Source organism: Microcaecilia unicolor, chromosome 14, assembly GCF_901765095.1.
Source record: "Microcaecilia unicolor chromosome 14, aMicUni1.1, whole genome shotgun sequence".
Taxonomy (NCBI): domain Eukaryota; kingdom Metazoa; phylum Chordata; class Amphibia; order Gymnophiona; family Siphonopidae; genus Microcaecilia; species Microcaecilia unicolor.
Window position 1 is genome coordinate 3,708,187 of NC_044044.1, and position 72,089 is coordinate 3,780,275.

Sequence of the window (72,089 nt, forward strand, 5' to 3'; positions counted from 1 at the left end):
GGAGAAATGTAAGAGAGAGGGAACATGCCACTACAGCAGACGTTTGTATATTTATTTCAGAGTAGACCTGTACCTCATTATATACAATGACAGACAGTATGAATGCTCTGTAACAAGGTGCCTCACCAATCTATTACATTTCTTTGAATGGGTGAACAAAACATGTGGATAAAGGCGAACTGGTTGATGTGGAGGGGCATAATCGAACGGCGGCAGCCATCTATATGGCCGGCGCCGCAAAGAGCGATCCCGAACCGTATTATCGAAAAAGATGGCTGGTCATCTTTTGTTTTGATAATATGGTTGGGGCCAGCCAAATGTCAGAAATGGCCGGCATCATTTTTCGCCGATAACTGTGGATTAAAAACTGGTTAAAAGATAGAAAACAGAGAGTAGGGTTAAATGGTCAGTATTCTCAATGGAGAAGGGTAGTTAGTGGGGATGGGATGACTTCCCTATGAGGAAAGGCTAAAGCAGCTAGGGCTCTTCAGGTTGGAGAAAAGGCGGCCGAGGGGAGTTATGATAGAGGTCTGTAAAATAATGAGTGGAGTTGAATGGGTAGATGTGAAGCGTCTGTTTACGCTTTCCAAAAATATTAGGACTAGGGGGCATGCGATGAAGCTACAAGTAGTAAATTTAAAACGAATTGGAGAAAATTGTTCTTCAATCAACGTGTAATTAAACTCTGGAATTCATTGCCAGAGAATTTGGTAAAGGTGGTTAGCTTAGCAGAGTTTAAAATAGGTTTGGACGACTTTCTAAAGGAGGAGGAGTGGCCTAGTGGTTAGGGTGGTGGACTTTGGTCCTGGGGAACTGAGGAACTGATTTTAATTCCCACTTCAGGCACAGGCAGCTCTTTGTGACTCTGGGCAAGTCACTTAACCCTCCATTGCCACATTGAGGCTGCCATGAGTGGGAAAGCATGGGGTACAAATGTAACAAAACAAAAAAAAAAAGTCCATAGACCATTAGTAAATTCACTTTTTCTGGGATAAGCAGTATAAAATGTTTAGTACTTTTTTGGGATCTTGCCAGGTATTTGTGACCTGGATTGGCCACTGTTGGAAATAGTATGGCAATACTTATACACTTATATGTACTTATGTAATATTTACATTGTACATCAAAGCATCACTATCCAGTTTAAAGAGTATCCATATCTCCAGCACACCTCTAGCTCTTTCTTAAAATAACTGAATACATTTTACCAGTTAGCACAAAGAGGGACAAGAATTTCAGTGCCCAAGAGTTGTCCAGATAACCAGTGAAGTTACACAAATATTGTGTGCTATGATCAGCAAAAAAACAAAACAAAACAAAGAAAAAGAAAATAAAAGGGGGCAATTCTATAAAGTGGTGCATAAATGTGCTTGACAAAGAAATATGCTTAGACAATAATGGCATTAGAGCCTGCCTAACCTATTATAGAACAATAGAGCATAGCTGCTTTGGTGCATTGAAACTTAGGCATGAGAGTATTTGCCAAGTCAATGGTAGGCATAAGCTAGCATGCCTAACCAGCTTATTTTCGAAAGAGATCACCGGCCATCTTCTGACACAAATCGGAAGATGGCCGGCCATCTCCTGAACCCGGCCAAATCGGTATAATCGAAAGCCGACTTTGGTGTACATTTAGGTGCCCCCCTTCACCCCTTAGGGCTATGGTAGTGGTCTAGAGTTGTGGGGAGTGGGTTTTGGGGGATTTGGGGGCTCAGCACCCAAGGGAAGGGAGCTATGCACCTGGGAGCAATTTTTATTTTTTAATTTTTAGAAGTGCCCCCTAGGGTGCCCAGTTGGTGTCCTGGCATGTCAGGGAGACCAGTGCACTACAAACGCAGGCTCCTCCCATGACCAAATACCTTGCATTTCGCCAGGTTTGAGATGGCCAGGCCCGGTTTCCATTATGGCCGAAAACCAAAGCTGGCCATCTCTAAACCCGGCGATCTCAAGAGGTGGGAAAATGTGGGATATAAATGCAGAAAATAAATAAATAAATAAATAAATAAATTTTGACCTAAATGTTGAAATTTAGCCGCTCACAACTGTATTATCGAAAGAAAAGATGGCCGGCCATCTTTTTCGATATTATGGTTTGCTCCGCCCCTTTGCGGAGCCGGCCCTGAAGATGGCCGGCCATCTATTTGGCTGGCGCCATTCGATTATGCCCCTCCACATGTGCTTTGCAATGTGTGCATCTGATACTGTTCTATAAGGTGCGCACATTGCTAGGCAGAACACCCATGGCTCACCCTGTTCAACTCACTGGTACGGACTATTTGCTATTATGTGCCATGTAACTAGCGAACTTATTGTCTTCCCACCCAAGCCCACTTCTCCTCTCCCTTCACTCTCTATCTCAATTGATAACACCCTCATCGTCCCCGTCTCATCTGCCCGCAACCTCGGTGTCATCTTCGACTCCTCCCTCTCCTTCTCTGCGCATATCCAGCAGATAGCCAAGACCTGTCGCTTCTTCCTCTATAACATTAGCAAAATTCGCCCCTTCATCTCTGATCACACCACCTGAACTCTCATCCACTCTCTCATTACCTTTCACCTTGACTACTGCAACTTACTCCTCACTGGCCTCCCACTTAGCCATCTATCCCCCCTTCAGTCCGTTCAGAACTCTGCTGCACGTCTTATCTTCCGCCTTGACCGATATACTCATATCACCCCTCTCCTCAAGTCACTTCACTGGCTTCCAAACAGATACCGCATACAGTTCAAGCTTCTCCTACTAACCTACAAATGCACTCGATCTGCAGCCCCTCCTTACCTCTCTACCCTCATCTCCCCTTACGTTCCTACCCGTAACCTCCGCTCTCAAGACAAATCCCTCCTTTCAGTACCCTTCTCCACCACTGCCAACTCGAGGCTCCGCCCTTTCTGCCTCGCCTCACCCCATGCTTGGAATAAACTCCCTAAGCCCATACACCAGGCCCCCTCCCTGCCCATCTTCAAATTATTGCTCAAAGCCCACCTCTTCAATGTCGCCTTCAGCACCTAACCATTACACCTCTACTCAGGAAATCTAGACTACTCCAACTTGACATTTCGTCCTTTAGATTGTAAGCTCCTTTGAGCAGGGACCGTCCTTCTTTGTTAATTTGTACAGCGCTGCGTAACCCTAGTAGCGCTCTAGAAATGTTAAGTAGTAGTAGTAGTAGTAGTAGCATGGCAATTTTACAGAATACCACCTAGCAGATATGATTGTAAATGCCAATTTGTGGTGTTATTCAGGTATGTAAATATGCCTAGTATATAAATTAATGCATGCAATTGAATCCTACATTTATACGCTCTGTATGGAATTGCTCTTAAAATGTTTTTTTTCTGCTCATTTTCATTTGTTATTAACATGTGATGAAATGGGATATACTAAAGGTATGTTGGAGATATGGATGTACTAATTACCTGATAGGGCATTTTACTAAGTTGTGGTAGAGTTTTTGGCATGCAGTAAAAATAAGCATGCGCTAGAGCTCTGAATTCAATCCAGAAATGCACCAAAAATGTAGGCTAGGATGGACCGGGGTGAGAGATCCAAGATGGCCGCACCCTATTGAGACTCTGTGAGTCGCGTTCCTACTGCTGCTGCTACAATGCCTAAACGTAGGGGGAGAGTGATAGCCAGAGCCTTGCTACCAACTCCCTCTTTACCTGGTCCTATGGACCGCTTTGCTCGACCGCAGAGAGTTGCTTCAGAAAGCGGGACGCTGCCAGTAGGGATGTCCGGCGTGTTAGGAGAATCGGTCTCCCCTGGGTTAGATACCACTCTCAGCCCCGTTACGCGGACTCCACCTCCTCAACTGGTTGGAGCAAGCTCCTTTCTTGCTGACTCGACGGGGTCTCCCAGTGAAGGTGGTGTGGACCCGGAAGATTGTCGAGTGGAGGACTCGCTTTCATCGCAAGTGGGAGAGACGCTACCACCGTGGAATGCGGGGAGAGGTACCGAAGGACAGAGCGAGATCCCTGTGAAGGTGTCTGAGAGGTTTGAAATACCTAAGGAATTAGTTGTCAAACCATAGGAGGTTACTCTAGACAAATTATGGGACTTAGTTTCTGCCTTGGGACATTCTTTCTTGAAGCAGGCTAATGAAACTGTTCCAAAAGTGAATTTACTAGAGCAAGATTTAAGAAAGATGGAGGAAAAGACTAAAGATATGGATAGTAAAGCTGAAAAGGTTGACCAAAGGATTATGAAACTGGAAACACTACAACCTTTGATGACAAACGACTTGACTAATCTTAGGAAAAAAATGGAAATATTTGATAACTATACTAAAAGTCACAATTTAAGATTTGTAAATTTTCCCAGGATAAAGACTGTTCCTCCTCTTGATATGTTAAAGAGATACTTGTGAGATATTTTGAATATATCAGATCAAAACTTACCACCATTTACTTCTGCTTATTATGTCCCAGGAAAGGAACTGAATCAAATTCCTGAAACTCCAATAGATGTATCTCTTTTGCTTGAGACTTCTGATTCCGAATCAGCAACGGCAGCAACTTTGGTTGCTACCGTTGCATTGTTACCGGATAAAAATTGGATCTTCCGTCTTTTCTTTCGCAATAGAGAAAACCCCTTTTTGGGTTATAAGATATTATTATTTCCTGACGTCTCTAAGGAGACAAGGAGACGGAGGAAACAATTCTTGCTCCTTAAGTCTGAAATAATACAATTGGGGGGCACCTTTTTTTAAAGATACCCCTGCAAATGTATAGTAAGACTCGATGGGAAGAAATATGTGTTTACAGAGCCCGCACATGTATCAGCCCTTATAACTTCGGCCAAAAAAGGATAAGCGTTAAAGGAATAAGTAACTCATCTCAATAGAATCTGCGTTAATTTAATTTAATTTCCTAAATTTGTTTTTCCATTCTCCTTGTATTCCTAAATCTTGGATTTCCAATTTATGGACTTGAGTATCAATAATTACCTAATAGATTGTTAATCTTTAATGATATATGTTTAATTTTTATGTTGCTTTTCCAACCAAGATGTTTTCTTGTAATTTTGATGAAACTGAATAAATAATAATAAAAAAAAAAAATAAGCATGCGCTAAATGCTAGAGACACCCATATATTCCTATGGCAGTGTTGCCAGGTGGGCGGTTTTCCGCGACCCGCCACGGGTAATTTTTGCCCGCGGCGGTTTGCGGTTTTTTGGGCTTGTTTTGTGTCTTTTGGGCGGTTTTTTGAGCGTTTGTTTTGGCCGCGGGGGCGGGGATAGTGACGTTTTGGGCGGGGCCGATGACGGGGGAGGCGGGGCCGATGACGGCGGGGGCGGGGGTGATGACACGGGGGTGGGGGTGTCAGGGGCGGGGTTTGAGTTTGGACGGGTTTTGGGCTGGATTTGGGCTCGTTTGGGTGGGAAAAAAATTTTCCACCTGGCAACCCTGTCCTATGGGCGTCTCTAGCATTTAGTGAGCACTAAAAACGCTACTGCAGCTTAGTAAAAGGCCCCCGGAATTCGCATTAACGAATGCACATCCTTACCCTGCACCGTCTATCATCCCTCCCTTATTATATTATTTCACCCCTTCAGATCAACACCACGTTGAGATATTCAAAAGAAACTTTAGAACAAAAACATGTCTATAAATTCAGTATTTTTCTCTGTAGGATTAGCTGAAATTACAATTTACATTTTCATATCCAAATAGTAATTTTAGCTCCCATTCGCATTAGATCTAGACCAATACAACTTTTCCTGCTATGTTGTTTGTACCTGACCTGCAATTAGACAGCAGCTGAAACCATGACTGAACTACTTATAAAAGCTAGCAGAAAAAGTCATCAGAAGAGTTTGTGAACATGATTCTGTGTCCTTTAATTATGGGATCGAGTTGGTTCCTAATGGTGGTTTCAGGTGCATTTACTGGAACCCAGAACCCTGAATCTAGCTGTGCCCCAGGCAGTTTGAGAGTCACAGGTTACTCCAAGACAGGCGATCTAATCTTGGGTGGGATCATTCAGATGACCCTGTTTGCCAAGGCAGATGCCTACAGCTTTGAATCATACCCTAAAACGTTTGTGTGTAATACGTAAGTATTATTATTATTATTATTACTATACATTTTTTCATTGTGAACTATCCGGTATTCAATGAATGGTCTTAGTCAGAAATGTATGTTCTTTCATCCAGTGAGATGATGAATAAAAATAATATGAAAGTGACAGGTAAACGTTAAGAAAATAATTCATTTTTGCAATATGAGAAAGTATCCCCCTCCCCCCCAAAAGGTTTTAATGACACCAAAAGGAAAGAGACAGAGAAGAGCATAACCAAGTAGTCATGGCAGGAGATATCCTACAATTCTAGTAACTTATTAATTATTACTAGGGATGTGCATTTCCTTTCTAGTTTCATGTTGATTTCTAATGGAAATGACAGCAACAACAACAAAAAAATCCCTGAAATGTTGTTGCATTTCATCTCTTGTGCACATTGCACGCTATTAGCAAGGATTTCTCAAACTTTTTCAGTAGTGTGCACTATTGAAACTACTGAACAAATAGTGGGGCCCTTTAACTAAGCCACGGCAAAAAGTGGCCTGCGGCACTGCAAGTGCATCTTTCGGGTGTGTGCTGGGCCAGTTTGTACCACTTCCTGGAAAAAGGGCCTTTTTTAAAGGGGCCAGAAAATGTACATGTGGCAAAATCAAAACCAGTGTGTGTCAATTTCAGCCTGAGACCTTACCCACTTAGCGGTATAGTCTCACAGACTACCTGAGCGGTAGGCATGCAGCATGCACCTACTGCTTTTTACCGCCAGGTAAGCGCCACATGGTAGAAAATAGAAAATATTTTCTTCCGAGTGTTTTTGGTACATGCCAAATTCAGAATTACCACCTGGGGCATGTGGTAGCTGGGTTGTAATGCAAATTTGGCGCATGTTGGACACACGTAGGCCCATACGTGCCTTTGTAAAATGGCCTTCAATGTGCACTATTAATGGCATTGCCCCTGAGGCAGTGGCGTTCCTAGGGGGGCTGGCACCCAGGGCGGATCGCCGATTCGCCCCGTCCCCCCCGATGCAGCGCGGACCCTCCCCCGGCGATAGGACACCCCCGTGAAGGAACTCCCCCCCCCCCCGCCGGGTGCATACCGCCGGGAGGGGTGCCGCGCGCGCCTGTCCTCCGTTGTTCCATGCTTCTTCTCTGCTCCGGAACAGGAAGTAACCTGTTCCGGGGCAGAGAAGAAGCATGGAACAACGGAGGGCAGGCGCGCGCGGCACCCCCCCGGTGGCGTGCACCTGGGGCGGACAGCCCCCACCGCCCCCCCCCCTAGGAACGCCACTGCCTTGAGGGACCTTGGGGTGAGAGTAGTTGATGATCTCAAGGTGGAAAATCATTATGGCAAGACTATGACCACATCCAGAAGAAGTCTAGGCTTCATAGAGAGATGCATAACCAGCAAAAGATAGGGAGTGTTGATGCTCCAGTTCAAGTCATTGGTGAAGCCCCTCTTGGTGTATGTGTTAGTTTTGGAGGCCGTATTTCACTAAGGACATAAAAAGGCTTGAAGCAGTCTATAGAAAGATGACAAAAATGGTAAGGGGTTTGCACCAAAAGATGTATGAAAGAGTCCTGAAGACCTGACTATGTATACCCTAGAGAAATGGTTGGATAGGGGAGATATGATATAGAAGTTTAAATACTCTAGAAGTATTAATATACAAACAAATGTTTTCCAGAAACAAAGAAGCAGAAGAACTAGAGGACATGAATTGAGGTTGCAGGGTGGTAGTAATATCAGGAAATACATTTTCAAAGAGGAGAGTGGTGGATGCCTGGAATACCCTCCCAGTGGAGGTTGTGGAGACACAAACAGTGAAGGAATTCAAAAATGTGTAGGATTAATACAGGAGATCCCTATATGTAAAGATAATGAATTCAAAACAAAACTCGATTGACCTCATGATGGTTGATGTGTTATGATGGGTAGGAGTGGTGGTGCTTAGCCACCTACTCCAAAATGTTGGAAAGTAAGGCCAGTGCTGGGCAGACATCAATAGTTTATCTCCTAAAAATGACAAACACAGTTTGGAAGTAAGGCTAGTGCTAAGTGAATTTCCATGGTCTCTGCCCTGAAAAGGCAAATACAGACTAGGATAAGTTTGGACAGGCTTTGAAAGCAACTCAAGTAGTTGGAAAGTAAGGCCAGTGCCAGGCAGACTTTTATGATTTGTTCCAAAAATAACAAGGATAGGTCAGTATCAAGTATGCATATTTTATATCACATTTGCATCATATGCTATGAGTGTTATGTTTCCCTATCTGGGAGGTGAAAGCAATTTAAAGTTAAAATTAAAGAGTAAAATGTTAATTAGCAATACGATTGCATTGTTGATTTAATTGTTAACATAATGAATGTGAATAGAACTACTCTTCAGACTATAAGCGTGCTGTTATAATATTGGAGCACAAGAAACAGAAAAACAAATTTCTACATTATTCAACAAAGAATAGGAAACAGTAGAGATGACAAGAAAGCAACAACCAACGAAGCCAAAGTCACTTTAATGATTGTCCTCTAGGAGGCTCAACATAGGCTGTGTTTAGGCTGAATGGCCTGCATTAGGAGACCACATCAAACAAATAAAATTACATATTATAACCTCATTGTGACAAAATAAAAAAACACCAACAATTATATAAGAACACTAATATTCAAACTATAAAATATTACAAAAAATAATTAAAACAATATATATAAATAATGCATACAATATCTATCTAAAGTTACATCAAAAGTGATAATTATAAAATACTATTATAATAAATCATGAAATCCTATTTTAAAAAGTATATATAATAGAAAATGATCACAATATTTATTTATTTATTTGTTACATTTGTATCCCACATTTCCCCACCTATTTGCAGTCTCAATGTGGCTTACAAAGTACCGTAGAGGCGATCGCCAGTTCCGGTATGAACAATTACAAAGTGATGTAGTGGTAGAATAAGGTTCATGTGTAACAGACACAATGGGGAATCATAGAGAGGAAGAGTTGTGTTATGTCCATTACGCTCTTTGGTTTCGATTGTGTTGCAGGGTTCAGGCATTTAGGTTGGGTCGGTAGGGTATGCATTTTTGAACAGGTTAGTTTTTAGTGATTTCCGGAAGTTTAGGTGGTCACAAGTTGTTTTCAAGGCTTTTGGTAATGCGTTCCATAGTTATGTTCTTATGTAGGAAAAGCTGGTTGCATAAGTTGATTTGTATTTGAGTCCTTTGCAGTTTGGGTAGTGGAGATTTAGGTATGTTCGTGCTGATCTTGTGTTTCTGGTCGGTAGGTCTATGAGGTCCGTCATGTATCCCGGGACTTCACCGTAGATGATTTTATGAACCAGGGTGCAGATTTTGAAAGCAATACATTCTTTGATTGGGAGCCAGTGCAGTTTTTCTCGGAGGGGTTTGGTGTTTTCAAATCGCGTTTTTCCAAATATGAGCCTGGTTGCCGTGTTTTGAGCTGTCTGAAGTTTTTTTATGATTTGTTCTTTACATCCCACATAGATTCTGTTGCAGTAGTCTACATGGCTAAGTACAATTGATTGTATCAGGTTACGAAATGTATCCCTCGGGAAGAATGGTTTCACGCGTTTGAGTTTCCACATTGACTGGAACATTTTCTTTGTTGTAACTTTCGCTTGGTTCTCTAGAGTGAGGTTACGGTCAATGGTTACGCCGAGAATTTTCAGGCTGTCTGAGATAGGAAGCGTGTAATCTGGGGTGTTTATGCTTGTGGGTTTGTTTGTATTGTATTGGGATGAGAGGATGAGACAGTGTGTTTTTTCTGTGTTGAGTTTTAGTTGAAATGCATTTGTCCATGAGTCCATGATGTTCAAGCTGAGCTTGATTTCATTGGAGATTTCGGTCAGATCATGTTTATCAGGGATGCATATTGTGACATCGTCTGCATAGATGAAAGGGTTGAGGCCATGGTTGGATAAGGGCTAGTGGGGTCATCATTAAGTTGAAGAGGATCGGAGATAGTGGTGATCCTTGAGGTACTCCACAGTCTGCTTTCCACAGTGATGATATGTTTGAGTTTGATTTCACTTGGTATGTTCTAGTGGTTAGGAAGCCCTTGATCCAGCTAAGTATATTTCCGCCAATACCGAAGTAACCTAGTAGTCTTACTAGTATTTTATGGTTTACCATGTGAAATGTCAAATTGGAGGAGGAGTATGCTTTTGCCTGTTGCTATTTCCTGAATGAATTTGTCTAGGAGGGTGATTAGTACTGTTTTAGTGCTATGGAGGGGCAGAAATCCTGATTGTGATTCATGTATGTACATAACTTTTAGTGGAGTTTATTATTTTTCTAAGGCTCAGGGTTGATCAGTGAGGCTGTTGTATCGGGCATTGGCTAGTGTGACCTTTTTCTCATGTATTCGAGGTTTTTCTGAACCTACTGATGTTTTTCTTATTAAGAAAATAATTCATGGGTATACTAGGCGGCCACAACCTGTGGCTGCTAAGTCAGTGAAGTTGTCCCTTATGTATGATCATGTGGCAGCTTTGTTTGGCGTAATGAGGGAGGTTTGTCATTCATCTTTGAGATGGTTCTTTTTCAGTTGTCATTTACAGTTTGTTTCTTTGGCTGTTTTTGTGTAGGTAGTTGATAGCTCCTTCAAATTGTGCAGATGGACCCACTGGTTTGCTGTTGGATAATGTTTTCTTACAGCCTAGAAGTTTGTGCTTGAAACTTCAGTGTCGTAAGACAGACCAGGCAGGTAGGGGTATCTGGGTACATTTGTGAGCTTCTTCTGGATTGGTGACTTGCTCAGTGCGTTGTGCTGTGGCTTATGTACAGATATGGCTGCCTGGTGGTTTATTTTAGCTGGTATGAGAATGGGAGTCATTTGACTTGTTTCCAGTTTGATGTTGTTTTGCAGGTGGGTCTTTATCTTTGGGTTTTGAGTCTTTCCATTTTTGGACTTACTTATTTCATATTGGGGTGGCTTTGTCTGCTGCATAGTGTGTGTGTGTGTGTGTGTGTGTGTGGGGGGGGGGGGTCACCAGATGTTATTTGCCGTTTGGGGCGCTGGCATTCCCATCATTATTTGGGTTACTGTTGGGGAATCAGCTGATGCCTTCTCTTCAAGCACACTGTGTCACGTCCCTTACCTGTGCCGCTCTGTCCGCAGAAATGCCTCGTTCCGTGAGCAGGAGAGAGCGGGGTACCGCAGGCTACGGGCGGCGTGTTAGGGGAATCTTGCCTGCCTCCTGGACGGTGCCAGTTCGCCGCTATGGGTCTGTGGCGGCTGGAGAGCGCCGGCCATTTTTGCAGCGCCGGCGCTCATGAGCTGGAGAGTCTCTTCCGGGCGCAGGACCCGGGAGCAAGGAGAACGCCCTTTCTGGGGTCGGATTGGCTGGTCGCGGCTGGACTCCGCCCTCTCTCTGTGACCAGCCTATCCAGAGCCCTTGGGCTGGTTGAAGGCTCCACCCCCCGGACAGCTGATGTTTGTCTTCCTGATGGAGGGGGCTATTTAAGAACAGACGCTGGCAGAACACCTTGCTTCGGCTTCTGCTTGTGTGGTTTCCTGAGTACTGTATTGTTGGATTGCTTACCGGCCTAGAATCTCTGTTTGAACCTGGATTTTGCCTTTTGCCTGCCGCCCGCCTTGAACCTCTGATTGGACCTGGACTTTGCCTTTTGCCTGCCGCCTGCCTTGAACCTCTGTTTGAACCTGGACTTTGCCTTTTGCCTGCCGCCTGCCTTGAACCTCTGTTTGGACCTGGACTTTGCCTTTTGCCTGCCGCCTGCCTTGAACCTCTGTTTGGACCTGGACTTTGCCTTTTGCCTGCCGCCTGCCTTGAACCTCTGTTTGGACCTGGACTTTGCCTTTTGCCTGCTGCCTGCCTTGAACCTCTGTTTGAACCTGGACTTTGCCTTTTGCCTGCCGCCTGCCTTGAACCTCTGTTTGGACCTGGACTTTGCCTTTTGCCTGCCGCCTGCCTTGAACCTCTGTTTGAACCTGGACTTTGCCTTTTGCCTGCCGCCTGCCTTGAACCTCTGTTTGGACCTGGACTTTGCCTTTTGCCTGCCGCCTGCCTTGAACCTCTGTTTGGACCTGGACTTTGCCTTTTGCCTGCCGCCTGCCTTGAACCTCTGTTTGAACCTGGACTTTGCCTTTTGCCTGCCGCCTGCCTTGTACCTCTGTTTGAACCTGGATTTTGCCTTTTGCCTGCCGCCCGCCTTGAACCTCTGTTTGGACCTGGACTTTGCCTTTTGCCTGCCGCCTGCCTTGAACCTCTGTTTGGACCTGGACTTTGCCTTTTGCCTGCCGCCTGCCTTGAACCTCTGTTTGGACCTGGACTTTGCCTTTTGCCTGCCGCCTGCCTAGAACCTCTGTTTGGACCTGGACTTTGCCTTTTGTCTTCCATCTGCCTTGAACCTCTGTTTGGATCTGGACTTGCCTTTTGCCATCTGTCTGCTGTCCACCCGGTGTCCAGTCCTGCCTTCCATAGGAAGTTTCTGTCCTGATTCTCCAGGTAAGATCAGGATTGTCTGGCCGCCAGACTTTGTTTGGCACAGGGGCTCACAGATCATTTAGGGGGGAATGACTTATGCTGGGTTAAAGGGATTGGTTTAGCCATATGAAGTGGGATTTGGCTGTAGTGAAAAGTTCTTTTTCTTCTGCATGTTTAGTGTGGTCTTGTATCCTCCCTCATTTGGTGTGGAAGAAGCTGAGGTAAGTGGAAGCTATACAGTGCCTTCAAAAACGTGTGAATTCTGAGGTAGTGTGTTTTGTTGTGGGTTTAGGGGGTATGGTCTTACCCACAAATTGAGTTCTGCTAACAGTCTTAGTCTGTATCTGTCAGATGGAGTCCACTTGTCTGAAATTGGGCAGGATATTTTATTAGCATTATTCAGGATATTTTGAAGGCCACATTGGGTGGTCGATTGGGCCAAGTCTTGGGGGGGGGGGGGGGGGGGAGGAGTGACAAGCTAGGCTATCAAAGAGCAGACAATAATTCAAGTCAAGAAAGCAGTGAATTTACATGATTCTAAGTAGGAACTGCTGGCACCAATATTGAATAGTAGAAAATAGAATATGAAATATATGAAGTAGTAAATAAATATTTGTTTCATTGTAGAAGGAATATCCGTTACAACCGTCATCTCTTGGCCTTTTATTTTGCCATTCAAGAGATCAACCAGAATGCTAAGATGTTACCCAATATCACTCTGGGCTTCAATATATATGACTCCTGCTCTGAAGCTGGTGTTTCACTCTGTGGTGTACTGAACATCTTATCTGGGGAAAAGGAGCCAGTTCCTGGATATAGATGTCACCAGCAAGGCCAAGTGGTTGGTTTCATCGGAAGTCCTTCTTCAGTGACATCACTTGCAATTGCCAGACTCACAGCAATCTATAGATATCCACAGGTATAGTAATGACCTGTCTCAGTTTATAGTCTCTAGGGTTGGCTACTTCCATATGTATTTTGTCCTGTCTTCATTTGTTAGTCTGGATTAGTTCTTGTGATTACTGCACATAAGGACTATCCTGAATCCTCATACATCTCTCACAGGACGTGATACCATACTGCACTCTTCCCATTTTAGAAAATCTGAAGATTCTTGGAGTCACTATCAATCGAAACCTCACACTTGACACCCACGCGAAGAACACGACGAAAAAGATGTTTTCCTCGATGTGGAAACTCAAAAGAGTGAAACCTTTCATCCCGAGAAACGTTTTCCGCACCCTGGTACAGTCAATGGTAATAAGTCATCTGGACTACTGTAACACGTTGTACGCTGGCTGCAAAGAGCAGACTATTAAAAAACTCCAAACAGCTCAGAATACTGCAGCCAGACTCATATTCGGAAAAACTAAATACGAAAGTGTGAAACCCTTAAGAGAGAAACTACACTGGCTCCCTCTCAAGGAACGCATTGAGTTTAAGATCTGCACGACCATACACAAAATCATACACGCAGATGCCCCACTCTACATGCTAAACCTAGTGGACCTACCACCCAGAAATGCCAAAAGATCAGCCCGCAAATTCCTCAATCTGAATTTCCCCAGCTGTAAAGGACTTAAATATAAGCAGGCTTACGCTACTACCTTCTCGTACAGAAGTACACAGCTATGGAACACACTACCCACAGCCTTGAAAACCATGGACAATTTAACCAACTTTCGCAAATCTTTGAAGACACATCTCTTCAACAAAGCTTACAAAAAGAACCCTTAATGACTCAACTCACCACCCAACCCACTCAAGGATTAAAATACACCTCTTACACCACCCTACCTAATCACTTACCTCTCTAATCCCTCATACATCTTCTGATTACTACCGATTGTATCTAAGATCCTGTCATGACTATGTCATAACAACACTCTGTAAGCTACGTTGAGCCTGCAAATAGGTGGGATAATGTGGGGTACAAATGCAATAAATAATAATAAATAATAATAAATTTCAGCAAAATCACTGAAGAGTTAACCATAATTAATCCGCATAGACAAGACCAAATTGGACATTGTTTAGGTAATATGTTTTTTTTGTTTTTTTTTGCAACTGTTGGAAATTAATTCATCAAGGATAATATTCAGCTGGTCGAAGCCAGTTGAATTGTACCCTGAGAGTCAATGCTAGGTTCTTTCTGGTTATCATCATTGATTATCCAGCAGAAAGCAGCTGTCAGGAGTTAACTGTGTACCACAGATTTTCAATGGCAGAAAGACAGCTGCCTTAAGTTAACTGAATAGTTATCCAGGCACTTCCAGTGAATGTTGGTGGAACTCAGGTAGCTCCTAGCTGTGCCTAAACTTCACACTAGCACTAACTGGAGAGTGTCACAGTGATCAGCTTACATTTTCAGCAGCACTATCCAGCTAAGGACTATAAAATATCCACGTAAGATGTGGTCAGCAATACTTAACTGGGTAGAAGCCTCTCGTGCCATATTAATTAATGATGAATATTAGGCTCATCATTTTAATCTCAGACAGTTTGCAAAGCTAGAGAAAATGGTGCAACAAGAAATTGCTTTTTTCGTTAATGTCTGGGTTTGCTTCTTGCTCAGTGTTAGACTAAAAATGTATTTGTATAACTGAAGCTGGAAATGATTTATTGCAGAATAGACAGGTACAGACTTGGTTATCCTGTCCAGATAAAAATTGTGTCTAGAGATAAAGATAGGTAATGTTTCTATGTTACAGAAAGAATACTTTTGTCTAAGAGACCATGGCTTCCTTCTTAAGGTCTGTATATTGTAAGTTTTTGGTTTTCTAATTTTTCAGGATCCTGTGACTCTGGGGCCCTTTTACTAAGCTGTGTAGGCACCTATGCGCATCCAACGCATGCATGTTTAGAACTACCTCCCAGGTACTGCGAGACTGGGTGGTAATTTCATTTTGTATGCGTGTCCACTACACCGGCGTGTGGCGCTAACTGAGTGGTAATCGGCAGTGTATGCACGCTGATGATTGCTGCCTGGTTAATGTGTGAAACTTTACCACTAAGTCAATGGGTAGCAGTAAGGTCTCAGGCACAAAATGGACCCACGGCAATTTTTATTTTGCTGCATGTCCATTTTCAGCCCCCCCCCCCAAAAGGCCTTTTTTGCAGGTGCGCTGATGGACCAGTGTGCGTCCAATACTTGCGTCTACACCAGTGCAGGCCATTTTTTCATCGCACCTTAGTAAAATGACCCCTCTATTTCCAAAATGAAGCAAAAAAAACAAACAAAAACAAACAAAACACAGAAAAAAACCTTCTCATCCAGCTGAGCACGTGAGCTATTGTTATGCAGCTCACTTCATTTTGTGTGTATATGCTAAAACATACGGGCTCTTTTACTAAACTGCAACAAAAAGTGGCCTTAGCATGGCTAATGCTATTTTTAACGCAGGGGTAAAATGGACAATTTTCCTATTTTTTATTAATGGCCATGTCCTAATTTTCCCATTAGCATGTGGCCATTAGTTCGCAAGCCCTTACCGCCACCCCTTATGCAGGTGATAAGGACTCGCACACTAACCACACGCTAATCAGTAAGCAGCAATGTAGCTGTGCTAACTGATTAGCATAGAATACGCCCTCTCTTAGCCCCAAGACCCGCCCCAGCACTAAAAAAATAAATGTAATTTTTTAGCATGTGGGGTTGATGCACACATGGAAAAATTACAGTGGGATACCCGAGCATGCTCTGAGGTATACCATTTTAAACTGCGGTAAGCACGCATTAGTGTTTACTGTAGCTTAGTAAAAGGACCCCGTAGAGACAAAGAAATAATGAAAAAAAAAACTGATAGCAAATAAAGTCCATAAGGCCTATTCAGTCTGCTAATCCACACCAATTTCTCTACTATCCCACTTGCTTTCTCAGAGGTTCTTTGTCATTATTATTATTTTTTTTTGTTACATAGTAACGTGGTAACATAGGAGATGACGGCAGAAAAAGACCTGCACGGTCCATCTAGTCTGCCCAACAAGATAAACTCATATGTGCTACTTCTTGCGTATACCTTACCTTGATTTGTATCTGCCATTTTCAGGACACAGACCGTAGAAGTCTTGCCCAGAACTAGCCCCACCACCCAAACACCAGCCCTGCCTCCCAATCTCGGCTAAGCTTCTGAGGATCCATTCCTTCTGCACAGGATTCCTTTATGTTTATCCCACGCATGCTTGAATTCCGCTACCGTTTTCATCTCCACCACCTCCCGCGGGAGGGCATTCCAAGTATCTACCACTCTCTCCGTGAAAAAATACTTCCTGACATTATTCTTGAGTCTGCCTCCCTTCACTCTCATATCATGTCATCTCGTTCTACCACCCTCCCATCTCCGGAAAAGGTTTGTTTGCGGATTAATACCTTTCAAATATTTGAATGTCTGTATCATATCACCCCTGTTTCTCCTTTCCTCCAGGGTATACATGTTCAGGTCCGCAAGTCTCTCCTCATAGTCTTGTAACGCAAATCCCATACCATTCTCGTAGCTTTTCTTTGCACCGCTTCCATTTTTTTTACATCCTTAGCAAGGTACGGCCTCCAGAACTGAACACAATACTCCAGGTGGGGCCTCACCAACGACTTATACAGGGGCATCAACACCTCTTTTCTTCTGCTGGTCACACCTCTCTCTATATAGCCTAGCAACCTTCTGGCTATGGCCACCGCCTTGTCACACTGTTTCGTCGCCTTCAGATCCTCAGATACTATCACCCGAAGATCCCTCTCCCCGTCCGTATTATATCAGACTTTCCCCACCTAACACATACTTCTCCCGTGGATTTCTACTCCCTAAGTGCATCACTTTGCATTTCTTCGCATTGAATTTTAATTGCCAAACCTTAGACCATTCTTCTAGTTTCTGCAGATCCTTTTTCATGTTTTCCACTCCCTCCCCAGTGTCCACTCTGTTACAAATCTTAGTATCGTCTGCAAAAAGGCAAACTTTACCTTCTAACCCTTCGGCAATGTCACTCACAAATACATTTGTACCCTGCACTTTCCTACTCATGGCAGGCTCAATGTGGCTTACATGGGGCAATGGTTAAGTGACTTGCCCAGAGTCACAAGGAGCTGCTTGTGCCTGAAGTGGGAGTTGAACTCAGTTCCTCAGGACCAAAGTCCACCACCCTAACCACTAGGCCACTCCTCTCTTTATCATCTCCACAGGGGAGCTGTCCCATGGATTTACCACACTTTATTTAAAGAGATATTTCTTATATTATTCCTATTCATTTTCAATCTCATCCTATAACTCATCCTATAAATACATTCCAGAGTTTCTTTTCCATCAAAGAGACCTAAAGGCTGTTTGGATGCCTTGATCATATCTCCCCTTTCTCTCCGTTCTTCCAAACTATCCACATTTTGATCTTTAAATCTGTCCTCATAAGCTTTATAACGAAGACCAGGAACTATTGTAACAGATTCCCTTTGGACCACCTTCTTCTCGTTTATATCTTTTTGAAGGTGTGGTCTCCAGAATTGCACATGGTACCCCAAATGAGGTTTCAAGAGACGTCTAGCACTCTCCTTGGTTTACAACCCTCTGGTCACTCTGTCAAAAAAACTGATCAGATTAATTGTCAAGCCTTATGTCTGGAAAACCTGAAGCCTCAGATCCATTATTTCACTGGATTACAGAAACTGCATTACCTTCTTTTTTAGCAGTGGATCTATTAAATTTCTCACCACTGAGGGTCGACAGGTTTGTAGTTTCTAGCCTCCTCCTTAGTTTTATTTTTTGTGAATAGAAATATTTGGGCTCATTTTTGAAAGAGAAGGATGTCCATCTTTCGACATAAATCTGAATATGGACGTCCTTCTCCCAGGGATGTCCAAATCAGTATAATGGAAACCCGATTTTGGACATTTCCAACTGCAGTCCTTCACAAGGACATCCAAAGTTCAAGGAGCGTGTCGGAGGTGTAGCGAAGGTGGGACTTGGGCGTGCCTAACACTTGGATGTCTATGACCCATAATCAAAAAAAACAAGGACAACCCTGATGAACACTAGGACGTTTTCACCCAGATGTGTTTTTATTACAAATAAGGCGCAAAAAGGTGCCCAAAATGACCAGATGACCACTGGAGAGAATCGAGGATGACCTCCCGTTACTTTCCCAGTGGTCACTAACCCCCTCCCACCCTCAAAAGGCATCTTTAAAAATATATCGTGCCAGCCTCAGATGTCATACTTAGGTCCATGACAGTGCATGCAGGTCCCAGGAGCAGTTTTAGTGGGTACTGCAGTGCACTTCAGACAGGTGGACCCAGGCCCATACCCCTCTACCTGTTACATTTGTGGAGGAAACTGCGAGCTCTCCAAAACCCACCACAAATTCACTGTACTCATATATAGGTGCCTCCCTTCACCCGTAAGGGATATGGTAGTGGTGTACAGTTGTGGGTAGTGGGTTTTGAGGGGCTCAGCACACAAGGTAAGGGAGCTATGTTCTTGGGAGTATTTTATGAAGTCCACTGCAGTGCCCCCTAGGGTGCCCGGTTGGTGTCTTGGCATGTCAGGGGGACCAGTACACTACAAATGCTGGCTCCTCCCACGCCCAAATGGCTTGCATTAGGACGTTTTTAACATGGACGTTTTTGGTTTCGAAAATCGCCGAAAGTCAGAAATGTCCACATCTAGGGACGTCCAAATTTAAGGATTTGGACGTCTCTGATGGATTTTGCCATTTTGCAAGGATGTCCAAATCGCAACTTGGACGTTTCTTTCAAAAGTGCCCCTCCATGTCTACCCATCACCAGTTTTCTTGGATCATTGCCACCTCTGACCAATTGAGACGGTCAAACAGCTTGTCCAAACTTCCTAAGCAAGATGCAAAATATTTCAGATAAAGCTATGAACCAAGAATAAATACTGACCTTTATAATTTTTTCATCACAGATCAGCTATGGATCTATGGATCCACTCTTCAATGACCGGACTGAATTTCCATTATTTTACCGCACTGTCCCAAATGATCATTCCCAGTACAGTGCTATGATTCAACTCCTAAACTATTTCAGATGGAACTGGGTAGGGATTATTACCACAGATGAGGAGGGTGATCAGAGAGCCAGTGAAGGACTTAAGAGGGAGATTATCAAGAGTGGAAACTGTGTGGCTTTTGTGGAAGTGGTATCTTTGCTTCTCATCTCGACAAAGGAACAGTTAGCAAGAATGGACTCAATTTTTAACAGGGTCCACCAGTCACGGGCCAATGTAGTTATTATATACACCACTAAAAGTTACCTTTCTCAAATATTCTGCTCTGAGAGATGGCACAAGATTGCTGAAAAACAGTGGATCACCTCTGCTGCCATGTTTTCCCATACTGAATTAAACTACTTATATGTTGTTTCAAAATGTATCATGTTCAATGGCTCTCTAGGGTTTGCCATCCATAATGGAGAGATTCCTGGTTTCAAGGATTTCCTTCACAATATCCGCCCATCCACATTTCCAGATCCTTCTTTTTTGCAGTCATTGTGGAGAGATGCTTTTCGATGTGAGTTGCCATATAGGCCTAGACGTACAGGTTATCCTAATTGCACAGGGGAGGAGATCTTGTCTGACCTTTCGGTTTCACAATTTGATCTGGAGACTTTTTGGTTCACCTATTGTGTTTACATTTCAGTCTATGCAATGGCTCATGCTTTGAACAATATGTGTACAGCTAAGCCTCAACTTTGGAAGCATCATCAAATAGAATTCCAGCCATGGCAGGTAAATCTTTTCTAATTGTTTTCTTTTCTAACATTTATACACTCTATTAAAATATTAATTAAGGTAATATTCAAAGTGGGGAGGAAAGACTCCTGCCAGCTTAAATTCTGGTCAGAGAGCTAAGTGTCAGCAGCACTTAAACAGCACTGTCTGGTTAGTGCCAAGATGGTCTGGGGCAGAGTTGGGATTGATTCAGAAGATATGCACCAGTGATATTCAGAGCTACTGTTCACATACTTTAACAGAAACATATGATTGTATTAAAAAATAGGCCTATATATATACCCGATTAGTTTGTGGATACTAGACCAGAATACCAACTGGCACATGTAATATTTCTGAGTCCACTAATGCTCCATATATTCAATGTCAGTGCCTGGACATGGCCTGACATTGAATATCTAGATCTAATTCTTTCTATGGCTGTCAACGGTTTTAAAACCACTGATCACTATGGGCTCAATATTACCTTGATTAATTCTCACATCAAAGAGCCTGGCAATCTAATGCATTCGTATAGTAACATAGTAACATAGTAGATGACGGCAGAAAAAGACCTGCACGGTCCATCCAGTCTGCCCAACAAGATAACTCATATTTGCTGCTTTTTGTGTATACCCTACTTTGATTTGTACCTGTGCTCTTCAGGGCACAGACCGTATAAGTCTGCCCCGCACTATCCCCGCCTCCCAACCACCAGCCCCACCTCCCAACCACCGGCTCTGGCACAGGCACAGACCGTATAAGTCTGCCCAGCACTATCCTCACCTCCCCAGCCCTGCCTCCCAACCCCGGCTCTGGCACAGACCGTACAAGTCTGTACAGCACTATCCCCGCCTCCCAACCACCAGTCTCGCTTCCCACCACCGGCTCTGGCACAGACCGTATAAGTCTGCCCAGCCCTATTCCCGCCTCCCAACCACCAGTCCCGCCTCCCGATCTTGATTAAGCTCCTGAAGATCCATTCGTATGTTCATAGTGACTGTGAAAAATAGAGGAGCAATTCTATAAATGGGTACCTCCCTTTAGGTACCCTATGAGGGGCATAATCGAACGGAGTGCCCAAGTTTTCATGAGGGTGTCCTCGCAGGATGGCCCCATAAAGGGGCAGGGCAACCCGTATTATCGAAACAAGATGGGCATCCATCATTCATTTCGATAATACGGTCAGGGACGCCCAAATCATGAAATGTAGGTCGACCTTAGAGATGGTCATCCTTAGGTTATTTTTGAGATGGTCGTCCTCAGTTTTTGGCGATAATGGAAAGAGGACATCCATCTCAAAAGCGACCAAATCTAAGCCATTTGGTCATGGTAGGAGCCAGCATTCGTAGTGCACTGGTCCCCCTCACATGCCAGGACACCAACTGGGCACCCTAGGGGACACTGCAGTGGACTTCAAAAATTGCTTCCAGGTGCATGACTCCCTCACCTTGTGTGCTGAGCCCTCCAACCCCGCCCCCAAAACCCACTCCCCACAACTGTACACCACAACCATAGCCCTTAGGGATGAAGGGGGGCACCTACATATGGGTACAGTGGGTTTTGGGTGGGTTTTGGAGGGCTCACATTTACCACCACAAGTGTAACAGGTAGGGGGGGATGGGCCTGGGTCCGCCTGCCTGAAGTACACTGCACCCACTACAACTGCTCCAGGTACCTGCATACTGCTGTGATGGACCTGAGTATGGCATTTGAGGCTGGCATAGAGGCTGGCAAAAATGTATTTTTAAATTTTGTTTATGGTGGGAGGGGTTTAATGACCACTGGGGGAGTAAGGGGAGGTGATCCCCGATTCCCTCCGATGGTCATCTGGTCAGTTCAGGCACCTTTTTGATTGGTCATGAAAAAAAAATAGACCAAGTAAAGTCGCCCAAGTGTAAGTAAAGTCGCCCAAGTGTTCATCAGGGACGCCCTTCTTTTTTCCATTATGGCCGAGGATGCCCTTCTCCTAAGCACGCCCCAGTCTCGCCTTTGCTACACTGCCGACACACCCAGTGAACTTTGGTCATCCCCGCGTTGGAAAGCAGTTGAGGGCGCCCAAAATCGGCTTTCGATTATGACGATTTGGGCGACCTTGTGAGAAGGACGTCCATCTCCCGATTTGTGTCGGAAGATGGGCGTCCTTCTGTTCCGAAAATTCACTGTATGCTGCACAGTGAAAGCCTTTTCTATAACAACATTTGGGCATTCAGATTCCATTATAGAATATTAGCATAACCTGGCATCAGGGTGCCTTACGTTTAAGCACATGCAGTTATACCAACTGTAGACCCTAAATTCGGCAACTTATATTTATAGTGCAACTTATAGTATTCTATAAGTAACGTGAATAACTTGGAAAAATATACTGCCCATACATTCCCACATATATACCCCCAATGCATTTGCATACCACGCCACTTGTGCCATTTTTACAGAATTGTGCTTACAGTACTTATGTACAGAAGTACTACTTTCTCATGCATTTATACATGCAAAAGGGTATGCGCCTTTAATGCCTTGTTATAGAATTACCCTTTATATAACTGCTGACTGCAGAATTTCCAATGCATTATATGGTCAGTGCCAGCAAAAATTACTTTAACCGCTTTATTTATTTATTTGCTACTTTTGTATCCCACATTTTCCCAACTATTTGCAGGCTCAATGTGGCTTACATAGTACCGTAGAGGCGTTTGCCAGTCTGGTAAAGAAACAAATACAGGTGGTATTATGGTTGAGTAAGGAACATATGTTTCAGTTACAATGGGAATCAAGGAGAGGAAAGATTATTTAGTGTCCACTACAAGCTTTGGTTAGGTTGTGTTGCAGAGTGCAGGCATTTATGTTGGGTTGGCGGGGTATGCCTTTTTGAACAGGTAGGTCTTTAATGATTTCCTGAAGTTTAGGTGGTCGTAGGTTGTCTTCACAACTTTTGGCAGTGCGTTCCATAATTGTGTGCTTGTATAGGAGAAGCTAGACGCATAGGTTGTTTTGTTTTTAATTTTTTTGCAGTTTGGATAGTGGAGGTTTAGGTATGTTCGAGATGATCTGGTTATGTTTCTGAGTGGTAGGTCTATAAGTTCTGTCATATATCCTGGGACTTGGCCATAGATAATTTTGTGGACCAGGGTGCAGATTTTGAAAGTAATACGTTCTTCGATTGGCAGCCAATGCAGTTTTTCACGGAGGGGCTTGGCACTGTCGAATCGCGATTTGCCAAATATTAGTCTGGCTGCTGTATTCGGAGCGGTCTGGAGTTTCTTTGTAAGTTGTTCTTTGCATCCAGCGTAAATTCTGTTGCAATAGTCTGCATGACTTAGCACCATTGAATGTATTAGGTTACGAAATATTTCCCTCGTGAAGAAAGGTTTTAAGCGTTTAAGTTTCCACATCGAGTGGAACATTTTCTTTGTTGTAGAGTTCACTTGCCTCTCGAGGTTGCGGTCGATTGTCACGCCAAGTATTTTCAGGCTGTTTGAAATAGGGAGGGTGTGTTCTGGGGTAATTAAGGTGGTTGGTTTGTATGTATTGTGTTGAGATGAGAGGATGAGGCAATGTGACACTCTCCATATAAGATGTAATTTTATAAAGTTTTCTATGTGTGTATTTATGTAATTACATGTGATTGCATATCCTCTTCTTAGGAGGATTTTTAGGAGAGTGAAGGGAAGCTGAGATCTATATTCATTCTATATAAAATGTGAAATAGGGCAGACATGAGAGGGATTTAACAAAGCTTCAAGAATGGTGTAGAATTTGGCAGCTAAGACCTAATGCTGTAAAATTCAGGCTCATGCATCTGGGCTTCAAAAACCCAAAGGAGCAATACAACATAGAGGGGTAATGTATTTCTGTGGATGAAAGAAGATGGGACTTGGGGGTGATCATATCTGATGAACCTTTGGTGACTAAACAGGTAAATAAGGTGATGGTGAAATCCAGAAGGGCGCTTGCCTGCATAGGGAGATGAAATGCCAGCATGAAAAAGCCAGTGATAGTGCCTCTGTATATAAGTCTGTGGTAAGACCACATTTAGAGTATGACTTAGCATAGAATATCCAGGCATAAAAAATTTCACAGAAGCCAACGTTATTAAAAAAAAAAGCTGACCATTACAGGCTCAATATTTCTGCCCACATTACTTGTTTATATAACATATCACCTCACATTTATTAATTATTTATTTATTTATATATTAGGATTTATTTGCCTCCTTTGGGAAGAAATTTACCCAAGGTAGTGTACAGCAAGAATAAGTCAAGCATAGGCAATCAAAGTCTCCCACATTAGGCAATAGCAGTAAACAAAAATCAGCAACAGTGCATAGTATGGAATAATATGCTACTTAAAATGTCAACACAATGCATACTAGACCATCTTAATAGATGACATATGGTGTAAAGCTTTTTCAACTTCTTCAATGTAACAAGCTGCAATAGTGATTTTCTGTAGACTTGATTCATCTTTCTTAAATCTATACATCATTACTGGTCTAATTCTCTTTTTTTATTCCATATGTAAGAAACTTTCTAATCATTAGTTTTCATTTGTAGCTCAGCCAATACATTAAGGAGGTTCACTTTAAAACCCCTCAAGGTCATGAGATATTCTTTGATGAAAAGGGAGAAGTGCCCACTAGCTTTGACATTATAAACTGGATCTTACTTCCCAATCGCACTTTTATCAGCATCAATGTTGGAAGCTTCAACCCCTTAGCTCCTAAGAATAAGCAGCTCACTGTGAACCAAAATGCCATCTCATGGAATCCACACTTTAAACAGGTTTGGCATTATTTATTTCAGTACGATATTTTTTGCACCCTTGAAATTAGCTTGACAGTGGAAGAAGATGGGAAGAAAAGGGAAAGCAGAGGGCTTGTTAGGTAAAGTATGAAATAACATTCTTGTTAAGCTTAATCATTTGAAAAAATCTGTATGGAGTGAATGTGGTGAAAAAAATTCACAGTGTAAAAAGAGGGTTTTCTCCATATTGTCTTTGCAAGTAGCCTTGTTCTTGTTCAAAATTACTTTGTTTATGTGGGATAATTTTATTATGATTTAAATAGTACACCAGAAGAACTAGTAGCAGAGAGATAAAATGGAGTCTTTTAAAAAAGAATCAACAACTAAGTATACAAGATGATTCGATTTCTCTCTTTTCCTCCTTTCTTCAGACTCCTCGATCTGTGTGTTCAGAAAGCTGTGCTCCTGGACACAGGAAAGTCCTTGATAAACAAAAGCCAGTATGTTGCTTTGACTGTTTCCCTTGTGCCAGAGGAGAATATTCTAACAGAACAGGTAGGTGAAACACCACACCATGTCATAAGAATACATAAAGCGAATGTGCTAAACAAATACTTCTCTTCGGTGTTCATGGAAGAAAATCCTGGAGAAGGACCACAGTCAGCTGCTTAGGGTATATCTAGGAATGGAGTCGATATTGCGCCATTCACAGAAAAAAATGTTTATAAACAACTTGAAAATCTGAAAATGGACAAAGCTATGGGTTCAGATGAGATGTATCCCAGAATATTGAGGAACTTATAGAAATCCTGGCAGGACATCTTAAGGATTTATTTAATAGACAGGAGAGGTTCCGCAGGATTGGTGATAATTGGATGTGGTCCTGTTTCACAAAAACAGGGGCAGGGAAGAAGTGGGAAGCTACAGGTCAGTAAGCCTCACACCAGTGGTAGGAAAAATAATGGAATCACTGATGAAGGAAAATATAGTTAACTTTCTAGAATCCAACTGGCTGAAAATCGTGGACGGCCATCTCTTAAGGACGACCATCTCTAAATTTTGCGATTTGGGTGTCCCCGACCGTATTATCAAAATGAAAGATGGACGCCCATCTTGTTTCGATAATACAGGCTTCCCCACCCCTTTGCCGGGACATTTTACAAGGACATCCTCAGGAAAACTTGGGCGCCCCTTTTGATTATGCCCCTCTAGATATTAAACTCTATAATATGGTTTGCTTTCATAGGCATCTAGGCGATTGGCTTTGCAATACAGAGGATTATATTTCAGTGCAGATGGAAAGCATTATGTCACCCCTGGCACTTAAATTACATCTCAACAGCAAACAAAATACCTGAGCAGAAGTAATGAAATGCTGGTCAAGTTTATTAAAGCAGTCACCCAATGTGGCCACACTTTGATCTACAGCTGCGTCAAGGTTTAGAACCTAATAAATAAACAAATGAAACAATTGCAATTAATACAAATAATAAAAAACCAAACAAAATATATTTAAAAAATCAACCAGTTGTTCAAAAGAACACAATAAGCCAACACAGAGAGGGTCCAAAGTACAGAACGAAGTCCAAGTAGCCAAGAAAAAGCACTAGGAGCCTTCAAAATTGGGACACAGATCCTTTAATCATATAACTTAAACACCAATCTTTATTTAATGACCCGACACGAGTCGTGTTTCGGTGCACAGCGCCTGCATCAGGGGTCTATATTAAACATAGATAATAATACAAATTAAACATGTAAACAATAAAAGAATTGCATAGAAAAAAATAATACTTTATAGGAACCCAGAAACAAGTTACACATTGATAATGTGAACATGCATATTGATTGCACCATGTATTAATGTTGTGAACATGCAAATTAATCACCCTATGTGAAATTACTCCAACATGTCAAAAGTGTTGTATGGCTTAACTGTGATTGAATAAAGGCAAAACATATTTGCCATTTGCAGTAATACTTAAAGTTAGTGATGTTTGCAAGCTGAAGAAAGTGCATATTGGAGTGGAGGAGTGGCCTAGTGGTTAGAGTGGTGGACCTCAGTCCTGGGGAAGTGGGTTCAATTCCCACTACAGGCACAGGCAGCTCCTTGTGACTCTGGGCAAGTCACTTAACCCTCCATTGCTCCAGGTACAAATAAGTACCTGTACCTAATATGTAAGCCGCATTGAACCTGCTATGAGTGGGAAAGCACAGGGTAAAAATGGAAGAAAAAAATATTATGAAATATTGGTCATTATATAGTTCCTATCAGAAAACATAGCATGAATGTGACATAATAAATAAGTAAAATCACATTTATTTTGACACGTTCACATGTATGCCATAATAAAATGTATTTGTGTGATTTGGACCCACTGCAGATGAATTGCATAGAAAAGCATCTTTAAAATGGTGAATGAGGATTAGAATTTAGAGAGGGGGGAAAGGTAGTTGAAGTGGGAATTTAATTGATATGAAAATGGTGATGGAGTAAAATATCTATGTACATGGATTACATATGTTAATTATCTTGGTATTTTTATGGGTTTTTTTTTATTTTGTCTATAAAACCTTTGAAGTTAAAATGATGAAATATTTTGACACTCACCAGACAGAACTTAACAAATATGTGGGTTTCGTTTCACATTATAAATCATAAAATTATACTTCTTTGTCATCCTTGTATCACCCATCTATCTCTCCATTTTGTCTCCCTCCACCAAACCCAGTCCTACCTTTCCCCATGAGACTGTCATTGGAATGCTTTTATATTTCACATATATATTCTGATATATTTATTTATTTGGTGCTTCTATCCCACATTATCTGGAATTACATAAACCAGTTCAATGGGCTAACAATTAACCAGAATACATACAGTGAGTGTAAGGTACAGGAAAGATATTAAGAAAATGCTGGATGTATCAGCAGAGAATTGACAATATTCGATTTAAATCAAATTATATTGTCTACCATTATTTGATCATTTCTGATCTGAAGAAGATGGTATTGTCTGAAAACTAATCAAAAAATGCATTGTTAGTCTAATAAAAAGGTATCATCTTCTTTTCTTTGTATTATTTCTATTTATTACCTTTAAAAGTGGACTAACACGGTTACTACACTACTTCACTATCGGAATTTAGAAAGCAAGGGGCAAGCTCAAATGATTTCTAATGGACAGAAAGTGATTGTAGAGCTTAGTTGTTGGTATAGCTGGGCAGCATGAAAAGGGTATTTGGGGGTTTTATCTCTCACTGTTGTCTATGTTCCTTTCTTTCATAGATTTAGAGAACTGTATGACATGTCCAGAAGATCACTGGAAAAAATACAGAAGAAACCTGTCTTCGCACAAAACGACAATTATCAAAAACAGCGAAGATGACGCAAAAAAGGAAAAGGAAAAGAGAAAAAAAGAGAAAAAAGCAAAAACGAGAACAAAATTAATAAAGAAATAAAAAATAGAAAAAATAGATGAGGAAAGAAAAAACTAAAAAATGAAATGGTAGGTAAAATGTAAAAATCAGAAAAGAGACGACACAAGCAAAATGCAAAAGATAAAAAAATGATGAATTTATTAGGGTGATATGACTCGACACAGCTGTGTTTCGGCCCAACTGGCCTGCGTCAGGAGTCTAAATAAAACAAATTAATTTTAATTTAAACATGTAAATATACAATAATATATTTTTGAACAGTGAAGTAAAATAAAAATAAAAAATAAAAAACAAGATAAAAGATGTACTACGCTCAATGGTACAGAATTTCTTGTAGGACGTTTTTGTAAAAGAAGAAATCTAACTTAATACAATATATAAAAAAAACCACAAAGAGTGAACACAGAAAGTACATGTTTTAAAGAAACTGATAAATAAGTACCAATGACTCTGCTTTAAATTTATCTATCAGTGAATTTCATATTATCAGCATAAATTGTATCTTTAACAAAATTTTTTGAAAAAAACAATTTTTATATTTTGCATTTGAATTAACAAAGTTTCTAAATATCTTACAAATCTAAACGTTCTGTGCATATATATATATATTATAACGCAAATTAATGATCATAATAGTATTAAAAAATGATATATAAAACCCTAATATAGGGTGCAAATTAAGAAAAAAGAGGATGATCTTAATGTCTAGTTTTAAATTTTACCTGTTACACCATATATGTATTCTCTGATAATGGAAGTCCTTGTGAAGTATTCAATTAAGCACGCCTTTATTCAGTAACACTCTACCTTTAAAAAGGCTGTGTGCACAGTTTAAAAAGAGTCTGTATAACAAAAGAAAAAGCAATATGTAAACTATGCAGGAAAAGCAATATGTAAACTATGAAGAAAAAGATGTTGAAACTATAAAGAAAAAAATATTTTCAATTTTGCTAAATTTATTGTTGTGCGTTGTTATAGATGATATGTCTCATATCGGTTGTTTACCCGCTTCTACGGGCTTCTAGTTTTTAAAAATTTTTTTTTAATTAGGAATAATGGTGGGACACGATGTTTTTTATAATGTAACGAGCGAAAGTCTCTCAAGTAAAGTGGTATATCTATAAAGAGAAGTCTTTTGAACAACACTGATTATATTTATTGCAAGTCTATCAGCGAAGTAGGGATTGTAAATGATATGAAATATTTTTATATTCAGCTACATGATCTGTGCTGTATAAATTTTTCTTATGGTCAGATTAATAAGATCAATTCTAACCAATTTTAATTCCTCAGGAAGTTATCTAGTTTATATAATATATACGCATTACTATAAATTTATATGATGTTGATAATATATACTCTAAATTTAATCTCTTGTCTCTTACCGTTGTGGAGGACTCTGATGTTGTTGATATATATATATCTCTCGTGAACAGAAGTTCTAACGATACTTGTGTTCGCTGGCAATCAACTATAGTGGCGTGTGCATTTTTCTTTTATAGGGATGTTAAGTCTACTGAACACATCGCTGCTCGCGTCATATCCGCATTGTTTGAAACAGCATCTCCCGCCAAAAGTAAACTGTAGCTATTGTTTGAAACAGCATCTCCCGCCAAAAGTAAACTGTAGCTATTGAACGTCACTTCCTTTATCTTAAACTATTTAGATGATGATGTCTATTAACCCAATCAAACTCACAAATGACTATAAACATAGATAATATATTTATTAATGAATTCACTTACATATCGTGAATAAAGTGAAAATAATAAGACAATATCCTTAAAACTTGTAATATGATTTCTATTAAATAAATACCCATGTTTATATATCAAACTTTGTTGTTCAATTTGTAATTAGACAAGTTGTTTGTGTTCGTGATTTGAAATTGAATAATGAACATAAAAGATTGAACGTCATTACAAAAATCCCAATATGTTACTAATTGAATTTTGATTGTGCAGTTGGTAATTAGACAAACTGATTATACTCGTGATTTGAAGTGAAATAATAAACTTGCAAGATTGAACGTCATTGTAATGATACCAATGTATCGCTGATTACCTGTAGATATATTGCTAATTAAGTCAATACCCTTGGGAATTAGACAATAATATATGGCTATTAGGTTGAAATAAAAATTAAAAATTAAAGATTTAACTAACTTAATCAAATACAGTTAAGTCTTATAATATATGTTTAATAATACTGGTCAATTGTTTTATCTATTCTCTTCTGCTATTTTTTATTTTTTATTTTAAAACAACTTGTCTAACAATGGCTAATAAAAAATTTTTTGTATCATCTAAAACGTATAGTGGATAATGAAATATTATTTCTAATCCTTAATTTTATTGACTATGGACAATAAGTTTAGAAGTAAACTATTTTCTGATCTAAGGATATCACTTTAAATATATCTAATAGAATAGTACAAATTACATCACTTCACAAAATGTTTAATCACAAAGTACTTGTATTTTTTAATGTTGTATCAAATAAAATTATATATAAAAATGTTATATACCATCTTACATAAAAATTATTTATATTTGTAAAATAATTGTATATTGATCATTTTAAAATTAAAAATCGTTACTTATAGGTGTTTGAGGTGTCGTATATTACTCTTATATAGATTGTTATGAAAATAGTGATCTATATGTTATAATTAAAAACTTCTGTTGGAATTTTGAATATAATGAATTGCATGATAGAGTAGATAAAATTCATAAAAAATCTGTATGTCAGTGTTCTACAAGAAAAATATATTTTATAGAAGCAACAAATTATATTCTGAACAAAACTAATACAGAAAAAATTTTTGACAAGAAAAATTAATACTGAATATTGACAGAAAGAATATTTTGGGACCCCTTTCAATGATTGATATCTTAAAATAAGAATATATTTGCAACTAACTCATAAAAACTGACAAAGACTTCGAATAAAATATGGGAAAGGGAACCTAACAATGTGTAACAATGTATATGATCACACAAAAGGAATTAAATCTAATTCCATATTAAGACCATGTGGAGAAACAGTGTTAAGTGTGTAGATGAGACGTTGTTCTTCTTTTAGTAAAATGTTGTCTATGTTACCACCTCTCCATTTTTGTTGAATATGTTTAATAATAAAAAATTTTAAATCATCTATTGTGTGTTTTGCCTCATACCAATGATTAACTAACGGAGCTGTCGTAATGTTCCTACTAATACAAGACCTGTGTTCTATAATTCTCGTTTTAATCATTCTTTTTGTTTTACCTACGTATAGACGTTCACATGGACACTTGATTACGTATATTGCATGGGTAGTTGTGCAGTTTGTTGAATGTTTCAATATAAAAGTTTTTTTAGTGATAGGATGTATGAAATTTTGTAAAGTGATGCAATGTTTGCATACTGTACATTTGCCACACGGATAATGTCCAAAGAATATTGTATTCACTAAATTTTCTTCTGGAAGTGTTGAAGGGACCAAGTGTTCTTTTAAATTTTTATTTCTTGCATATGCAATAGTGGGGCGAGACTCTTGAAAACATGTGTGAGTTTCTAAGATGTGCCAATTTTTATGAATGATTTTCTTAATCTGATTTGACATTGTTGAATATTTTAAGGTACAAATTAATTCTGGAGTCTTCTTGTCCTTTTTTTGAATGAGTAATTGATCTCTCTCTTGTATTCTTGCTTTGTTCTTACATTGTTCTACTACTTTAATAGGATATCCTCTCTGGATAAACCGCTGAGACATCTCTTGTGCATGGAATTCAAAATCTTCAAGGGTCGTACATAGTCTTCTTAGTCTTAAAAATTGAGAATAAGGAAGATTGGTTTTAAGACTTCGATTGTGAAAACTTTGGAAATGTAAATAAGTATTGCGGTCTGTTGGTTTTTTGAAAACTTGTGTGATTAATCTATATGGAGTTTTAATAATCTGAATATCTAAATAAGAAATTTGACACCTATCATAATGTATCTTGAACTGTAAATACTTATCTAGACCATTAAGCCAATTAAAAAACTCTAATAGTCGATTTTCGTCACCCTCCCATAGGATCAAGATATCATCTATATACCGCTTATAAAAAATTATTTGAGATGTATATGGATGGTTAACTAAAAATTTATTTTCAAAATCCGCCACATATAAATTTGCAACATCTGGAGCCATAGGAGAACCCATAGCTGTGCCCCGTATCTGTTGGTAAATATTTTTTTGAAATTCGAAATAATTCTTAGTTAAGGCATATGTTGCAAAAGCCACAATTAAGAAATTGGGTATTCTTCTTAAAATGGTTCTATTTTGTAATGTTTTTTCTATAATTGCTAAACTCTCAAGTTGAGGTATATTAGTGTACAGGGCATCAATGTCAAGAGTCACCAGTATGACATTCGTTAGATCTCTGTCAAAATCTTCTAACATATTGAGAATGTGTGTGGAATCTCTCACATATGATGGTATCTGGGGTACATATGGGCGCAAAAAATAGTCCACAAATTGTGATAGAGGTTCTAAGATGGATCCGTTCCCTGAAACTATAGGTCGTCCTGGTGGATCTGACGTTGATTTATGGATCTTGGGTAGAATATAAAATGTAGGTATGACTGGGACCGGGACTAAGAGAAAATCCTTTTCTTTACTTGTAAGATAACCTGCATCGCATGCTAAAACAGTAATTTCTTCAATTCATCATAAGGAATGCCAAGCCAAGCCAAGCCAAGCCAAATGCAAAGCGGAGATAAGGAGGGCAAAAAAGGACTTTGAGAAGAAATTAGCGTTGGAAGCAAAAATACATAGTAAAAACTTTTTTAGATACATTAAAAGCAGGAAACCGGCCAAAGAGTCGGTTGGGCCGCTGGACGAAAATGGTGTTAAAGGGGCGATCAAGGAGGACAAAGCCGTAGCGGAGAAATTAAACGAATTCTTTGCTTCGGTCTTCACCGAGGAGGATTTGGGGGGGACACCGGTGCCGGAAAGAATATTTGAAGCGGGGGAATCGGAGAAACTAAACAAATTCTCTGTAACCTTGGAGGATGTAATGGGTCAGTTCAGCAAGCTGAAGAGTAGTAAATCACCGGGACCTGATGGTATTCATCCCAGAGTATTAATAGAACTAAAAAATGAACTTGCGGAGCTACTGTTAGAAATATGCAATCTGTCCCTAAAATCGAGTGTAATACCGGAAGACTGGAGGGTAGCCAATGTTACTCCGATTTTTAAGAAGGGTTCCAGAGGAGATCCGGGAAATTATAGACCGGTGAGTCTGACGTCGGTGCCGGGCAAGATGGTGGAGGCTATTATTAAGAATAAAATTGCAGAGCATATACAAAAACATGGACTGATGAGACAAAGTCAGCACGGATTTAGTGAAGGGAAGTCTTGCCTCACCAATCTAATGCATTTTTTTGAGGGGGTAAGCAAACATGTGGACAATGGGGAGCCGGTTGATATTGTATATCTGGATTTTCAGAAGGCGTTTGACAAAGTGCCGCACGAAAGACTCCTGAAGAAATTGCAGAGTCATGGAATCGGAGGTAGGGTATTATTATGGATTAAGAACTGGTTGAAAGATAGGAAGCAGAGAGTAGGATTGCGTGGCCAGTATTCTCAGTGGAGGAGGGTAGTTAGTGGGGTCCCGCAGGGGTCTGTGCTGGGTCCGTTGCTTTTTAATGTATTTATAAATGACCTAGAGATGGGAATAACTAGTGAGGTAATTAAATTCGCCGATGACACAAAATTATTCAGGGTCGTCAAGTCGCAGGAGGAATGTGAACGATTACAGGAGGACCTTGCGAGACTGGGAGAATGGGCGTGCAAGTGGCAGATGAAGTTCAATGTTGACAAGTGCAAAGTGATGCATGTGGGTAAGAGGAACCCGAATTATAGCTACGTCTTGCAAGGTTCCGCGTTAGGAGTTACGGATCAAGAAAGGGATCTGGGTGTCGTCGTCGATGATACGCTGAAACCTTCTGCTCAGTGTGCTGCTGCGGCTAGGAAAGCGAATAGAATGTTGGGTGTTATTAAGAAGGGTATGGAGTCCAGGTGTGCGGATGTTATAATGCCGTTGTATCGCTCCATGGTGCGACCGCACCTGGAGTATTGTGTTCAGTACTGGTCTCCGTATCTCAAAAAAGATATAGTAGAATTGGAAAAGGTACAGCGAAGGGCGACGAAAATGATAGTGGGGATGGGACGACTTTCCTATGAAGAGAGGCTGAGAAGGCTAGGGCTTTTCAGCTTGGAGAAGAGACGGCTGAGGGGAGATATGATAGAAGTGTATAAAATAATGAGTGGAATGGATCGGGTGGATGTGAAGCGACTGTTCACGCTATCCAAAAATACTAGGACTAGAGGGCATGAGTTGAAGCTACAGTGTGGTAAATTTAAAACGAATCGGAGAAAATTTTTCTTCACCCAACGTGTAATTAGACTCTGGAATTCATTGCCGGAGAACGTGGTACGGGCGGTTAGCTTGACGGAGTTTAAAAAGGGGTTAGATAGATTCCTAAAGGACAAGTCCATAGACCGCTATTAAATGGACTGGAAAAATTCCTCATTTTTAGGTACAACTTGTCTGGAATGTTTTTGCGTTTGGGGAGCGTGCCAGGTGCCCTTGACCTGGATTGGCCACTGTCGGTGACAGGATGCTGGGCTAGATGGACCTTTGGTCTTTCCCAGTATGGCACTACTTATGTACTTATGTACTTATGTACTTGAATTTGATGTGTAGGATCTTCTTCTAATGGAATATAGTAATTCTTGTCAGTGATCTGTCTATTGACTTCTTGTACATACTTGGATCTATCCATGATTACTATGCCTCCTCCTTTATCCGCCGGTTTGATGACAATGTGTGTATTTCGAGACAAATCTTGTAAAGCGGAATATTCAGCTGGTTTTAAATTGTAAAAAGCGGTATATAGATGATATCTTGATCCTATGGGAGGGTGACGAAAATCGACTATTAGAGTTTTTTAATTGCGAAGACAGGTTTCTTCTGTATTTTTTACAGTGATTTTTGAAGAACGACCATGTCTTTTGACCCATGGGAAATGTGTTGAGTTTTGATGAGGAAAGATTACAGAGACTTTTACAAGAAAAAAATTTTTTAGATGATGGTGATGTATTGAATACACAAAGCTTAGAAGAAAAATGGATGGAAACTATTCAACTCAACAAAAACATAATACAGAATGAATTACATTACCTTACCATTTTACAGTATTTACGAATTCAACACATTCCCAGGGGTTTACGTATTATGAAAGAACCAAGACTTTTTTTAGACGACCAAGATTTTTTAAACCAGTGGTGCGCTATTTTAAATAAATGCGCACTAGACCTAATGATTTTAATAGTTGAAACATCCAAAAAGAAAAATGATGTACTACGACCATTGGTCGAAGATAAATTGAATGTACTTAAAAGAGAAGATAACAAATTTGACACCGTCATTGTAGGTGTTAATCAGAGACTTGATACCTTTAAAAAAGATATCAAAAAGGTCAAAATCAATAAATTACATAGAGATGCAAACGACTATAAGAAAGGATCTATCTATCCTTGGTCAAAATCTAAAGTATATCATCACAATAATAGGAAACAAACTCATTCCAGATCCCGACCAAGAGACCCAATAGGACCACCTATCAATAATCAACATGCTCCTACCACAGTATCACACTCCCGGAAACGCATTCGTAGCGATTCTGGAGATTTGTTTACCTCACCTCCAAGCAGCCCTATGGTCAACCATAGAGAATAAACAGCAGAAGCTTTTTTAGACCGGATTCTACCAACTCAACGACAGAGAAACACAGAGAGAGACAGACTCCCTTCCCAACCCTACGACTATCCACGAGACTACCAATACAACAAACCTTATGTATACAACAGAGGCAGAGGAAGAAGCCGAGGAAGAACGCGAAGACCTTACAACATTTACAAATGGACTTAAACCATTGTCATAGCAGACGTGAAGAAGAAATCCCCATTTTTAATCTATCAACATTTCCATTGTCAGAATCACATATACATGTTTTGCATAAAGGTCTTTCATTTGTTCCTACGTCTCAATATGATCCATTCCAAACTAGAATAGATCTTTTTAGATTCTTTAGGAAATTACAAATCACACATTTTTTCAGAAATGCTCCTGCCACATCAGATACTTCTATTCTTAAACGCAATACAAGATGGTTCCCCCCTGGACCACCTGATCCTATCATTAGCACATTCTATCAATGCACTCTGAAAGAGATAGAAAGTATTGAGAAAACTCACCGTCAAAAAAGTTTTTACAATTTAAAACCAGCTGAATATTCCGCTTTACAAGATTTGTCTCGAAATACACACATTGTCATCAAACCGGCGGATAAAGGAGGAGGCATAGTAATCATGGATAGATCCAAGTATGTACAAGAAGTCAATAGACAGATCACTGACAAGAATTACTATATTCCATTAGAAGAAGATCCTACACATCAAATTCAAAAAGAAATTGAAGAAATTACTGTTTTAGCATGCGATGCAGGTTATCTTACAAGTAAAGAAAAGGATTTTCTCTTAGTCCCGGTCCCAGTCATACCTACATTTTATATTCTACCCAAGATCCATAAATCAACGTCAGATCCACCAGGACGACCTATAGTTTCAGGGAACGGATCCATCTTAGAACCTCTATCACAATTTGTGGACTATTTTTTGCGCCCATATGTACCCCAGATACCATCATATGTGAGAGATTCCACACACATTCTCAATATGTTAGAAGATTTTGACAGAGATCTAACGAATGTCATACTGGTGACTCTTGACATTGATGCCCTGTACACTAATATACCTCAACTTGAGAGTTTAGCAATTATAGAAAAAACATTACAAAATAGAACCATTTTAAGAAGAATACCCAATTTCTTAATTGTGGCTTTTGCAACATATGCCTTAACTAAGAATTATTTCGAATTTCAAAAAAATATTTACCAACAGATACGGGGCACAGCTATGGGTTCTCCTATGGCTCCAGATGTTGCAAATTTATATGTGGCGGATTTTGAAAATAAATTTTTAGTTAACCATCCATATACATCTCAAATAATTTTTTATAAGCGGTATATAGATGATATCTTGATCCTATGGGAGGGTGACGAAAATCGACTATTAGAGTTTTTTAATTGGCTTAATGGTCTAGATAAGTATTTACAGTTCAAGATACATTATGATAGGTGTCAAATTTCTTATTTAGATATTCAGATTATTAAAACTCCATATAGATTAATCACACAAGTTTTCAAAAAACCAACAGACCGCAATACTTATTTACATTTCCAAAGTTTTCACAATCGAAGTCTTAAAACCAATCTTCCTTATTCTCAATTTTTAAGACTAAGAAGACTATGTACGACCCTTGAAGATTTTGAATTCCATGCACAAGAGATGTCTCAGCGGTTTATCCAGAGAGGATATCCTATTAAAGTAGTAGAACAATGTAAGAACAAAGCAAGAATACAAGAGAGAGATCAATTACTCATTCAAAAAAAGGACAAGAAGACTCCAGAATTAATTTGTACCTTAAAATATTCAACAATGTCAAATCAGATTAAGAAAATCATTCATAAAAATTGGCACATCTTAGAAACTCACACATGTTTTCAAGAGTCTCGCCCCACTATTGCATATGCAAGAAATAAAAATTTAAAAGAACACTTGGTCCCTTCAACACTTCCAGAAGAAAATTTAGTGAATACAATATTCTTTGGACATTATCCGTGTGGCAAATGTACAGTATGCAAACATTGCATCACTTTACAAAATTTCATACATCCTATCACTAAAAAAACTTTTATATTGAAACATTCAACAAACTGCACAACTACCCATGCAATATACGTAATCAAGTGTCCATGTGAACGTCTATACGTAGGTAAAACAAAAAGAATGATTAAAACGAGAATTATAGAACACAGGTCTTGTATTAGTAGGAACATTACGACAGCTCCGTTAGTTAATCATTGGTATGAGGCAAAACACACAATAGATGATTTAAAATTTTTTATTATTAAACATATTCAACAAAAATGGAGAGGTGGTAACATAGACAACATTTTACTAAAAGAAGAACAACGTCTCATCTACACACTTAACACTGTTTCTCCACATGGTCTTAATATGGAATTAGATTTAATTCCTTTTGTGTGATCATATACATTGTTACACATTGTTAGGTTCCCTTTCCCATATTTTATTCGAAGTCTTTGTCAGTTTTTATGAGTTAGTTGCAAATATATTCTTATTTTAAGATATCAATCATTGAAAGGGGTCCCAAAATATTCTTTCTGTCAATATTCAGTATTAATTTTTCTTGTCAAAAATTTTTTCTGTATTAGTTTTGTTCAGAATATAATTTGTTGCTTCTATAAAATATATTTTTCTTGTAGAACACTGACATACAGATTTTTTATGAATTTTATCTACTCTATCATGCAATTCATTATATTCAAAATTCCAACAGAAGTTTTTAATTATAACATATAGATCACTATTTTCATAACAATCTATATAAGAGTAATATACGACACCTCAAACACCTATAAGTAACGATTTTTAATTTTAAAATGATCAATATACAATTATTTTACAAATATAAATAATTTTTATGTAAGATGGTATATAACATTTTTATATATAATTTTATTTGATACAACATTAAAAAATACAAGTACTTTGTGATTAAACATTTTGTGAAGTGATGTAGTTTGTACTATTCTATTAGATATATTTAAAGTGATATCCTTAGATCAGAAAATAGTTTACTTCTAAACTTATTGTCCATAGTCAATAAAATTAAGGATTAGAAATAATATTTCATTATCCACTATACGTTTTAGATGATACAAAAAATTTTTTATTAGCCATTGTTAGACAAGTTGTTTTAAAATAAAAAATAAAAATAGCAGAAGAGAATAGATAAAACAATTGACCAGTATTATTAAACATATATTATAAGACTTAACTGTATTTGATTAAGTTAGTTAAATCTTTAATTTTTAATTTTTATTTCAACCTAATAGCCATATATTATTGTCTAATTCCCAAGGGTATTGACTTAATTAGCAATATATCTACAGGTAATCAGCGATACATTGGTATCATTACAATGACGTTCAATCTTGCAAGTTTATTATTTCACTTCAAATCACGAGTATAATCAGTTTGTCTAATTACCAACTGCACAATCAAAATTCAATTAGTAACATATTGGGATTTTTGTAATGACGTTCAATCTTTTATGTTCATTATTCAATTTCAAATCACGAACACAAACAACTTGTCTAATTACAAATTGAACAACAAAGTTTGATATATAAACATGGGTATTTATTTAATAGAAATCATATTACAAGTTTTAAGGATATTGTCTTATTATTTTCACTTTATTCACGATATGTAAGTGAATTCATTAATAAATATATTATCTATGTTTATAGTCATTTGTGAGTTTGATTGGGTTAATAGACATCATCATCTAAATAGTTTAAGATAAAGGAAGTGACGTTCAATAGCTACAGTTTACTTTTGGCGGGAGATGCTGTTTCAAACAATAGCTACAGTTTACTTTTGGCGGGAGATGCTGTTTCAAACAATGCGGATATGACGCGAGCAGCGATGTGTTCAGTAGACTTAACATCCCTATAAAAGAAAAATGCACACGCCACTATAGTTGATTGCCAGCGAACACAAGTATCGTTAGAACTTCTGTTCACGAGAGATATATATATATCAACAACATCAGAGTCCTCCACAACGGTAAGAGACAAGAGATTAAATTTAGAGTATATATTATCAACATCATATAAATTTATAGTAATGCGTATATATTATATAAACTAGATAACTTCCTGAGGAATTAAAATTGGTTAGAATTGATCTTATTAATCTGACCATAAGAAAAATTTATACAGCACAGATCATGTAGCTGAATATAAAAATATTTCATATCATTTACAATCCCTACTTCGCTGATAGACTTGCAATAAATATAATCAGTGTTGTTCAAAAGACTTCTCTTTATAGATATACCACTTTACTTGAGAGACTTTCGCTCGTTACATTATAAAAAACATCGTGTCCCACCATTATTCCTAATTAAAAAATTTTTTTTAAAAACTAGAAGCCCGTAGAAGCGGGTAAACAACCGATATGAGACATATCATCTATAACAACGCACAACAATAAATTTAGCAAAATTGAAAATATTTTTTTCTTTATAGTTTCAACATCTTTTTCTTCATAGTTTACATATTGCTTTTCCTGCATAGTTTACATATTGCTTTTTCTTTTGTTATACAGACTCTTTTTAAACTGTGCACACAGCCTTTTTAAAGGTAGAGTGTTACTGAATAAAGGCGTGCTTAATTGAATACTTCACAAGGACTTCCATTATCAGAGAATACATATATGGTGTAACAGGTAAAATTTAAAACTAGACATTAAGATCATCCTCTTTTTTCTTAATTTGCACCCTATATTAGGGTTTTATATATCATTTTTTAATACTATTATGATCATTAATTTGCGTTATAATATATATATATATGCACAGAACGTTTAGATTTGTAAGATATTTAGAAACTTTGTTAATTCAAATGCAAAATATAAAAATTGTTTTTTTCAAAAAATTTTGTTAAAGATACAATTTATGCTGATAATATGAAATTCACTGATAGATAAATTTAAAGCAGAGTCATTGGTACTTATTTATCAGTTTCTTTAAAACATGTACTTTCTGTGTTCACTCTTTGTGGTTTTTTTTATATATTGTATTAAGTTAGATTTCTTCTTTTACAAAAACGTCCTACAAGAAATTCTGTACCATTGAGCGTAGTACATCTTTTATCTTGTTTTTTATTTTTTATTTTTTATTTTACTTCACTGTTCAAAAATATATTATTGTATATTTACATGTTTAAATTAAAATTAATTTGTTTTATTTAGACTCCTGACGCAGGCCAGTTGGGCCGAAACACAGCTGTGTCGAGTCATATCACCCTAATAAATTCATCATTTTTTTATCTTTTGCATTTTGCTTGTGTCGTCTCTTTTCTGATTTTTACATTTTACCTACCATTTCATTTTTTAGTTTTTTCTTTCCTCATCTATTTTTTCTATTTTTTATTTCTTTATTAATTTTGTTCTCGTTTTTGCTTTTTTCTCTTTTTTTCTCTTTTCCTTTTCCTTTTTTGCGTCATCTTCGCTGTTTTTGATAATTAACAGAAGATCAATGGCCCAGCAAGAAAAAGGACGAGTGTCTCCCAAGAGTCATTGAATTCTTGTCCTATGGTGATCCCTTGGGTGCAATTTTGACTGCCATTGTGATTGTGTTTTCTATCATCACTGCTTTGGTGCTGGGAATCTTTCTTAAATACCGGGATACACCTGTGGTGAAAGCCAATAACCGTGATCTCAGCTACATCCTTCTCATCTCCCTTATACTCTCCTTTCTTTGTTCTTTGATGTTCATTGGCCATCCTGGACAAGTAACCTGTCTTTTCCAACAAGTTGCTTTTGGGATAATTTTTACTATTGTTGTTTCTTCTATTCTTGCAAAAACCATTACAGTTCTCATTGCCTTCCGTGCCACCAAGCCGAGTCGCAAGTTGAGCAAGTGGATTGGGACAAAAGTTTCCAGCTATCTAGTCTTTCTCTGTTCCTCTGGTGAAATTGTGATATGCATAGTCTGGCTGTTCATCTCCCCTCCATTCCCTGAATACAACACAAAGTCTGAAACTGGGAAGATGATTCTACAGTGTAATGAAGGATCCACCATTGCATTTTATAGTGTAATAGGGTACATGGGCTTTTTGGCTCTTCTATGCTTCATTGTGGCTTTTCTAGTAAGGAAGTTGCCTGACAGTTTCAATGAGGCCCAGTTTATCACTTTCAGCATGCTGGTGTTCTGCAGTGTCTGGGTGTCCTTCATCCCAGCCTACCTGAGCACCAAAGGCAAATTCATGGTGGCTGTGGAGGTATTTGCCATCCTGGCTTCCAGTGCTGGACTGCTTGGCTGTATATTCATTCCCAAGTGCTACATTATTCTTCTCAGACCTGACCTGAACACAAGAAAGCACTTAATTGAAAAGCAACATTTTAACAAACAAAATGAGATAGAAATTGTGTCACATCACCATTTTGCACATATTCCTTCAGCAAAGAAAAGTAGAAATGTGCATTTGTCAGCACATATTCATTATGTTAAAACACCTTAGTGTATTTTACAATATTGGACGGTTAAAGACCCTCCAGCATTCTGGCATTGGAGGGACCAGTTGCATCAGATGGTCTCCTGGGAGGCTGAAGAGATTAGGTTCTCGAAGAGAAAGAGAGTTACATTTCTGGCCATCTGGGGTCCCTACTTACGTATCCTAAGCCCTAGAGGTTGGAGCTTATTTCTTAATGCTGGGTGAAGTTTGTAGGTGGTTAAGAGTATTCCTTCAGGTTTTCGGATGGGTGGGGGGGAGGGTTAGGGTCCTTAGAAGGGGGGAGGGGGATGGGGGAATCGGTTATTTGGATGGGGGGAGGGGGAGGACAAGGAGGGTTGGGAGGGAGTCTGGTAGGGAGGAAGGTTAAAATGCTGAGGGAAGGACTGTCTTGGTAGCATCTGGAAATTGACTTCTGCTTGTGTTACTTTTGGCGTTTGGAGATGTTGTATTTCGTTATTTCCTCAATAAAAGTGTTAAAGATAAAAAAAAAACATAAGGACTCTTTTATTAAGTTGTGTTAAGCAACTAGTGCAGGTTTTACCACACACTAGATATTATTCTATATGTTAAAAATAACCAGTGTGTAACAAACCCACCCTAGCTGCTTAAAGGGGTGGTTCATGGGCATGATAGGGTGGGCAGAAGAGTGCCATCCTTATATGGTCCTTATATGGAAGACTACACCCTGGTAGCCACTAAGGGTCATTGTCACCATTTTTGACCCAGTACATAAGTACATAAGTAGTGCCATACTGGGAAAGACCAAAGGTCCATCTAGCCCAGCATCCTGTCACCGACAGTGGCCAATCCAGGTCAAGGGCACCTGGCACGCTCCCCAAACGTAAAAACATTCCAGACAAGTTATACCTAAAAATGCGGAATTTTTCCAAGTCCATTTAATAGCGGTCTATGGACTTGTCCTTTAGGAATCTATCTAACCCCTTTTTAAACTCCGTCAAGCTAACCGCCCGTACCACGTTCTCCGGCAACGAATTCCAGAGTCTAATTACACGTTGGATGAAGAAAAAGTTTCTCCGATTCGTTTTAAATTTACCACACTGTAGCTTCAACTCATGCCCTCTAGTCCTAGTATTTTTGGATAGCGTGAACAGTCGCTTCACATCCACCCGATCCATTCCACTCATTATTTTATACACTTCTATCATATCTCCCCTCAGCCGTCTCTTCTCCAAGCTGAAAAGCCCTAGCCTTCTCAGCCTCTCTTCATAGGAAAGTCGTCCCATCCCCACTATCATTTTCGTCGCCCTTCGCTGTACCTTTTCCAATTCTACTATATCTTTTTTGAGATACGGAGACCAGTACTGAACACAATACTCCAGGTGCGGTCGCACCATGGAGCGATACAACGGCATTATAACATCCGCACACCTGGACTCCATACCCTTCCTAATAACACCCAACATTCTATTCGCTTTCCTAGCCGCAGCAGCACACTGAGCAGAAGGTTTCAGCGTATCATCGACGACGACACCCAGATCCCTTTCTTGATCCGTAACTCCTAACGCGGAACCTTGCAAGACATAGCTATAATTCGGGTTCCTCTTACCCACATGCATCACTTTGCACTTGTCAACATTGAACTTCATCTGCCACTTGCACGCCCATTCTCCCAGTCTCGCAAGGTCCTCCTGTAATCGTTCACATTCCTCCTGCGACTTGACGACCCTGAATAATTTTGTGTCATCGGCGAATTTAATTACCTCACTAGTTATTCCCATCTCTAGGTCATTTATAAATACATTAAAAGCAACGGACCCAGCACAGACCCCTGCGGGACCCCACTAACTACCCTCCTCCACTGAGAATACTGGCCACGCAATCCTACTCTCTGCTTCCTATCTTTCAACCAGTTCTTAATCCATAATAATACCCTACCTCCGATTCCATGGCTCTGCAATTTCTTCAGGAGTCTTTCGTGCGGCACTTTGTCAAACGCCTTCTGAAAATCCAGATATACAATATCAACCGGCTCCCCATTGTCCACATGTTTGCTTACCCCCTCAAAAAAATGCATTAGATTGGTGAGGCAAGACTTCCCTTCACTAAATCCGTGCTGACTTTGTCTCATCAGTCCATGTTTTTGTATATGCTCTGCAATTTTATTCTTAATAATAGCCTCCACCATCTTGCCCGGCACCGACGTCAGACTCACCGGTCTATAATTTCCCGGATCTCCTCTGGAACCCTTCTTAAAAATCGGAGTAACATTGGCTACCCTCCAGTCTTCCGGTACTACACTCGATTTTAGGGACAGATTGCATATTTCTAACAGTAGCTCCGCAAGTTCATTTTTTAGTTCTATTAATACTCTGGGATGAATACCATCAGGTCCCGGTGATTTACTACTCTTCAGCTTGCTGAACTGACCCATTACATCCTCCAAGGTTACAGAGAATTTGTTTAGTTTCTCCGACTCCCCCGCTTCAAATATTCTTTCCGGCACTGGTGTCCCCCCCAAATCCTCCTCGGTGAAGACCGAAGCAAAGAATTCATTTAATTTCTCCGCTACGGCTTTGTCCTCCTTGATCGCCCCTTTAACACCATTTTCGTCCAGCGGCCCAACCGACTCTTTGGCCAGTTTCCTGCTTTTAATGTATCTAAAAAAATTTTTACTATGTATTTTTGCTTCCAACGCTAATTTCTTCTCAAAGTCCTTTTTTGCCCTCCTTATCTCCGCTTTGCATTTGGCTTGGCATTCCTTATGATCTATCCTGTTACTTTCAGTTGGTTCTCTTCTCCACTTTCTGAAGGATTGTTTTTTGGCTCTAATGATTTCCTTTATCTTACTGTTTAGCCACGCCGGCTGACGTTTAGTCTTTTTTCCCTTTTTTCTAATACGTGGAATATATTTGTCCTGAACCTCCAGGATGGTGTTTTTAAACAGCATCCACGCCTGATGCAAGTTTTTTAATCTGCGAGCTGCTCCTTTCAGTCTTTTTTTCACCATTTTTCTCATTTTGTCGTAATCACCTTTTCTATAGTTAAACGCTAGCGTACTTGATTTCCTAGTTTCACTTCCTTCAATGCCAATATCAAAACCGATCATATTATGATCACTGTTATCAAGCGGCCCTCGTATCGTTACCCCCTGCACTAGATCATGAGCACCACTAAGGACTAAGTCTAGTATTTTTCCTTCTCTTGTCGGCTCCTGAACTAGCTGTTCCATGAAGCTGTCCTTGATTTCATCAAGAAATCTTATGTCCCTTGCGTGTACAGATGTTACATTAACCCAGTCTATATGCGGGTAATTGAAATCCCCCATTATTATTGTGTTGCCCAGTTTGTTTGCGTCCCTGATTTCCTTTAACATTTCCGCATCCGTCTGTTCGTCCTGGCCAGGCGGACGGTAGTACACTCCTATCACTATCCTTTTCCCCTTTGCACATGGAATTTCAATCCACAGTGATTCCAAGGAGCGTTTTGTTTCCTGCAGAATTTTCAATCTATTTGATTCAAGGCTCTCGTTAATATACAATGCTACCCCTCCACCAATCCGATTCACCCTATCACTACGATATAATTTGTACCCCGGTATGACAGTGTCCCACTGGTTATCCTCCTTCCACCAGGTCTCAGAGATGCCTATTATATCTAATTTTTCATTTAGTGCAATATATTCCAACTCCCCCATCTTATTTCTTAGGCTCCTGGCATTCGCATATAGACATTTCAAACTATGTTTGTTGTTCCTAAGTACATCATGCTTAGTACTTGACAGTATTAATTGGCAATCTTTTGTCTGATTTTTATTGTTATTTAAAGATACCCGATCTACTACAATCTCTTTTGCAACCTCACTATCAGGATACTCTATCTTCCCTGTTATGGTGATATCTTTGAAAGATACCTTATCCCGAACCATGCTCTTTTGAGCGACTGTCGGCCTTCCCCCCATTTCTAGTTTAAAATCTGCTCTATCTCCTTCTTAAACGCCGATGCCAGCAGCCTGGTCCCACTCTGGTTAAGATGGAGCCCATCCTTTCGGAATAGGCTCCCCCTTCCCCAGAATGTTGCCCAGTTCCTAACAAATCTAAAGCCCTCCTCCCTGCACCATCGTCTCATCCACGCATTGAGACTCTGGAGCTCTGCCTGTCTCTTGGGCCCTGCGCGTGGCACAGGTAGCATTTCAGAAAATGCTACCCTGGAGGATCTGGATTTCAGCTTTCTACCTAAGAGCCTAAATTTTGCTTCCAGAACCTCTCTCCCACATTTTCCTATGTCATTAGTACCCACATGTACCAAGACAGCCGTCTCCTCCCCAGCACTATATAAAATCCTATCTAGGTGACGCGTGAGGTCCGCCACCTTCGCACCAGGCAGGCAAGTCACCAGGCGATCCTCACGTCCACCAGCCACCCAGCTATCTATATGCCTAATGATCGAATCACCAAGTACAACAGCTGTCCTAACCTTTCCCTCCCGGGCAACATTTGGAGATATATCCTCGGTGCGAAAGGATAATACATCCCCTGGTGGGCAGGTCCTGGCTACAGGAGTACTTCCTACTTCACCAGGGTGATGCTCTCCTTCTAGGAGACCTCCCTCCTCCAAGGTAGCACAGGGGCTACCTGACTGGAGGTGGGACTTCTCTACAACATCCCTGTAGTTTCAAGCTGTGAGCAGTGGGGGTTCATTCCCACCCGTTGGACCACCATGATTCTTTTCCCTGTGATCCCTGAGTATATCTATGGGAGAAAAGGTTGGAGGGAGGGTTTGCCTTGGGGGAAGCACTTCTGCTTAGGTGCACAGTTTGAGACTTTGGAGGATGGGATTGGACAGGCAGTGTTGGGGATCAGACTGGAGGGATTTTTGACATTTAGGGTAGGAATGAATTGGGGGATATCAAGGAGTGGGATCAGACAGGGATGCCAGGGGTTATGAGACTTTGGGGGGAACAGATCGGGTAGATGTCTGAGGGTGAACTGATACCGAGTTCTTTATATACTTTAGAGTGGTCCCACACTACATTACATGCAATGGCAGATAGCGTAAGTGCTTCTGCACCATCAAATCATGTAACACTGTGCCTGTTCAGTACGTGCCTGCCCTTGGTGGTAGAGGCATGGAAGATGCTTTGCACACTCCCGCATTTACCATACAAGTTTTGCACTTATTATGCACTAGTTTTTACAGCAAACACAGTAAGTACAAAACCTCACCACACTTTAGTTTACAGATATGTATTTTGTGCATGTTAATAATAAATATCAAGCAAGTTGATTAGTGCAAGTTAGAATTTCTTTATTAAAACAAAAGTGTAAAAAACTGAAAGAAGTGTGAAAATTGGTAAAAATAAAAAAGGTCCAAAGCTCTGAAAACAAATGTAGAGACTCTTTTGCTAAAATGAATTAAGCACTTACCCCTGTAGTTTATGTATGGTCCAAAATTCAAGTGGTGAATATAGCTATTTTCAAAACAGAAGAACATCTTTTTTTTTTTTTTTTCAAAAATGGTTATTTTATAGATATTTTTGTGTTCTGTGCAATTATATTTTTGGTCTATTTTCAAAAAAAAAAAAAAAAAAGTCCAAGTGAAAAATTCACAAAATCGAGTCATTGGAATGTAAAAGGAGCCAGCTTTCTTAGTAGACTGTCCACACAGAGATTTCAGGAGAGCAATGGGGCACCCTAGGAGGCACTGCAGTGGACTTCAAATAAATGCTCTTAGGTACACATCTCACCATTGTTCCCTTATCTTGTCTGCTTAGCCCCTCAAAACCCACTACCCCCAACTGTAAACCACTACAATAGCCACGGACGCACTGCTTGATAATGTCACAAAACCATGGCGCTCCCAGAACCTAATACACCAATATACTACCCATACGGAAAATGTAGACCATCAACAATATGAAACAAGGGATCATAATATCACAATTCTCATGTACAGCCACAAAACACCTTAATTCATGTTTAATGTGGGATAAAATGCCTTAAATAAGTAAATAAATATAAACTTTTAATGTTGAGCACCTGATTCTCAAAGTGGACATATTCCAAACAGTATAATGAAAATAAAATGATCTTTTCTACCTTTGTTGTCTGGTGACTTTGTTTTTCTGATCATGCTGGTCCAGTATCCAATTCTGCTGCTATCTGTCCTCTTAACTCCATTTCCAGGGCTTCCTTTCCATTTATTTCTTTACTTTCCACCTTTCTTCTTCATTTCTTGTCCTACATCCGTAAGTAAAAGCTGGGTCCTCCGCAGACTTGACTGTCCAGTGGATCCAGTTTCTGCCTATTTTCTCCATCCATGTGCAGTTTTTCTCCTCTCTTCTTTTTCCCTCATCTCATCTCCTTCCTCTCTCTTCCCGCCCCTCCCCTCTATGTCCAGCAGTTTCTCCTCTCTCCCTGGGCCCAGCCCTCCCATCCATGTCCACCCATGTCCATCCATGCTCCTCTCTCCCCTGCCCCCTCAATTCATCCATATCCAGCAATTCCCCTCTCTCCCTGAGCCCTGCCCTGCCCTCCCATCCATGTTCATCCATGCTTCTCTCTCCCCTGCCCCACTCTATTCACCCATATCCAGCAATTACCCTCTCTCCCTGGGCCCTGCCCTCCCATCCATGCTCCTCTCTCCCCTGCCCCCTCCATTCATCCATATCCAGCAATTCCCCTCTCTCCCTGAGCCCTGCCCTCCCATCCATGTTCATCCATGCTTCTCTCTCCCCTGCCCCACTCCATTCACCCATATCCAGCAATTCCCCTCTCTCCCTGAGCCCTGCCCTCCCATCCATGTTCATCCATGCTTCTCTCTCCCCTGCCCCACTCCATTCACCCATATCCAGCAATTCCCCTCTCTCCCTGGGCCATGCCCTCCCATCCATGCTCCTCTCTCCCATGCCCCCTCAATTCATCCATATCCAGCAATTCCCCTCTCTCCCAGGGCCCTGCCCTCCCATCCATGCTCCTCTCTCCCCTGCCCCCTCCATTCATCCATATCCAGCAATTCCCCTCTCTCCCTGAGCCCTGCCCTCCCATCCATGCTCCTCTCTCCCCTGCCCCCCTCCATTCACCCATATCCAGCAATTCCCTTCTCTCTGTGAGCCCTGCCCTGCCCTCCCATCCATGTTCATCCATGCTCCTCTCTCCCCTGCCCCCCTCCATTCACCCATATCCAGCAATTCCCCTCTCTCCCTGGGCCCTGCACTCCCATTCCATGCTCCTCTCTTCCCTGCCCCCCTCCATTCACCCATATCCAGCAATTCCCCTCTCTCCTTGAGCCCTGCCCTGCCCTCCCATCCATGTTCATCCATGCTCCTCTCTCCCCTGCCCCCTTCCATTCACCCATATCCAGCAATTCCCCTCTCTCCCAGGGTCCTGCCCTCCCATCCATGCTCCTCTCTCCCCTGCCCCCTCCATTCATCCATATCCAGCAATTCCCCTCTCTCCGTGAGCCCTGCCCTGCCCTCCCATCCATGTTCATCCATGCTTCTCTCTCCCCTGCCCCACTCCATTCACCCATATCCAGCAATTCCCCTCTCTCACTGGGCCCTGCCCTCCCATCCATGCTCCTCTCTCCCCTGCCCCCTCCATTCATCCATATCCAGCAATTCCCCTCTCTCCCTGAGCCCTGCCCTGCCCTCCCATCCATGTTCATCCATGCTCCTCTCTCCCCTGCCCCCCTCCATTCACCCATATCCAGCAATTCCCCTCTCTCCCTGGGCCCTGCCCTCCCATCCATGCTCCTCTCTTCCCTGCCCCCCTCCATTCACCCATATCCAGCAATTCCCCTCTCTCCTTGAGCCCTGCCCTGCCCTCCCATTCATGTTCATCCATGCTCCTCTCTCCCCTGCCCCCTTCCATTCACCCATATCCAGCAATTCCCCTCTCTCCCAGGGCCCTGCCCTCCCATTCATGCTCCTCTCTCCCCTGCCCCCTCCATTCATCCATATCCAGCAATTCTCCTCTCTCCCTGAGCCCTGCCCTGCCCTCCCATCCATGTTCATCCATGCTTCTCTCTCCCCTGCCCCCCTCCATTCACCCATATCCAGCAATTCCCCTCTCCTTGAGCCCTGCCCTCCCATTCATGTTCATCCATGCTCCTCTCTCCCCTGCCCCCTTCCATTCACCCATATCCAGCAATTCCCCTCTCTCCCTGGGCCCTGCCCTCCCATCCATGCTCCTCTCTCCCCTGCCCCCTCCATTCATCCATATCCAGCAATTCCCCTCTCTCCCTGAGCCCTGCCCTGCCCTCCCATCCATGTTCATCCATGCTTCTTTCTCCCCTGCCCCACTCCATTCACCCACATCCAGCAATTCCCCTCTCTCCATGGGCCCTGCCCTCCCATCCATGCTCCTCTCTCCCCTGCCCCCTCAATTCATCCATATCCAGCAATTCCCCTCTCTCCCAGGGCCCTGTCCTCCCATCCATGCTCCTCTCTCCCCTGCCCCCTCAATTCATCCATATCCAGCAATTCCCCTCTCTCCCAGGGCCCTGCCCTCCCATCCATGCTCCTGTCTCCCCTGCCCCCTCCATTCATCCATATCCAGCAATTCCCCTCTCTCCCTGAGCCCTGCCCTGCCCTCCCATCCATGTTCATCCATGCTTCTCTCCCCTGCCCCACTCCATTCACCCATATCCAGCAATTCCCCTCTCTCCCTGGGCCCTGCCCTCCCATCCATGCTCCTCTCTCCCCTGCCCCCTCCATTCATCCATATCCAGCAATTCCCCTCTCTCCCTGAGCCCTGCCCTCCCATCCATGTTCATCCATGCTTCTCTCTCCCCTGCCCCACTCCATTCACCCATATCCAGCAATTCCCCTCTCTCCCTGGGCCATGCCCTCCCATCCATGCTCCTCTCTCCCATGCCCCCTCAATTCATCCATATCCAGCAATTCCCCTCTCTCCCAGGGCCCTGCCCTCCCATCCATGCTCCTCTCTCCCCTGCCCCCTCCATTCATCCATATCCAGCAATTCCCCTCTCTCCCTGAGCCCTGCCCTCCCATCCATGCTCCTCTCTCCCCTGCCCCCCTCCATTCACCCATATCCAGCAATTCCCCTCTCTCCGTGAGCCCTGCCCTGCCCTCCCATCCATGTTCATCCATGCTCCTCTCTCCCCTGCCCCCCTCCATTCACCCATATCCAGCAATTCCCCTCTCTCCCTGGGCCCTACCCTCCCATCCATGCTCCTCTCTTCCCTGCCCCCCTCCATTCACCCATATCCAGCAATTCCCCTCTCTCCTTGAGCCCTGCCCTGCCCTCCCATCCATGTTCATCCATGCTCCTCTCTCCCCTGCCCCCCTCCATTCACCCATATCCAGCAATTCCCCTCTCTCCCTGAGCCCTGCCATCCCATCCATCTCCCTCTCTCCCCTGCCCCAACTGCCCACCCTCTTCTTCCCCCCAAGATCCCTTTGCTTTTTTTTTCTTTTAAATTTACCTCCGAATCCGGCAGCGCAACATCAGTGAAAGCGCTCCCAGTGAAAGCGCTTCTCTTCGCTCAGTGTCCCGCCTTCTTCTGACGTCATGACTTTCACTGGGAGCGCTTTCACTGACGCTGTCGCTTTGCTGCCGGACTCATAGGTAAAATTTAAAAGAAAAAAAAAGGAAAGGGATCTTGGGGGAGAGAAGAGGGCGGGTAGTTGGGACATGGGAGCGGGACTACGTCAGCAGAGGGCGGAGCCATGCGAGGGAAGGCTGGGGAGCCTGCTGCTCCTTGCAATGCCGGCGCCGCCCGCTCGAGGAAAATTACAATATTTTAAGGTAGGGCGAGGGCAGGAAGGGGATGAGGGCTAGCCTATCGGGCAGCTGAGGGGCGGGCAGACTTGAGATGATTGACGACGGGGGGATCGGGGGATCGGGCTGGAATGAAGGCAGGAAATGGCAGCTGAGGGCAGACGGGGAAGTCTGCAGCTCGCGGTTGGGATCCCCAAGCCTCTTATACCGGGCGCCTATGATCCTCCTCTTAGTTATAGTTTACAGCAATTAGCGACAGTCATATCACCCAAATAGACAACAACCAGGGAGAAATTTATTGAGTTTAAAGAAGCCTCAGCAGTGCACCCCTTTTTTTTCTTTGTGACTTAACTACATCCGCTGGGGGCATTCACTCTCATCATCGGCTCCACACCTCCACCTCCTTCTGTTTTTTTTTTCTATTTTTACTTTTCTTTCTTGTACTTATCTAGGTTAGCTGTATCATGCAGTCTAGAGGGCCACGGCTGACTATGGCCAAAGTTTTGATCCTTCCTCAGGGTCCGTGGCACTTCTCTCTACAAAGCAAAAAAAACAGCTCTTCAGACTCTCAAACTGTGATCTAGCTACGTTAATCTCACAACCTTGCTCTTCAGCTCGTAATATTGGTTAATAGGAAATTAGCACATGGCCATTAATGGGGGATATAGCAAATATGGCCAATTTACAGCTGTACTAACAGTGTCCACAGCATAAGGTAAGCCCACACACTGACAGCAGTGCCGGCCACATTTTAGCGCAGCTTAGTAAAACGACTCCTTAGTAAAAGAGCATCTAAGGTGCTTATTTTACAACCGCTATTCAGGAGTTAGATGTGTACAAACCAGAATTTAGACAAAAATATATATTTGCATAAAACTACAACATATGCATCTTGCAAAGGCATGTGTTCTGAACATGTTTTAGGTGGGACTAAAAAATAAACTTATATTCACCATTTCAGATACATTTTTGACCACTTTTGTGATTATAAACCTGTTGCTTAGTTGAAAAGGGGACAAAGCAAGGGGCAGGGTGTGGGCATTTCTAAATTATATGGGCATTATTATAAAACTAGTAAAAAAGGCCCCTATCCAAAACAGATGAAACGGGCGCTAGCAAGTGTAAGGAGGAGGTAGAAGGAAGGCAGAGAAGAGCTGATAGTGACAGTAAGCGGGGAAAGGAGAAAAACCCTCAGAGGGGAAAAGGGAGGAGGAGACTGATGAAAAGGGAAGAGAACTACAGAGCCCAGCAACACTTGCAAGGAAGGAGGGAACAAGAGAAACAGTACCACAACTCCCAGCAGGTAGTAGAGTCAGGGGGTGATTGGGAGATGGAGGATAATCAGGGGGAGGAGCAGCACCTGGGAGAGAGGGTGGGGGAAGACTCCATGGAGTGGGAGGAGATTGAACTAGGAGAAGAAAGCGAAAGGAAAGAGGTGGGTGAGGAGCAAATGGAGTTCTTTTGCTCAGGACAAAGGGCGGTGGAAAAGGAAGAGACTGCAGAGAGAGAGAAGCCAGAGATTTGAGGCCGCTAAGTGACAATGCCTAGATGCGGTCTGGCTTCATGGAACTGTGGGAATTAATTACCTGAAGGAGGTCAGTCTGAACATTTGTGGGAGGTTGTCAGAGTGTTGGTGTCTGGCAAATGAGGGTGGTGAAAATGCCTCTAACTCTTAGGCAGTAGCAGAGAGGAGCGGAGGAATAGACTGAACCACAGGTTTTCCCAAGTCTTTAGCTAATTCTAAGACTGAACTGTTGTTTGTTTGGTGTGTTGGAAAAGTGAAGCAAAGTGCACGGAGACCAGCAGCTGTGGTACAGTGAACATACTGTTTTCCCCACTGGTACCGTGGTGTAATAAAGTACTCTGCAGGATAAATTTGGTACTGTGAATAATTACTTTTTGCAAGTGAGCAGAAGCAGTTCCTCTTAGGAGGTGGATTAGCCCCAATTGTGTGGGTGAAGACAGACAGCACGGAGAGGTGCAGGTCCAGAGCGGACAGCACGGAGAGGTGCTTGCTGACACAAGGTAATCCCCCCTCCCTCCCTCTTGTTCCAGAGCCCCCCCCTCTCAGCGCATCACCGAAGCCCCTCCCCCCGGCGCATCACCGAAGCCCCAACCCCCCCCCCCCCCGGGCACATAAACCCCCTCGCCACCCGCAGCTGCCAATACTAACACTGTCCAGCCGCTGCTGCTTCTCCTGTTGAGCAGCAGCGGCCTGGACAAAAAGAAAAAAGCAAAAAAAAACTGAAACAGTGCTCCGTAGACAGCCAGCTGGCATTGGCTGTCGTCTCTGCAGCCACTCCTCCTCTCCCCCGTGACGTCGCTGCGCTCCTCCGGGGTTTTCCTCCAGGGGCAGTGACGTGCAGGGGAGAGGATGAGCAGCTGCAGAGACAACAGCCAATGCCAGCTGGCAGTCTATGGAGCACTGTTTCAGGTTTGAAATGTTTTTTTGCTTTTTTCTTTTTGTCCAGGCTGCTGCTGCTCAATAGGAGAAGCAGCAGCGGCTGGACAATGTTAGTATTGGTGGCTGCCAGTGGCGAGGGGGTTGGTGTGGCCAGGGGGGGGGGGGGGTGTGGGCTTGGGTGATGCGCCGGGGGGAGGGGCTTGGGTGATGCGCCGAGGGGGATGGGGGCTTGGGTGTTGCGCTGAGGGGGGGCACTGAGAGCTGTTTCATAGGCAGGGGTGTTGATGTTCGTCGGGTGGGGGGGTGGTTTGGTGATGCGGTGAGGGGGGGGTGTCTATGTTGCCCCGCTCCCTGCCACTTGCTCCGAAGTGGCAGGGAGCAGCGCACTGACAGCTGATTCCCAGGTAGGGGGAGGAGTAGGGAAACACGCGGAGCGTGTTTCCCTACTCTTCCTCTTGCCTTGGAGTCAGCTGTCACTGACGTCTCTGACGTCAGTGCGTTCTAGCCTGCCTAGAAGACCACCTCCAAGGGAGCCATGGTCCCAGGCAGGTTAGAACGTTGGAGGTGTGTATTATTATATAGGATACACCCAATTTGCACTTAATTTAGGCATTGAGATTTACATCAAATATGGTGTAAATGAGCGTGACACAATTTAGTCGCTTGGCAAGCCACTCGGCATATTCTATATACCGTGTGGAAATTTATGGCTATTCTATAAAATTTTGGCTTACTTTAGAGAATTTACAAATGTGTAATTTTTTCATGGACAGATTTTTCAGGCGCCATATACAGAATCTAGCCCTATATTTCTATGGGCATCTTAGTGTGCGCTAAATCCACTAGTGAGTTTAATAAAATGGGCCCTAGGTTTGACAGTAAAGGGGAGTAAGTGGGCTGAAATTTAAAGTAGGACATCCTCCCTTTTCTCTGTCCAGAAAATATTGGAGGCTAACATACCTGCACTTCCTACAAAGTGTCAGAATCTTCTATTAGAAATGAATCTAATTTAATCTAATCTGAGATTTGTACACTGCGCTAATCCCAATTTGAACTTCAAGGCGGTCCACAAAATAAACTCAAAATAAAAACATCCACAGACATATTCCAATATATGCTGATTTCATTCCCGCTAGTCAATACTTAATGTATTCTGTAAATACATAATTACTGTATTCTGCCCGTAATTCTGTCCTTTCAGAGTTATGGGCAGAGTAGTCATGAAGAGGCCTCACTAATGACCTGTACAAAAAAAATATCTCTGTTTCTTTATTGATTATTATTCTGGATCTTGTCCAATGTCTATTACACTAAGGAGCTTTATGAAGTTATGTATAAAAAAGAAATTGCAAATAAGACTCCGAAAACAGCTGGTTATGTTTGGGTATCCAGGTATCTTATCTCAAAGGATTTTAAGAAGAAACTTTAAAAATCTATGCACATGTGCCTATTCAGCCAAAGTTGCAGGATTCTTTTACCAAGAAGGTAAGTGATCGGATCCAACCTTTCTTTATACTAGTCAGAACTTCTTCTAATGATGAAAAGTACGATATAGACTTAGATATAATTTGCAAATGCTATTAATCTGAATTTGCTTCATGAGTGTTTCTTCAGTGTTAACTGTAACTCTTCAATAATGATGGTCTACTATAACTAAGCCATTTCTGACCTGATTCAAGATAGAATTAGGTTTAAATCCAACCCCTTAGAATCCCATCCTTTAATAACTTTCTAAATTAGTTTCTCATATCTTAGAACATCTTTCTTGTCAAATTTACTACTTTGATCCCATCACTCCAGTCAGTAACAGAACTGGGTCTGGGTCAAGGTTGAAGTGAAATTATTTGAACTAGGATTGAATCCAAGAAACCCTAGGCAGAAATCAACGCATTTTAAGTGCTTAGATAACAAGGAACAAAGGGAAAGCAGCTCGCTGGTTATTTAATCTGTTCAAATCTTTGGAAAAAACTAGTATCAAAACTAATAAAGAGAAAACTTTTCCAGATTTGTTTTATAGTGGAATCGGTGTTTTTAACATGCTTCTTTATTACCATTCATTCTAATTTTTATTTGATTACTTGCTACCAATGGCACAGAAGTTGGAAGGGAACCATTGAAAATCTAAGAATCAGAATTTTTCAACTGTGGCTTAAAACAAAAAGTATTAAAAATCAGATTTTATTTGTGAGTCTTATCAGCATTTTGCATCTTGTGCTTCGGAGACTTTGGAATGTTGGTGAAATCTTCATTCATTTTTACAAACCTTGACTGAAGGTGCATACCTACACACAATTGGCTGCATTTGTGCTTTTGCTGAGTACATTTGTAGGCAACGTACTTAAACAGCACCAAAACCAACAGTCCTGTAATAATACTCTAAGGGGGTCAATCTTCAATAATATTTAACCAGTTAGGAAAGGCTCCTAGCTGGTAAGGTTGAAGAAGTACACTTTTTACAATTATGAATTAACTAAGAAAACCCCCCCCCATTATACTAATGTATTTTCAAAGGTCATACTAAATGTTTAAACTAATGCAAAGTATTTTGAAACTATGTAAGGTCTAAGGGATCCTGTTTTTTTCTGGACACTGTATTTATTTATTTATTTATTTATATCATTTATACCCCACAATTTCCCACCGCTGGCAGGCTCAATTCGGCTTACAACAATGAATTAACAAACAGAAAAGTACAATAAATGGAAAGTGATACGAGGGGTGGAAAGGTACAGTGGCAGGAGAAAGTAGTTAAGTCCACAAGATCTTTAGAGGAGTTGGAGTCCAGGAATCACAGTGGCAGGAAGGGATCTTTAGGTTAAGCTTGCTCAAACAAGTAGGTCTTGAGAGACTTCCTGCAAACCTAAGTTCTCATCAGGCTGAAGCTTCTCCAGTCCATCACCCTAAGGTCTGTACTTCCACAACACATGAGGGTCCTTTTACCAAGCTGCAGTATAAAGGACCCTGCTGTAGCAGCAGGGATTCTTTTTGCTATGCGCCAGGGCACTTTTTACTACAGTGGGTAAAAAAATCCCTAAACAAGACATGGTGGTGGGAGGCGGGACTGGTGGTTGGGAGGCGGGGATAGTGCTGGGCAGACTTATACGGTCTGTGCCAGAACCGGTGGTGGGAGGCGGGGCTGGTGGTTGGGAGGCGAGGATAGTGCTGGGCAGACTTATATGGTCTGTGCCAGAACCGGTGGTGGGAGATGGGGCTGGTGGTTGGGAGGCGAGGATAGTGCTGGGCAGACTTGTACGGTCTGTGCCCTGAAAAGGACAGGTACAAATCAAGGTAAGGTATACACAAAAAGTAGCACATATGAGTTTATCTTGTTGGGCAGACTGGATGGACCGTGCAGGTCTTTTTCTGCCGTCATCTGCTATGTTACTATGTACTATGACTGGCTCAGGCATTCAGTGGCTCTTAACTGAAAAGTATCAGTAAATAATGGTTCTTTTCACCATGGAACTATTTAATTAGCGCCAGTGAGGTCCGGGGCAGGAGTTGTGGCAGACTCAGAAGTTATATGGGTATCACCAATATTCAGTGTCTGTGACTAGACAACTAACCACACAAAAAGCAATCCTAACAATATATTTATTATTTATTTATGTATTACATTTGTATCCCACATTTTCCCACTGATTGCAGGCTCAAAGTGGCTTACATAAAACTGTAGCAAAGCTACAGTGCAAGAAGTACAATTATGCAAATTGAGAGTAAGATAGGAAATAACAATTAAACAGCAACAAATAAAAGATAATAACGTGTAATTAGTGCCCTTGGATCATATTAATAGTAAGGGTTAATTCATATTATGTTGAACCAGGAGAATAAGCCTTCTTAAACAGTACTGATTTCAATACCAGAACCAACCAATATTGATCCCTTCTGATTTGATTATTTTATCATATGATCATTATTGAACATTATATTTTTCCTACTCTCACTTTTATGTTATGTATTATCATTGTATTTACCCTGCCTACCTGTTATTCTTGTCCATTAATTGTAACAATATGCTGAACCTCTTAGTCTGTTAATGGTGATGCCATTGCTATATAATGTAAGCCACATTGAGCCTGCAAATAGGTGGGAAAATGTGGGATACAAATGCAGCAAATAAATAATTTCCTGGCATTTAGGTAGTTCTGGGTAGATTTTACTGATTTGGGTGAGGCATTCCACAGTTGAGTGCCTATCCTGCTTATAATCGAAAGAGAAAAACACCTATATAGTGACCCAAATCGGGAGATAGACGTTTATCTCACAAAAACGAATAAAGCGGTATAATCGAAAGCTGAATTTGGACGTTTTCAACTGCACTCCGTCGCGGATGCGGACAAAGTTGATGGGGGCATGTCGAAGGCGTGGTGAAGGCGGAACTGGGGCGTGGTTATCGGCAGATCAGAGATGGGCGCCTTTCGCCGATAATGGAAGAAAAATATACGTTTTTAGCAAGAATTTAGGGCACTTTTCCTGGACCCTGTTTTTCCACGAATAAGGCCCCAAAAAGTGCCCTAAATGACCAGATGACCACTGGAGGGAATCGGGGATGACCTCCCCTGACTCCCCCAGTGGTCACAAACCCCCTCCCACCACAAAAAATGCCGTTTCACAACTTTTTATTTTCACCCTCAAATGTCATACCCACCTCCCTGGCAGCAGTATGCAGGTCACTGGAGCAGTTATTAGGGGGTGCAGTGGACGTCAGGCAGGTGGACCCAGGCCCATCCCCCCCCCACCTGTTACACTTGTGCTGTTAAATGGGAGCCCTCCAAACCGCCCCCCAAACCCACTGTACCCACATGTAGGTGCCCCCCTTCACCCCTTAGGGCTATAGTAATGGTGTAGACTTGTGGGCAGTGGGTTTTGAGGGGGATTTGGGGGGCTCAACACACAAGGGAAGGGTGCTATGCACCTGGGAGCTCTTTAACCTTTTTTTTTTTTTTTTTGTAAAAGTGCCCCCTAGGGTGCCCGGTTGGTGTCCTGGCATGTGAGGGGGACCAGTGCACTACGAATCCTGGCCCCTCCCACGAACAAATGCCTTGGATTTATTCATTTTTGAGCTGGGCGCTTTCATTTTCCATTATCGCTGAAAAACAAAAACGCCCAGCTCACAAATTGTCGAATAAAACATGGACGTCTATTTTTTTCGAAAATACGGTTCGGTCCGCCCCTTCACGGACCTGTTCTTGGAGATAAACGCCCATGGAGATTGACGTTTTCGTTCAATTATGCCCCTCTATGTAAGTGAAGTTGGAGGCGTAAATTGATTTGTATTTTAGGCCATTACAGTCTGGGTATGTTCAAATATGATCGTGAGGTACTGGATCTGTTTCTGGGTGGTTGCTTATATATAAGCACTGAATATCATCTGCACCCAAACATATTTCAGCAGCTGCAAGTATTCCTGCCATTCAGTGCCAGTACCCGCATTAGGTCTGGCACTGGATATTCATATCAAGCTCTAATTCAGACTGCAATATTGCCCCCTAATAATTTAAACTCTATAATCTAAAATGAGATGGTTTTCTTTTCGGATACATTCAGAATTATAGAATTATAAAATTCTAGACTTGCAGAATTATGGATTTTTTTGTTTTTTGTGTTCTTGGCTGAAATGGTTTGTAATCTTGTCTTGATTGCTAGATTCTTTTCTATCCACCAATGGAATTCTTTTCCACTGTATCTGCAGTACATTGATTTATCATAAATCGTTGTGGTCTGCTTTAGTCAAGTGGTATAGCAAATTTTAATAAACCATAATCTCAGATGATATATATATTTGATATGTATAATTTCCTAGTGCAATTTTATTTGAACCTTTTACATTGGAGGTAGAGAAATGATTCACACACAGAAGGTTTGAGGGTAAGGCGGGGGGAAGAGGGGTTGGTGGTTGAGAGGCTAGGATAGGGGAGGGCAGACTTATACGGGGTCTGTGCCAGAGCCGGTGATGGGAGGCGGGACTGGTGGTTGGGAGGCGGGAAATACTGCTGGACAGACTTATACGGTCTGTGCCCTGAAAAAGACAGGTACAAATCAAGGTAAGGTATACACATATGAGTTTATCGTGGGCAGACTAGATGGACCATGCAGGTCTTTTTCTGCCGTCATCTACTATGTTACTATGTTTTTAAGGCCTGTGAGAGTACTGAATCACTTAAAAGCCTCCTTGAAGATACTCATAAAATGGACTGTATGAGGAGTTTTCTTTGCTGTATTAGGGGGGTAATTTTATAAAACTGTTTCTATGTAGGCATACACTTGTAACGAGTCAGTACACAGTATGGCAGTACCTACTTGTGTGTATAACCTTCAGCAGATCTGGGGAAGAGTTTGATATATATGCACATTTTATAACATGCATGATTACATGTATTAATTAAATATACACATTTATACCGTTTTGGGGAGCCAGGGTATATATGTATATGCTCAAGAACATTTTTGTATGGTACTATGGGGTCATTATATGAGATTATTTTATGAAGGTACATAGATGCCTATCTTGCCTTTACAAAATAGGCTTAAAATAAATGATGTTTTTGTACTTTTAATAATTTTCATGTACTGTAAGTGTCCTTTTGTATATCAGTGTGACACTTGCTTTGGTCTGTGCTGTGTTTTTGTTGAGGGTGTATCAATTTAATCTTATTCAGGGCTTTTCAGCTGTCCATGCATCATTATCAGTGATGCCAGTATGGCGTTCTGATAAAAATCAGCACCAGTATACCTCCTAAATTTAATTCATATTGATTGGAATAGGTCAATAAAAGGAGGTTTCAAAAACATTCAGATTTTATACTATTTGAAAATGTAATATTACAAATTAAAACAAACTAGACTATAAATGATTTACTGGAATTCCCTATCAAATTCATTACACTATTTTTTTTTAACACTGATGGTTTAAACAGACACGTTTTTAAAATGTGAAAATGCTACCATTACCTTGCATTGTTCAAATGTGACTGGTTTTTTTTTTTTAAGGGAAAAGTTAACATAAAATGTGACACTCAATAACAGCTACACACACACACACACACACACACCAGCAACACACCAGCAACACAGAGTACAATGACAAACTGGAAGTGGTCAAACAGGGGAATACTGAGAGACAGAACACAAGCTGATAAGATGTGGGGGTTTGGTGGGAGAAGGGGGTGAGATACAGAGGAAGGGATACATAGCTGGGGGGCTAGTGGGTATGGGCAAGGACCTGGGGAGCTAAGACACAGAGGAGGCAAGTCAGGAACAGAGAGTTGCACAGGAATAGAAATGTATCCCAACCCCCCCATCCCTGATGAAATTTAATCCATCCCCACCCCTGGCCCACCCATCTCAGCAACCTTTACTTTGAGCAGATCTATACCATATGTCAAATGGGTATGGGGCTGCAGGGTCAAAGGGGGGGGGGGGGGCTTATCTCTTAATGCAAGCTATAAGGAATGGACAGGAAAATGCTTTGAGTAGGATAATTGTGGCCCACAAAGTATATGTGGCTTTCTACCTGAGCCCAGCAGGGCACCTATATACCTAGGATCTTTGACAAGGGACACCTGTGATGCGACCCAGGTTCCAGCTCCCCTTGTTCCAGCTCTTCTTGTTCTGCGGTCTCCTTGTTCCAGGGCTTGCCTAGTAGTGGTGACACCAGAGCACCTATCAGCCTTGCATATCAGGATATCATCACATTTTTTACAAAGTGGAGACCCAGACCATGTATTCAAAAATTATTATAGTAAACAGGAAAGCAAACAAACATACTTGGGGGAATTGTTAAAGTCTATGATTCTCACTGAGGCTGCCTGCATACCTTGTGGAGCCTCTAGAGCAGCCCCATCAACTGCTTCAGGATCTGGCACTGCCTGCAGCAAGCCTATCTTTATGGCAGCAACTTGCTGCAGTTGGGGGTCTGCCTGGTTGGGCACAGAAGCAGGCCTGTCAAAACATACAGGGCCAGTCACAGCAGCTGGCTCTTGCGGCATTGTTGGGGAAGTGTGTGTATGTGTGTGTGTGTGTGGGGGGGGGGGGGGGGGGAGAGAATTTCCTCATCCTCTTCTTCCCCTGCAGGGGAGACATTTGCCTCTATGGATCCTCCTCCTCTTTCATTCTCCTCTTTTTCCTCCTCCAGCTCAGGTCTAGCAGGCTAACCCTGGGGAGGCTCATGCCTGGCAGGCTGGTCCTGGAGAGGCTGGGGCCTGGTAGACTGGTCCAGGGGAGGCTGCTGATCCACTTATGTTCAGTGAGTTATGTATTCCCCCTGAGGCAGCAGTACAATACTGCGAAACACTGGCCAATGTCGGGGATAGACAGTCTGTTGAAAAGCTAAGTTTTACTTTCAAAGTTTTTTTTATACATAAGGATAAAAGAAAAAAACAAGAAAGAAAGTTTTGAATAACTGAATATAGAATATTGAAATGCTTTATAATATATAAACTTTGGATGAAGGATGGGGTTTTTATAGCCTATGATGGAAGTTCTACAGGACAAATATATAATGTGCCTATGCTGCAACTGAGGTTTTTTCCTTCCTACCAAGGTGACGATATGGAGGGGCATTTTTAATATTTTAGCTTAGCATGGTTAATGGAGGGGTCCCCATAATTACTCGTCATTATTTATTCTGTACATTGTGACTTCAACACTGCTTTGGTTTTTTTCTTTCTTCTAACATAGCTATTACATGTATTGGAGCAACAAAGGGACCTCAGTTCATGTGACTTTACCTATGTATGGTGCTTGCATGTGAGTGGTACTTCCCAGGATGGTCTCCCTGAGAGAGACATTAAATAGTGGCAGGTGGTGGTGGTGTTTAGAAATCTGCCTCCTGGTAAAAGTACAAAAACATCATCTATTTTAAGCCTATTTTGTAAAGGCAAGATAGGCATTTATGTACCTTCATAAAATAATCTCATATAATGACCCCCTAGTACCATAAAAAATGTTCTTGCACGTATACATATATACGCTGGCTCCCCAAAAAGGTATACATGTGTATATTTAATTAATACAAGTAATCATGCATGTTATAAAATGTGCATATATATCAAACTCTTCCCCAGATCTGCTGAAGGTTGTATACACAAGTAGGTACTGCCATACTGTGTACTGACTCGTTACAAGTGTGGCACAGGAGCACCAGGAGCTGTGTTTCCTCAGCAGAGTGGTTTGGTTCCCTTCTCATGGACATTTCCCCATTGTGATGGAAGTTCCTCCATGTGCAGAGGTATATATACACATTTTGCATGTAGAGGGAACTTCCTGACATTTGCCACTGACATTTTCTATGCACAGGGACCAGTACCGATGATGCACATTTTGCACAGTGTATTTTCTATTTCCGGGAACCTTTGTCACCAAATATCTAAGACGGTTTTGTATGTCCTTTTGGAAACATGTTTATTTGTGGTATTTTTGAACACCTTAATATTTTTATCTTTTTTTTTCCATTATGGCCTTTAGTTTTTGGATGTTTTGTGATAAACATTTATCTCACTATTTGAACATCATATCGAAAATGCCCCCCTGTGCAATATGATACCGAGGACCTGATATTCAAAGCAGCTTCCTTGGGTAGTAGTTGCTGCTATCTAGATAGCTAGTGCTCACTGAGGTAAATCAGTCATTTTCAGCAGCATTATCTGGATGTTGCTGTAGAAAAATATCTCTGACTGCTTCAGCGTTAAATCCCTCATTCTATAGCAGGTCACCTAAATTAAAGCACCGTTTGCAGCTAAAAAAAAATTATAGAACATTGTCATCCACGTGGACGAGTGCACACTTACAGCTTCACACACTGAGCTATATTATATAATTTCAGCACATAACCAGCTTAGTGTGCAAAGGAGTGGCCTAGTGGTTAGTGTGGTGGACTTTGGTCCTGGGGAACTGGGTTCAATTCCCACTGCAGGCCCAGGCAGCTCCTTGTGACTCTGGGCAAGTCACTTAACCCTCCATTGCCCCATGTAAGCCACATTGAGCCTGCCATGAGTGGGAAAGTGCGGGATACAAATGTAACAAAAATAAAATAGACACTATTGGAGATTCTACATGGAATGTTGCTACTATTGGAGATTCTACATGGAATGTTGCTATTCCACTAGCAACATTCCATATAGAAGGCTGCGCAGGCTTCTCTTTCTGTGAGTCTGACGTCCTGCACGTACGTGCAGGACGTCAGACTCGCAGAAGCCTGCGCGGCCACATTGGTGATCTGCAAGGGCCGACTTCTAGTGGAATAGCAACATTCCATGTAGAATCTCAAATAGTAGCAACAGTGGAGGAGTGGCCTAGTGGTTAGGGTGGTGGACTTTGGTCCTGGGGAACTGGGTTCAATTCCCACTGCAGGCACAGGCAGCTCCTTGTGACTCTGGCCAAGTCACTTAACCCTCCATTGCCCCAGGTACAAATAAGTACCTGTATATAATACGTAAGCCGCATTGAACCTGCTATGAGTGGGAAAGTGCGGGGTACAAATGTAACAAAAAAAAATGCAATGGGTGCATTCAAAGGGAAGGATCATGGACACAGCAAATATGGGGTCCACATTTATATGCTTAGGGGCCCTTTTACTAAGATGGACTCAGAAATGGGCTTAGCATGTCCTTATGAGAAACTTTCCCATGTGTTATGCCCATTTTTTAGCATAGCCATCAAAACGTTTTTTTTTTCTTTCCATTTCTTAAATATATGGCCATGTGCAAATGTGAGCCGACCTTGGGTGTATCAGCCATGCTGTTGAATTATGAGCCACAATGCTCTAGCACTGTGACATTCTCATGCATTGGAAAGCATCATTACAGGGAATCTAAAGTTGTGTGTTTTTTTTTAATTTATTTTGATACACATGGCTTATTTTTGACCATATTAAAGAGACTAATTGTTTGGGAGTTTTTCAGACCTATGATTACTTTTTGACTGGTCAAGTTTGAAGTGGTTACACTTAGAGTTTATGCTGTAGCATTGTCTGTACCAGTCTGTATGACATCTTTTCCGCCACTTTTTAAAATAATTAATTCATACTTGTAAAAGTTGTCCTGTTTCTTATCACTCACCATTTTCTTTTTAAAAAATTAGCTTGATCATAGTATGGTGAAATCGATCTGATTCTTTTTTCTATTTTAGCTTTAGCATGTGGCCATTGGAAAAAAATACTAGTTAGGAGACGCTAAAGACTACTACATTATTATGGACATGGCAACCACCTAGTGCAGAGGTGATATCAATTTGTTAACTGATTAGTGCAGCCACACCCATTCTCTGCCTCAATAATTACTATGAACTTAGCCTATGTAGAAGGACATTTGTGCTGTGCTAAGCGTCCATTAGTGCTTAACGCAGCTTAGTAAACAGTCCCCTTAGTTTACAGAGTACTGTAATTTAAACTAGTGTGTAGGATTTATAACATTTTTGAAGGTACTAGTTCTGTATGTTTAATCGTATTATTTTTATTTCCTAATAATAGTCATCATGAGCTGTATTAGGAGTATTTTCCTGTATTTGGAGGTACATATGAGTACATAAGTAATGCCATACTGGGAAAAGACCAAAGGTCCATCGAGCCCAGCATCCTGTCCCCGACAGCGGCCAATCCAGGTCAAGGGCACCTGGCAAGCTACCCAAACGTACAAACATTTTATACAAGTTATTTCCGAAATTGTGGATTTTTCCCAAGTCCATTTAGTAGCGGTCTATGGACGTCCTTTAGGAAACGGTCCAACCCCTTTTTAAACTCTGCCAAGCTATCTGCCTTCACTACGTTCTCCGGCAACGAATTCCAGAGTTTAATTACGCGTTGGGTGACAAAACATTTTCTCCTATTTGTTTTAAATTTACTACACTGTAGTTTCATCGCATGACCCCTAGTCCTAATATTTTTGGAAAGGTGTTTGTTATAAGAAGATTCTAGACAGAGCTGTTTGTTATCATTCTGTCCATGCTTGGTGTTCTTTACCAAAAAGGTTGAGGACCATGAGTTCTTATTTCTCTTTTCAAACGTTTGTGAAGCATATCTGTTTAAAAGATATTTACTGTAACTTTTGTATCCTGTTACCTTTTGCATCCTGTTACAAAAACGTTTGTATCCTGAGACCAAACAAAAAAGTAAACAGAAGATGAGACTGCCACTGAAATGTAGCTGGAAAGCAATGACAAGTGCTCACAGTCTAAGCAACAAAGTTCATGATCTGCAAGCCCTGATGTTAGAGGCAGCCTTAGACATTGTTGCTATCACAGAGACATGGTTCAAAGATTCCCATTCTGCAAACATACCAGGCTACAATCTATTTAGGAAGGTTAGAGCTGGAGGTGTAAAGGTGGAGGAGTAGCCCTGTTTGTGAGAAACAATATCACAGTGACTGAATTGTCAGGTGCCTAGGGAAAGGAAGAAGTGATATGGATCACCTTGAAAAGAGATGATGGAACCTCTGTCCACATGGGTGTTGTCTATAGACCTCCGATAAAATCAGAGGAACTAGATAAAGATCAGGTTACAAATATCCAAATTTGGGAAAGAAAAGAGAGTCCTTGTTGCTGGGAGATTTCAACCTGCCAGATGTGGATTGGAAAGTTCCATCTGTGGAATCGGAAAGAAGTAGAGAGATTGTGGATGCCTTTCAAAATTCTCTGCTCGGACAAATGGTGATGGAACCCAGGAGGGAGGGAGTGATGCTGGATCTGGTGCTCACAAATGGGGAAAGTGTGTCTAATGTCTGAGTGGGTGCCCACCTGGGCAGCAGTGATCATCAAACAGTGTGGTTTGATATAACAGCTAAAGGGGAGGGCAGCCACTCAAAACTCAAAGTCCTGGAATTTAAACATTCTGACTTCAGTAAAATAGGGGAATTCCTGAAGAAAGAGCTGATTGGCTGGGAGGATATATGAGAAGTGGAAGGACAGTGGTCCAGGCTGAAAGGAGCTATAAATATGGTTACTAAATTCAGTGGCGTAGGAAGGGGGAGGTGGGGCAGTCCGCCCCGGGTGCACGCGCTGGGGGGGGGGGGGTGTCGGCTCGCTGGTTCCCTGCTCTTTCTGCCCCGGAACAGGTTACTTCCTGTTCCGGGGCAGAGAAAGCAGGGAAGCAGCAGAGCCGACGCAGCTCCCAGTGATGTGCACTGGGGGCGGATCGGCCCTCCCGCCTGCCCCCCGCTGAAAGGTAGGGTGCGTTTCGGGGGGTGGTCCGGAGGGGGGGGGGAAGCTGTGCCCTGCACCCGGGGGGGGGGGGGTGCGCAGCGGCGACCCGCCCCGGGTGTCAGCCACCCTCGCTACGGCACTGACTAAATTTTATGTAAGGAAAGTAAATAAAAGCAAGAGAAAAAGGAAACCGATATGGTTCAGCAAGCAACTGGCTGAGAAAATAAAGGCTAAAAAGATGGTGTTCATGAAATGCAGAAAAACTCAAGAAGGGGAACACAGAGAGGAATACCAGGTGAAACTGAAAGAAGCCAAGAGAGAGAGAGAGAGATGTCTGATGAAAGCGCGAGCAGAAGAACAAATGTCTAGAAATGCAAGGAGGGGCAAAAATAACTTTTTGTTCAGGTATATTAGTCAAAGAAGAAAGGCTAAAAATGGAATTGTGAGACCGAAATAGGAGAAAATATTTTTCACTCAACAAATAGTCAAGCTGTGGAACTTGTTACCAGAGGATGTGGTAACAGTAGTTAACATATCTGGGTTTAAAAAATAGGTTTGGATAGGTTTCAGGTTTATTAAAGGCTTGTTATCCCGCATATGAAAATAAATACCTATGCGGCTTTCCTAGAGATATAGTTCATAGTCTGCTATCGAGATAGAAATGGGGAAAATTCACTGCTGTTCCTGAGATTGGTAGCATGGAATCCTTGTACTAGTAGGGATTTTTTCCAGGTACTTGTGACTTGGATTTGCCTCTGTTGGAAGCAGGATACTGGGCTAGATGGAGTAGCCAAGGGTGGGCTTGGGTGGGCCCAGGCCCACCCACTTTGAGCTCAGGCCCACCCAGTAGCAGCATACATATGATGTGGCTGGCAGGGATCCCCAAGCCCCACCAGCCGAAAACTCCCAACAACTGTCCCTCCTGCATACCTTGTAAGTAGCAGATCTTCGCCTGCAGTGACATACATACTGCTTGCACCGGCCCCACAGCCTTCCCTCTGATGTATTTCTGCCTAGGCGGAAACAGGAAGTTGCATCAGAGGGAAGGGTGTGGGGCCAACATGAGCAGTGTGTATTAGTTGCTGCTCGCTGCTGTTGAAAATCTGCTATTTAAAAGGTATACAGGAGAGGGGGGATGTTTGAGAGACCATATAGCATGCAGGTGAGAGAAGGAGAGACCAAATCACCTGTGGGATGGGGCGAGGTTCTTCTGCCCACCCATCTTAGGCCCAGGCCCACCCAAAATTGGGTGTCTGGCTACGCCCCTGAGATGGACCATCGGTCTACCCCAGTATGGCTATTCTTATGCTCTTATAACAATGCATTCTAATTCACTTGCTAATTCCATAATATGTAGGAAATGGACAGGTTATGGGTGTGTGGACAAGATGTGAACTGCACATTGCAGCAAACTCATGGTCACTCCATTTATACCTCCTAAATAGAAGGTAAGTCTATCAGCACTAATTGTCAACACATTTCAGATAGATTTTCTAAAGGAATAATCCATGTAGAAGCAGCTCCTATCTGGATAACTCCTGATCACCAGGTCCAACCCAAATTTCTAGCAGCACTTATCTGACTAGTTCACTGCAGCACTACACATGTAGTGCCAGGCAAGTCTAAGGGCAGAAGTGGAGCAGAGCAAGGAGTAATTTAGGTGCTGCTGGTATTCACTGATGGTACCTGGCTAGCTACCTGGTTAACTTAGTACAGAAAAAAAGGCTGTCCTAAGTTAGAGGTCTATTTACAAAGCTGCAATAAAAACTTACATCAGTTATTTCCATGCGCTAAGATCATTATTATCGTACCATACCCCCACCCCCAATTTTCTTTTTTTGTTTTTCCATTAATGACTATGCGTTAATGTTACCAATAGCATGTGACCATTTTTAAAATTACTATATATTTTATAGTTTATTTGCATTTTCTATACTGCCTTTACTGATTGGCAGGTCAAAGTGGTTTACAATGCAAATACAAACTTTGGAAAAGGAACTCCAGTGTAAAATAGAAAATAAAACTAAAATTATACCACATCACAAGAATAAAACAGATCAAAATACACACACAGTTTAGAGATGTGTCATATCCTATAAATGTGCCCCCAAATGATCACTTGATCAACCAATTTTAATTACCATCTTAAATTTCTTTATAAACAATTGTTTAATATACTAAATAAATGTACTAAATAAAATGCTGAGGGTCTTGTAGACATTTATTTTGTAGGTAGTAAGTGCTCCCATGTTATCTATGCACTAACCAATTAACATGCAGTAATGTGCAGTTTAGCACAGGAATGCCCACTCTCCACCCCTCAAAAATAATTCAAAAAAAATGTTTACCTTGTGGGTAGTTAGTTGGGTCCCTCAGGGATCTGTGCTGGGACCTCTGCTTTTTAACATATTGATAAATGACCTAGAGATGGGGGTAACTAGTGAGGTAATCAAATTTGCCGATGACACAAAGTTATTCAAAGTCGTCAAATCACGGGAAGATTGTGAAAAACTACAAGAGGACCTTACGAGACTGGGCGTCTAAATGGCAGATGACGTTCAATGTGAACAAGTGCAAAGTGATGCATGTGGGAAAGAGGAACCCGAACTATAACTACGTCATGCAAGGTTCAGCGTTGGGAGTGGTTAAACTCTGGAATTCGCTGCCGGAAAACAGGGTTAAGGCGGTTAACTTAGCAGACTTCAAAAAAAGGTTAGACGGCTGCCTGGAGGAAAAGGCCATAGAATGTTATTGAATGGACGAGGGAATAATACACTATTTCTAGGATGGGTGGGACAAATTGCTTGTTCTTTTGGCCGCTGTCGGTGACAGGGTGCTGGGCTCGATGGACCCTTGGTCTCTCCCAGCATGGTGATGCTTATGTACTTATTGCTTGATGCTTTAGAGCAACCTGCATTACGACAATTGTTTTGCTTTGTTAGGCACATGGAAGCACTTAATGCAGCTTAGTAAAAGGACCCCTTAACCATTAAGCTATCTGAGTACTGCTTCTGACTATAGGCAGTCAGTGTTTAAAAAAAAAAACACTGACCACCACAGGCTGAATATCTCCCCCCCCCCCCCCCCCAAAGTGTGCTGTTAAGACCTTTTCTGTGTAGTGACTTCATGGGAACCTGCTGTGAATATCCCAACATTTAGCACATATGTTTTGCAGTTAACACATGCTATTCAATACTTGACCATACTTTAGTAATAAGTGCTATCGGTTCCATGTTTTTTTCTCATTTCTATTTACCTTACCCTTATGTTGTATTTATTTTCCCATTATTGCAGCAAGCAAAGCACAAACGCAAGCAGATGGGAAATCACAGCGGTGTGACAGAATTCCTGATTCTTGGATTTTCAGAATTCCCAGAGCTGCAGCTCCCTCTCTTTGCTCTCTTTTCCCTCCTCTATATGACAGCTGTGCTGGGGAACCTCCTCATTATCTACATAATATGTGCTGATCAACACCTGCACATCCCTATGTATTTCTTCTTGGCCAACTTGTCTATCCTAGACATCTCTTCCCTGACAGTTACTGTGCCAAAATTACTAGCTATCCTCCTGATGAAGAGCAATGCCATGTCTTTCACTGAGTGCATCATACAGATGTATTATTTTGTATCCTGTGCTATGATAGAATTTCTGCTCCTAACAGCCATGGCATATGATCGCTATGTTGCGATATGCAATCCCTTATATTATCCTAACATCATGAATAAGAGAGTCTGTGTTCTTCTGGCAGCTGTATCATGGGTATCTGGTTTACTAGGAACAATACCACACACTGTCGTTATTGTTCAGTTTCCTTTCTGTGATTCTAATGTAATCAATCATATCTTTTGTGAACTCACGGCACTGTTGAGACTTTCCTGCAGAGACACCTCAGTCATTCAAATTATGAACTTTGCAGAAGGAGTGTTTGCTATCTTCGCTCCATTTATCCTTACCCTGACTTCCTATGTGTGTATCATCTCCACCATCCTAAAAATACGTTCAAGGGAAGGAAAAAGCAAGGCCTTCTCCACCTGCTCATCCCACTTTACTGTCATTATTCTATCATATGGGACTATCATGGGAGTGTATATGCAGCCCGGATCAAGGGACACTGCAAAACCAAACAAGCTGCCTTTTGCATTTTATATAGTTGGTCTGCCATTGTTAAATCCTCTAATTTATAGTTTGAG

The 72,089-nt window shown here is 41.5% G+C and overlaps 1 protein-coding gene across 1 annotated transcript; it reads left to right on the plus strand.

Moving 5' to 3' along the window:
• The first annotated feature begins 5,825 nt into the window (after window positions 1-5,825).
• LOC115458159 (vomeronasal type-2 receptor 26-like) lies at window positions 5,826-42,663 on the plus strand. The gene is made up of 7 exons (XM_030188014.1): window positions 5,826-6,055; window positions 13,121-13,412; window positions 19,405-20,226; window positions 24,765-24,992; window positions 25,385-25,508; window positions 28,242-28,265; window positions 41,669-42,663. The coding sequence occupies exons 1-7, from the start codon at window positions 5,826-5,828 to the stop codon at window positions 42,661-42,663; spliced, it is 2,715 nt and encodes a 904-aa protein (XP_030043874.1).
• Window positions 42,664-72,089: the final 29,426 nt, after the last annotated feature.

Coding starts and splice junctions, on each gene's coding strand:
- LOC115458159 (XM_030188014.1), top strand. CDS start 5,826: ATGATTCTGTGTCCTTTAATTATGGGATCGAGTTGGTTCCTAATGGTG. Junction 6,056..13,120: donor AAAACGTTTGTGTGTAATAC/GTAAGTATTATT, acceptor GTTTCATTGTAG/AAGGAATATCCGTTACAACC. Junction 20,227..24,764: donor TAGAATTCCAGCCATGGCAG/GTAAATCTTTTC, acceptor TTTCATTTGTAG/CTCAGCCAATACATTAAGGA.